Consider the following 69,194-nt stretch of genomic DNA (forward strand, 5'->3'; position numbering starts at 1 on the left):
GAGCCGACTGGAATATCCCTCCTGTAATTATGGGCCAGTCGACAACGGCCCGAAAGCCGTTTTTAGGATCATTTAGCACATCTCCAACGTGCGCGACTTTGATGTCAACAAAAGTGCTCTGGGGAGCCATCGGCCCCCATGCTCCAAAAAATGAGCCGCACGCGAGCATTCGTTCCTCCTTCACATCCTCCTTTGCACCTGCCCGTCAGGCGCATTTTGTCCTTTTTTTTTTTTTTTTGCTGCATAATAACGCAAGTTTGGCCTTTTTTTTGTGTGTTTTTTTTTGGTCACACGGCGACTTAGTCGAAGGGGTCCAAAGTGCAAAAGGCAGTCCTTTCGCCCTCGGTCAGCTTTTCTCGGACACGTAACGACTCGCAGTGACAGATTTGCGACTCGGAGAGTTCCGTGAGCTCAATAAGCCGTGAAATGTTCCAGTGGAACGCCGCCGAGCCTGCGCCTGCGCCTGATGTGTGTCAGCGAAGGCCACGGATCGGACCGCTCCCGGACCATCCAGATGGGATTTTTTTTTTCCCCCCTGATTGGGCCAGAGATGGATTCCGTTTTTTCGAGACGAGCGCGTCAACATCTGCGCTTCCTGCGCCGGGGCCCCGATCGCCGAGTCGGGGCCGGGGTGTGGATCCTGAGAACTCTCCTTTTTTGTTTTCATTCCTGCGTCGCTCCTTTGTAAGCCCTCTCCAAACAAAGCAACCCCTAGCCGCCGCCCCCCCCCCCAACCCTCCTCCGATCGCCGGGCTTCGGAAAGCGCTGGACGCGCCCCAAAAAAGCTGTCACGCTTCATCTGTTTACCGGCCCGAGTCGGAATCCTCCATCGAGCGAAAGCGCAGCTGACGGACATCCCGTCCAGGAAAGACTCTGCGGGCCAATTACCTTGCCTCTCGACCCGGGCTATGCGGCCCCTTGACTCCCCCCCATATCTCCCCCCCACCCTCCGCTTGCTGTCTCTGTTCTAAGGTTTTTGGCCACCGGCATTCTATGCGCTAGCGGTGGCTCTTCACTCCCACCGACTTACTCTCGGGGGTCGAATTTGAGCCATTTTGACATTTGACCGCAAGAAGATGGGACAATCATTCTTGGGCCCCCGACACCCCCGTTTCCTAACTCGACCTCCCGTTTTGAAAGAGCAGATGCTTTTCAAATGCCTATGAGAACAAGACTCCGCACCTCAACCCCGGCGTATTTCCGGAGCGCTTGAAAACAGCCGCGGCGCCGTTGACAAAAGTGCCGCACGTGGAGCAAAAAATAGAATTCACACAATCATGGCGAGGCCATTTCAAGATCGGAAAACTAATCTGAGGATCTTCAAAAGAAGGCTCAAACGAGCTGGCGAAGGGGGGGGCCCGAGTAGCAGTTGGCGTACGCGCTCCACAGGCCACTGAGATGCTTGACGCCCGCATTTGATGGTGTGAAAGGGCTCATTCCGCACCATCAAATGCGGGTGCGCACGCGCTGTCTTATCTTTTTTTTTTTCCTGACTTTTCTTCCGTCCCCCCCCCACGCAGAACCCCCCTCCACCACGGCCGCCCCCGTCGCCACCACCGGCGGCCCGCCCCGCGTCCCCGCGGCCGGCACGGCGCGCTCCCCGTCCGACTCGCCCACGCCGGCTCCCGCCCGGGACGGCACGCTGGGCGTGGCGGCGGGCGCGGCGGCGGGCGCGGCGCTGGTCCTGATCCTGGCGCCGCTGGCCGTCTGCTTCTCCTTCCTGCGCAAGCGCCGCACCTTCCGGGGCGACTACTACACCAAGCAGTACCTGGGCCCGTCGGACGCGCAGAAGGAGACGCACATGGACGTGCTGCAGCCGCATGAGCTCCAGGAGGTCTACGGGGACCGAGGCGGCGGCGGCGGCAGCCAGGAGCTCAAGGCCAAACTCTCCGCCGACCTCATCTACGGCGACGAGGAGCGGGGCGGCGACGACTGGGCCGAGCGAGGACTGCGACTACTTTGCCGACGGCTACAGCGGCCGCAAGCCGCGGCACCCGTGCGGGCCGCCCGCCCTCGCCAACGGCTCGCCGTACCTGCGGACGACTGCCGCGACAACTGCGCCGACGGCGACTACGTGGCGCACGTGGACGGATCGGTCATCTCACGGCGGGAGTGGTACGTCTGAGCTCGGGGGACGGGAGGGGGGCGGCGGGGAACCGGGATGCCGTTTGGCGCCCGTTGGAAGCCCTCGGCGTTGACGCGCTGCCAAAGGGAAACCGGCAGGAGAACAAAGGAAATGGAGCCTTTCCTCCACACTACTGAGATGTGCTCGCGCTGGCACGGACCAGAAGGACCCGTGTTCCCCCCCTCTCCTTTTTTGGTGATGGGGGGGGGGGGGGTCACAAAACACTCCCGTTTTGGTTGCTCCTCCAAAGACGGCAAAGCCAATGTGCCGCCGTCATCAATCCTCTGCCACAATCGAGACTTGGCAACGATATTGACACGTTGGCGGAGAGCTGGCGCCGTTGACCCATTGGACTCTGTGACTTGCTCGCCACCACCGGAAGGAAAGCGAAGCCGTAAGTTTGCCGCACACCTGTCCCGCGCCAATCCCCCCCCCCCCCAAAAAAAATGGTGGCACAGTCTTTTCCCTGTATGTGCCCCGTTTCTCTCCCCAAAAGTCAGCTGGGTGTTTGCTGATTTTAGACCTTTGCTTCACTGGCGACTCCAAATTTTGTGGCGCGTTGCGGACGCGTGCGGGTGTTTGCGGCCGTTTTGTGCTCAAAAACAAGCGGGGAAAAGAAAGCGTTTGCCTCGAGCAGGAGGACAACCGACGTCTTTTGCGGAAACATTGTTAGCCGCTGACATCAGCGCCCGCTCGTCGCAGGAAAAAAAAAGTGCAAGAAACCGGAGAGGGGAAGACGCGTGGAAAAGTTCCCAACGAGAGGAGGAGACTCCCCTCGCTAAACACCCTCTTAAAATCCTCAGCAAAGCGCTGACATCATCCCTCGTGCGCGCGCACGCCAGCTTGCACTTTTGTCCCCACCGCTTAACCCTCGCGAGACCGTTGGCGGCCAGTTTTTGAGCTAACCAAATACAGTGGTGCCTTGTCATACGAGTCACGCGTGACTTTTGGGACTTGTCATTGGAATGATTTGTTTCAAAAGGGAAAAAACAAACACTTAAAAGAGGCGCCGGGCTTTTGGAATGGTGCTGGCAGCTGACGTTTTATGTCAAGCTAAACATCAAACAAAGTGAAGTACACGTTGCTTCTTTGAAAGAAACGGCACAACTTTGCCTTCAGCTTGCTAACGCGCCATGCAAACAGACATAGGCTAGGGCTAACGGGTAGCATCTATGCGGCGGCGTTTTGCAAACTTTTAAGCCGCACAAATGTGCAGCAGCGCACGTCGACGCGCAGACTCTGCAAAAAAACGACAAACCCGACTGCAACTTAATGAGTTACTTGCAGTAGTTGCGAACGTCTTTTTTGTTTGTCTGTATAACTATATTATACTGCCCTCTGGTGGCCAAGGCGTGCACACCAGGAGAGCAGTCGGGATAAGTTTATTTTTTTTTTTTTGTGTGTGCGTGTTCTATGCACTCCCATTAGTCTCAACACTGTCTTTTGATGACTACTGCGTCGGCGGAATAGAAACGAAGCGGCAAAATGAAGCCGTTCGGATGGGTGTCGGCGAGCGGCCCATGTGCCGCTTGCAAAATGGCCGCCCCAAATAGCTGCATTTTGCCGCGCAAAATTGTTTGTTTCTGTCCTGCGAACCACGTCTGTCCATTTTTGTTGTTTGCTTTCATGGTCGCGCCCCCGTTTCGGCGTCCGATAGTTGGACATATTTTTAAAAATGACCGAATGGACATGCGTGTTTTTCACACGACAGCGAGCAAATGCAAAATTGAGCAGAACGCTGCGTTTCGACGAGTGGGTGTGCTGGGAACAGCTTGTCTTTCCCTTTCATCACGATGCACAAAAGCTTTGTTTTTTTTAAATTACGTTGTGATTTTTTTGCATCAGACAAAACCTTCTTTTAGGAAGGATGGAACACATGAGTGGCATCTTGAGTCATTTCAATGGGGAAGAAGATTTGACTTACAAAACGTTTTGAGTGCGACCAAGGAACAAACTCGACTCAAGGCACCACTGGACCCCAAAGTACCACAAAATAATTTTCGGAGGAAACCTGCAATATTGTTGAACATCTTGCCTCCTCGCTCGGTCATTTGTTGACCGATATTTGAAAAAAAAACAAAACATTTAATTGGGAGGAGGAGCAGCCCAGATTGGCACCATTTTTTTTGTAAGGCGCGAGTGTCCTTGGCGCGCAGACGTGGGCCCTTCGCGAGGTCCTCAAGCCCACTGGCGCTCGTCATCCAAACGAATGGCGTCTCCGTTTTCTCGGATGAGTCATCGCACGGGCAGGCTCGGAATCTTGCTTTGAAAAGTTCCACTTTTCGGTCTCTGCCGTTATTCCGAGGCCTGCAAAATGGAAGCGCGAGCGCGAGCGGGCGTTGGGAGCCCGCCAGCATGCGTTGCCGCCGCCCCACCTCTTTGGGGTTTTTGCTGCTGCCGCTTGCGGGCGCAGCCCATCCCCGCCCTTGCTGAGAATAAATGCCTTTCATCTCTCCCTCCCTCCCTCGCGCGCACAGAAGCGCCGATGGAGCCGGGGGGGGGGGGGGGGGGTGCGGGTGGGAGCGTCCCTCCACCCCAAATCTCCCAACTTGAAGCGAGTAACTCGCTGGCTCTCGGCACATCTGCGCACTGAAATCAGTGTCGCCTTGTCTGCTGCATTACTCGGGCCGGTGGAAAAAAAAATCTACGGGGGGGGGGACGGGGGGACACCGGAAAGAAAATCGTTCCACCACGCTAACGTTGAGTTCATTTTTGCGCCGTCCCTTTTTTAGCGTTTGTTTCATTACATTTTAGTTGTGATTTTTCCCAAGATACCAAAAAAAAAAAAGTGGGTGTGTTTATTTCAGAAAAGTTGTAGTCCTGTCACAATTAAGATGGATTTGTATATTGAAAAAAATGATTTTGGGGGGAGGGGATCACCTCTTGTAAGATTACAAGATTTTTCCTTGAAAAAGAGCCTTTTTTTGGTGTCCTTCCTCATGACGTAGGCACAACTTTCGGGGGGGGGGTTAGGAAGAAGCGTCGGTGTGCGCCGAGGGGACGCGCGACTTTTTCAAGGCTCGCGGAAGTTCTTTTCCCGCCATTTTGGTGCGCGAACGGCGAGAGGTTAGCATTAGCTGCGGCCGACGTTAGCATTAGCATGAGCCGTGACGGGCGGGCGAACGAACGAACGGTGCTTTACCGCGTGGATGAGATTGCAAGTTAGCCAGCGGCTAAACGGGGACAAAAGCTTGTTTATCTTGCGCGGTTGCGAATGGGACGAGCGTATCTCGTGACGTTAGCGAGCGCGCCAGCCGGCCGCAATCTTTGGGAAATATTGTCTTGTACATAAAGTGCCGTGTTTTTTTTTTTTTTCATGTGTCATGTTGTTGTCCCCACGCGTTTTGTACAGACGCCTTCCATTCTCCCGGGAAGCGGAGATCCATGAAGGTTTTGCTCTTTTCTTTGTTTTGGTTTGTTTTTGCAATAAAAGTCTCTTGAGCTGATGGCCTGCCGCTGCTGCCGCTTGTCCCGTTCGCATTTTTGTCGTCGCTCATTCGAAGCTTTGACGCGTGGCGACTGAAGGCTAGTCGTCGACTTCTGCGGGCGCACTTTTGCCATTTTCCCGACAGTTGGTGGCTTAGGCTGTGAGGATTTCTTGAGAAAAGAATGTTGCATGCGCCTCGGATGTGATGAAACAACTTGTCGTTCCTCGCGCAGTCCCGCCAGGCGGTTTCGAACAAGAGCCGACTGTCGACGTGGTGATTGTCGTTTCCCGGCAACGTGATGCTCCCAAACAACCTTTTTTGGTTGCAGAATGCCCCGTTTTGTTTTCTTCCCCTTTTTGCACCCGGCGCTCGTTAGTGACTGTCGTCACCTGCGTTGCCGGCTAAATGAAGCGTTTGACGGCCATTGCCGGCCGCGCGCCCGCCCCACGCTTTGTCTTTGTCCCGCCCGGAGGTTGATTGCTTTTTTTTTAGGGCACATTCTTGAAAGACGATCATTTAATCTTTCATCATATGTTGAGAAAATTTGGAAAATGTGCTTTGCAAATCCCATGATTGAATCTTATCATCATGAATTTTCAAGAACAAATTTGTCCCCCCCCCCAAAAAAATGCTCCATGAAAAACAATGGGGTGAAAAAAAAAAAGGTCAAAGTTTACCAAAACATTTGTCACCTTTACCTCGCACCTGGATACCGACTGACCACCCAGCGCAACGTTCCGCGCCCACTCTGCCCCCCCCCCCCCCCCCCGCAAACACGCCGAGCTCTCGAGTGAAAGGACGCGTCGCTCCGATGTCATCGCTAATCCGGGCCCTCCCGCTCTAAGTGGCCGCCGTTAATCCCCCTCAAAGCCGTCGGCCTCGCTATCAAACCCAGACGTGTTGTTTAGCTAAGTGACCACTCTGCCCCCCCCCCCCCCTTCCTACTCGCAGCCCACACCTCAGATTAGAAGCCGAAATCTGACACTTAATCCTCAATGGCATGCGAGAACCGATAACGGCCTTTCTGAGATGTCACTTTGCTAACCCGCGGCTAATCCATCAAGGCCGACGACGCTGTGCGTGTCGCTGCACGCCGCGCCGGGCGAGCGAGCGAGCCGGTTTGCGGACGTGCCGTCTGTCCGCGCCGTCATTTGTCCGTCGGCGCGAGCGCGGACTTGCTGTCACGGCAACTTGCAAGGCCATCCTTCTTTTGTGCGTTTCGCCGCCGGGCGGGATTGCCCCGCCGGCATCCCGTAACCTCGTTGAAACGCGCGTTGTCACACGTGGCAGAGGTCAGCTTTGCGCTTGTAGCCTTTTGGGGGGGGGGGGATAATTGGTGGCCGTGGCCCACCTGGATGATGGAATCGGTGCGGGCGGAATAATTCCCAGCGCGTCTCCTCCTCTGAGCTCAAGTATCATCTTGCCAAAGTGACCAAAAGCAAAAACCGGGAGCGACACGCGACACGGGCTCGTGTGACGTTGCTCGCTGTGGCTTGCTTACTTACTAAAGTTGGCTCAAAGAAAACTTGCTGACGCATTGTTTGGCTGCTCACTTGGGTTGGTCAACTGCTAGCTTGCTTGGTTGTTGGTTGGTCGGTTTGTTACTTTGTAAGTTGCCAGGTTGCTTGAAAAAAAAAAACCAAAGCCAAAGCACCACGGTGCCGCATTCCCGTTGTCGGCGTCTGCAACGCAAACGTTGTCGGCGTCTGCAATGCGTGTTGATTTTTCCAAGGCAAACCCGCAGCAGGTGAGGCCCTCACCTGCTCGTGTCCGTCTCAGCTAGTCGCGACCTGGCAGCTGCGACCATTTGGTGTGCCTGACCCCTCGACTGCGTGTGCTTGCCCCCCCCCCCCCCGCACAAGATCAAACAGTGTAAAGTCACTTCATTGGCCTGGTACGCGGCAAACAATCTGCCATCCCGTTGGACGCTATCCGAGACATGAAAAAGTCCTCACGACGGAGCATGTACTCCCAATGATGCCGACTTTTTGGGGGGGGGGGGTGGGAGGGGGTCCCAACGACAAGAATCCACACAATGTTGTTTTGTCCCCACAACTTGAAGCGCCCAATTTGCCTTTGACTGGTTGCGAGCGGCAGGCCTTTGCCGGCCGTCGACGTTGACTCGTCGGCTTCCCGACGTCTTGAAACAAAGCCGCTTCTGACTTTGTTAAATGCAACCGCCTTCGTCCGGGCCGAGGCGAAGCGCGGCCGCTGTCGAATCGAATCAACGAGCGGGTCGGCGGGCGGGGCACAGGGGGGGGGGGGTCGGCCGAGCGGCCTTTAAAGTCAAGCAGCGTGACGTCTTCATTAGCGAGACTTAACGCCGACGTGGCGCTGCGACGGGCGGGAGTTGGACCAGGAAGAGAAGGACGGCGAGCTGAAGGCAAAACAAAGCGCCGGTCGGGGGGACGCTTGATTAAGCGTTTTTCCCCTCCGCTGTCAGATAAAAGGCCTCATCCTGTTCCCCGCTCGGCAAATTGCGGCGCTCGGGCCCACCTTTATCCCTCCTGTCGGTTTACACTTTCACGCACGCCCGGGTTGATCGGTGCTAATGATCGCACGGTGCCGCCCCCCCGCCGGCCAATCACGTGCCGACGTATCCCCGCAAGGGGGCCTGGCAGAAACCCGGCTGACCCCCGGCGAGTCAAGTTCTTGACAAACATGCCTCCGATGACTCCAAATTTTGGCTCTGCGGACGTCCGCCTCGCTTCTTGATGCCCCCCCCCCCCCCTCTGCGGTCCAAAACCCCCGCAAAATCTCTCGGCTCCCGAAACTGATTTCTCCTTCTCCTAACCAAATACTCCAAACTGATGTTCTCATGCTTGGGGGGGGGCTTTTGACTCGGAACCAGCGCTAAGCTACGAATGTCATCAGCATTCTTGCTAGGCTAAGCGATTAGCCTCCAAAGGAGACGACTTCAACTTGCCATACGGCCGTTGTGTGTTGTCGTTGCCGGGCTCATCCGCAAATGAACGCCTCTCTCTCGCACTCTCTCGCTCTCTCGCACACGCGCAGCCACACGGGCAGCCGCGTAATCACTTAGCACAAAGCGGCCAAATGCCGAATCAGCGCAAGCAACGCAAAGGTCGCGCTGTCGTGTGCCGTTGGCAGCAAGGCAAGGAGCGCTGCGCTGCGCTACGCTACGCTACGTGCTGCGACAACACCTGCAAAAGTGCCTGCTACACCGCCAATGTCCCCTTTTTAGATCACGTTGTCATTGTGTGTGTTGGGGGAGGGGGGGTGTTGCCTGGAATGCAGCGGTTGAGCGATCATAGCGCACATGAGGGGCGCCGCGGGGATTTTTGAGGGCCTCCACTTGTGATTGTGTGGGTGTATAACGGATGAGCCGTCATGCTTGCTCCGGCTACGAGTGTCCGCAAGAGCTTACTTAACATTGGGGATGCATCGACGCGTCAAACGTTTGGGTCCCAGCACGAGTCGCGTGCCATTTGTCTGGGACCCACAAAAAAAAAGGCGCGTTTGATTTGTATTTCAGGCCCCGAAGCCAATTGAACATCTCTGATGAAAGATTTGCTCACGGCTGCCATTTGATTTGTTTTGAGCGGCACGTGTTTTCCAGGTTACGTGGCGGCGGCGGCGGCGGCGAGTTGGCCTCGTGACCGCGACGCGCATCTGCGAAAAGCGCGTGGAGTCACCTCGCGTGTCTGCAAAAGACATTCATTCCTTGGCCGAGAGCTTCTGACGTTTTCCGGACGCTTCTTCCAAGGGAGCGCTTGGCCCGCTTTCATGAGCGTCCGCCGCCTCACCTTGCTGCCGTCAGTGTACGTTAGCTGGGACGGGCCGTGGCAAGTGGGCTTGCGCTTGGCCCGCAAAATTTAATGTTCCGTTTCAATCCTGAACTGTCCTTCCGCAAACCATCTTCATCATCATCATACAATACAATACAATACATGCTGATTTGGGGGGGGTTGTGTCGCGGGCCGATGAAAAAATGCCTAGCGGGCCGCAAATGGCCCCGGGCCCTAGTTTGGACACCGCTGAGCTTCCACAGATTTTTCCGTCGCATCTTTTTTGATTTGTTCAACCGCCTCGATGACGACAAAGCATTTCAATCACATGGACGTCGTGGCGTTTGCTCAAATCGTGGCCTCCGCCGCACTGGCGGCTGCCTCGAACAAATAAACGGCGCGCCCCAAACGGGTAAAGCCGCAGGCTCGCAGGCAGGAGTTTGAAGACAAAGCTCTGACTCGGCACTACTTGCGAGTGGAGTTTTCGCATCGATCCGCGGACGGTCTTTGCGGACGTTGACGATCGCCCGCCTTGAAAAGCTTCTCCAAACCACCGACAAATGAGCGGCCATTCATTTGTTCCTCTTTCCTTCCGCCACTATCTTGCTGCGCTTGGCCGCAGAGTGAAAAAAAATGCAATCCAGAAGACCGCAACCTTGTCTGAACGTTGGAAAAGTGCTTTGCGAAACCCTTTTTGCCGGATGACAACAGGCCCTCCAAAACCATAAATGGCGGCGCCCCCTCGCTTTGGATTGGAGGTCAGCACAGTTTTTGAGTAGAAGATAAAAATGACACGGTGAGTCCCTGCTTGTCGCATTGGTCATTGGGGGGGGGGGGGGATGCTGTTGATGGAGCAAACGGTGGATACTGCGTAAAAAGCCACGCGGCGAATCAGCATTGCTCACAACGGCTTTCGACATTGCCTATCTGTGATTTTGAATTTTGCCATCAAAAGAGCTTTTTGGGTGTTTTGTTCTTTGAGGTTTTGCAAAAGCAACAAATATGAGCCTCTGCTTGACATGTCACAAAAAGCTTCATCTTTGGCACTTTTTGGGCAAAAACTGGCATTTTGGCTAAATCCACCCCATGGTTGACTTGCAGATCATTGAAGAGTGGTAAAAGCTCCAAGCAACCGGTTTTGGGGTTTTTTTCTTGTGTAAGAACACAGTCTCTGCTTTGTTTTGGAAAGTCAGGTGTTTGAATGAGAACAGAACGCAATATTCTGAAAGATCAAAGTGCTGCTTTCAAAACAATGGAGCTATGTTCATTCTGCGGGTTGTTTGCGATCTTTTTTTATTTTTGGGTGACACGTAGACGTGATCAACCATACGTATTGGCCGCAAGTGCGTGCCATATCGCTCCCTTCTGAGTGACCGTCCCCTATCGCTTCATCGGAAACCTCGATTCGGATCTCACCAAAAAGATCGCGTCTGGAAAAGGCCCCGAAATCCCTCCGTGGTGTCTGCTTAAACGAATGTGCACCTGTGTCAATACAACCCACTTGAAATCCATTTCTTTCCTCTTCTATCCAGTGGCTGACAAAGCGCCGTATTTCACCGGATGACATATTGACTTTGGAGGGAGCCGCGCTTGGGGAAGAAAAAAAAAAGAAGCAATCACCGTGGCCGCATCGTCTTGCTCTTGTTTTTGGGGTCCTCAAAGACTCTCGCGGTCTCGTTGGACGCCAGCGGGTCCGTTTTCTCGCCGAGGTGACTTGAAAGCGCGTCAGTTGCTTTACGAGCCAACTTTTGCGAGCCAAAAGTTGGGACTTCAGCCTCAGCTTCACCCACTTGACCACTAGAGGGCGGACGTGAAATTCACAACATGCGGCTACTGTCAATTCAAGGGGGGATTAATGGCTCCAATGTGCTCAATTTTTCCCACAATCCCCGCCCCCCCCCCCCCCACTCACATCTGTGAGCGTGTGCTCGGGTGCCTCCTGCAAAGCATCATGGATGCAGTCAGCGCTTTGGAACTCCTGCCAGTCGTCGCGGAGCACACGTTTCACGAAGCCAATGATTTTTTTTTGGGTGGGGGGTAGGGGGGTGGGAGGGGAGGGGGGTGGCGTTCGTGTGTTTGATGATGTTCCATGAGCCAGCTCGGGATATATGTCGTGCACGGAACAATATCTCATCGATATTCGGAGTTATTGCGTCGTCATGGCTACACCAAACAACAAAGTGCAAACATTTTCTTCGCGAGGCGCGAGTGTTCCAACCCTGACTAATTTGCGTTGGCAAGCGTCTCCTAAAACGAGACACCGTCAGACCCCCCAAATCAACAGGCTTCTTCATGTCCAACCAAATGACAGCGCACGATGACCTATTGTGACCTCTGTGACCTATTGAGGCTTCTTTGCTAGACAGACTTTCGACAGCACCTTTGGCAGCCGTGGTGGAGCAAGAAACTTGGAACAAAAAAAGAACAAAAATACAAAAGAGCGGAAAAAAAGAAAAAAAAACATGGCAAGGAAAAGAGGAAAACGGCTTTGTTGGCAATTTTGCATCAAAACGAAGAGCCTTCTCGCTTTGAAACTCGCCATCCCTTTTCTATTGAGCGTATTCTCACTTGGGTCACACGCGGGCAGCTTGTCAATGGGGGGGGAGGGGCATGCTATTGAGGCTTTTCTTTGAATTCTTCAGCAAACATTCAAAGCCCGACCCTCAGAATTATGAGGCCAATGTTTTATCGTGCGTGAACGTTCTGTGTGCTAAACAGGCACCGGCCTGCACTGGACAGGCTGTTTTTTTTTGTTTTTTTTTTTTTTGCCTGCACTCGCTTAATTTGCCCGAAAAGACATCATTAAGCTGTGATGCAGGAGCCGCAGCGCGCTGCAGGGTGGTCTCGGGTGCTCTCTGACATATTTTGGGTTTTGTCCACGGCTATGTTTGGGAGGGCGCAAGGTCACCGGCCCCAGTTGACCTTTTCATTCTAGCGTCGCCCAGTTGGGCCTGGAAAAGAAAAACTCATTTGGATGTATTTATTTTGGAAAACGAAAGATATCTTATTTTGAAAAATTACCCGATTCTCCGTTACATCCGTCTGTGTCACTTGACGCACGTCAAACCGCGCCTCTCAATCAGGTGAGGAGACAACAACTGCCGGTGTTCTGGATTCAAATTATGGCTGCCACATTAGCACTGTTGCTATTTCCGTCATGCTACCTGTGTGAGGCGGGGGTGTTGTGCAGCTAAAACCAAATAACGAAGTCGACTCGACATGAAGCACACACTTGAGGTGTCATTGTCTCCTATTACCCCGAGATGGAACCGCCCGCTTGCAGAAAATCAAGCTCGGCGCTCGCACTGATTCAGCATTGCGGTGAGTTGACATTTTCATGCACTTTGAATTTGCGTTGCATCGTATTTTGAAGGCATTAAACATTACCATAGCGATCAGAAATGTTGTCTGACAAAAAACGGTTCATGGGGCAAAAAAAACTTGGGGAGCCCTCATCTAAATCATAAACATGGTTTACATGCCAATAATATGCCAGTACTGTACTTTGTACTCAAATTATTTGGAAGATTTCTACTTTGACCTGTGTCATGTTATTGTAAAGTGGAGCTAAGTTCTTGCCAGTCTAGCACAGGGCGACGGGTTCGTGCGGGGGTCTGTGTTGAAGTTCAGGCTGCGCGCGACTGTTGGGGTTCGGCCCAGGGGTTGGGTTCAGTTCAGCCAGAGTTAGTTTGGCAAAAAAAAAAAAGATGACATATTTGGATGCCATTCATGTGCAAGAAATTCCATCTGCCTTTGGCCTCGCAGTATAAAGAGATCCATCTTTTGTTCATTTCGCCGTTGGAAAGAAAACCAGTCAGTCATTTGATGTGGGACGTGCGCGAGCCGCTCGATGGTTCGCGCTTCGCACAACTTTCCACACGGCCGCGCCGCATCGCTCCGCAGTGTGGGTGCGGAGCAGCACATGGTGGGCCTCGCGTCACGCCGCCCGCCATTCAAATCCAGGGTACGCGAGAGAGGGGGGGAAAGGGTGGCAAAAATGTGCGGGGGGGGGGGCGAAAATGGAGCCTTCATCACAAAATAAAAAAAAAAAAACAACCCTTCATTGCGTTGTAGTTTGTTTTAATACAGTACAACACTGTCGGGTGCCATTTGTCTTATTAAATCGGTCTTAGCGCGCCCCCTTGTGGCAAATGCTGACAAGTGTAGCAATAACAAGAAGGAACTGCTCCCCACCGGTTAGGAAATTCACTCACTTGTCCTTATCATCGAAAATATCATTTTATACACGTACCCCCGAAAAATATCCGCTTCCATGATTGTTATTCTCAGAGAATAAGACTTGATTCTCGTCAAAATGTTTAATGTTGTCGTCCCTCCTCCCGTCCCGTATTTTACATATGATACAATTTTCCATATCGAAAGGAATTGGAAACAAAAGCAGCCAGTCGTCAAGATAACAAATCACAAAAGGCATTTTTCAACAATGGTGCAGCGGTCCGAGCGAACACTTTGCAGTTCATTTTTCACGTCATCTCTTCTTGTACAAGCAGGCCTTCAGCTGCAAGCCGAAATTCTTCACCTTTTCTGGCGCATCGCTCGTCTTGGTGAGGTCGAAAGTGTAGAAATGTGTGTTCTCTGTGTCCTAAAGGAGAGCGCAAACACAACAACATGAAAATATCAGCAAATTCAAACCAAAATTCATTTGATTAAAAAGTTGTGTTCGTTTACTGTCACTTCAATTGAAAATGCGATCAAGTGTGGATCTCAACCAAAACGTTTTCTGCCTCATTTCACACGTTGCCTAATCAAGTGACTTGTGCTCTCACCTTGGACTCCAACTTGAATCCCAACTTGGCCAGCCCCGTGAGAAAGTTACGCACGTTGTCGAACCTGCTCGCCACCTCTGCGATTTTCAGCACGCCCCTAAAAAAAATAAAAAATACTGAGAGCCACGCACGGTGCTGCCCTGAGATACGAGTGACCGCGATTACAATTGTTTTTCGACTTGCGAGCGCAAGCCTGTGTCTACTGGCAGCGTCAATAGAATGAGTAAATATTCCCATATTCTTTATCATCTGCAAAGAGCATTCACAGACATTTCTCACAGTAAAATGTGAAGTTTGTGACGAAATCAATTGTGACTCCGCCACCCGTCTTAACCTCTTACGACACCGTGCAGTTTTTTTGGGGGGGGGGGCGGGGGGGGCTTCTTGATTAAAGCGTCAAGTGATTTGACTGAATGAATTTACCCCCTTTTCAAGACCCGGTTGGCCTCGACGAGAAACGCCGTCAGATTGGTTCCCATCAGCGACAGGCAGAAGACGCCAATGTCCACCGACCTGTCGGGCAGCGGCACCTGCAGGGGAGGAGGCGGAGATTGTCGGCGCGAACGCTTTGGCGGGGGGACGCGCGCACCAACACAAACGCACGTGGGCCATGTCGCAGACCGTCACCAGGTCGCAAGTCGCCACCAAGTCGAAACTGTGCACTTTGTTCTTGACGCTGAGGGCGATCTTGCAGTCGCCGCAGCCAAAGTCGGCCACCACCAGCGAGGACGGTCTGAAACGACACACGGGGGGAGAAAAAATGGCTGAGGCGAAGGCTGAAGTGACAACATCACGTATGTCATGTGACCAACCGATAAGTAGCCAACACGCTGCGTGTGTGCAACGGAAAGGAGGACGCCTCACTTCTTGCGAATGTAGGCGATGATGGCGTCCACGGGGTTGGTGGGCCAGTGGCGCACCTGCGCCGTGAAGCCCCTGTGGTAGATCTGGAAGGCCTGCGGGTCCTGCTGGAACATGCGCTTGGCCTCGCCGCTGCTGCTGCTGTACAGCAACTGGTTGATGTAGCGGAAGCGGGCCGCGTCCAAGCGCTGCTCCACCCGCGAGCGCAAACGACTCGAGCGATCCCCCGTCGCATCCTCGGAAACGGATTCCCGGGGGGCCTCCTCCGAAACGGCTTCCAGGGGGGCCTCCTCCGAAAGGGGCTTCTCGGGATCGGCCGGCCGGAGAAGCTTCCGCAGGCGTTGGCGTTTCAGAAGCTCGGCTTTTTGCCCGAGCATCTCGGAACCCCGCGATGATCCGTTGCCGCTTTCGTCCCTTTCCTTCTTGGCGCATTTAATAGCCGACGCCCCCGTGTCGTCGTCCTCGTTTGTTTTTCTCCTTTTCTGCGGCAGCGTTTGCTTGTCCGGCGCTTGCACCGGCTTGCCACCGTTGATGTGCGAAGGCGTCGGCAGCAGAGTTTTATCGTCCTTCGCGACTTCTTCTTGAGCTTTATTCTGCCGGTATTTATTTTTGCATTTGCGCTTGTTCTTCATTTTGTTTTTCCACTGCCGCCTGCTGACCTTCGAGACATCGCCGGCCGGCTGCTGCGGGCTCGCTTTGCGCTCCCTCTCGCCGGCAGATGCGCTTTTGCTCTTCGGGACACCTTCCAAAGGAAATCTTTCCATTATGTATGCGCACCTCCAAAAATATTGAAATTATTAGCACAGAATTTCGTGGCATTTATGATAACATGCTGATACGAAGCAGTGACTCAACGATGACGACATAAAAAGTATTTTCACAATAAACAAGCCAAGATTTTAAGCCCCAGTCATATTTAAAATATGACTCACTATACAGAAAAATAAATGAGATGTACTGGAAAATCCAATTTTCTGAAAGTCTCGAGCCACAATAGAGGTTTCTCTTTTCCAATATGTATATGCAGGAAATTCCCAAACTCACCACTTATTTTTTCCACTTTCTTCTTTTTGGCTACAGTTTTCTCTTCCTTGACCTCAATGTTGTTCTCCTGCTCTGCCGTTGTCATACTGGCTTGTTTTGTCGTCCTCCTCTTTTTTTTCTTTTTCTTCTTGGTGGTTTGCGGCGCGGCGGCTTCGACGTCGCTGTCGCTGTCAGGCTGAAGCTGGTCGTCGCCCTTCCAGTCTGGTAGCGATTCTAAAGTCTGTAGCGTCCGCAGGAGACTCTTCTTTCCCACATGTTTGGACTAAGCAGAAAGGAAAATGCTATACGGGTGGCGACTCTAACCCCAAATAGACACCCCCCCTATCCCCATTTCCCCTCAGGTAAGCAACAAGGGGTGGGGCTTCAAACACCATTGAACACGACTGACACTGTAATTGTGATGCTGCATATTTTGGGGGTGTGCGAATCTCTAAACACGTGATGTGTGCTGACTCCCCACATGTACTGTACCGTGACATACCTTCACATCGGCGGTGTCGCTGTTTGGCTTCCGTTTCACAACAATTTCACTTAGGACGTCGGCGGCGTCATTCCAATCTTCGTCCTCGTGAAACATACTCCCTCGCAAACTGTTAACATTGATTGATTTTACGATAAATACCGGTACAGTACTACTACTACTAGTACTGTACCAGTACTAGTAGTACTGTACTGGGGCGTACAGTATGGACTGAATTGGGATGTAGTACTGTACTACATCCCGATTCAGCTCTAATTTTACTCACCTGCCTAAGGCGTGTTTAATAGTGACGACGGTAGACGAAAACGGCAAGTTTATCTCCAAACGTAGTTAAGTATAATCTTTTGCAGAAATGCCACCTATTTCGCTCAGCTTGCATGCGCGTGGCCGAAGCGGAAAAGTTAACCGGCGCGCGTTGATGACGTCAAAGGGTCTCCACTCGACTTTTTTTTCCATTTCAAATGTACAAAACATTAGCATGATGCGATCTCTGGTAGCAATTACCTTGCATAACTAAATGCTGTAAACCATTCTCTATTTTTCAATTAGGCCTTCGTTGAAACGGGGCGCACGAAGACTCGCGAGCTGAACTCTGTTGTGCGGAAGTTAAATGGAAAACTTTTTTTTGTAGGGGTGCCTGAACGTCCACGGAGGAAAAGCGAAGGGCACCCACGGTGCACTTGGAAAATTAATCAGTATCGATGTTCACCCAACATGTTACTATGGACCACAATGCATTGCGAGTAGGAACGAAATGGCGCAAGTGTACAGACAGTCCACGCCACAGAAATAATGCATTCGTTTTATAGAATTGAAAATACACATGACAAAGTAAAAAAAAGTAGACATTTAAAAAAATTAAACCCACAATATGGAATCGGAGATCTTAATGTGCCGATGCGTCATGACAGGTATGGCGGTGACGTGCTCTGCGACGAGGACAATGCAGTGAGCTGGCTGTCCGAATCGCCATCGCCAAAAAGGCAGAGGTAACCGCTGTGAAAGCGCTACATGTCGTGCGAAACTATATTGCGAATGAGGTTTTAAGTGTAGGACATAAGGGTGGACTTTCGGACACATCGACCTATCTGAAAAGAATCCATCCCCTGAGGGTATATTGTTTGATGCGATGCTCCCTCTAGTCTGTAAGGGGCGCAGTGTCAACCAGCTGCCGAGGCCGAGTAGGAGAGTAGTACGCCCTCCCTTGCGCGAGGGTGTGGACGTAGGCAGTCGGCTCGGCACCACCGTTTCGTCTCTCCCAAGCGCCGAACAGCACCGCCAGAAACTTCTCCGGAGGCCTCCTTTCACGCCTTTTCATTCGGTAAGGTTTTTTTTGTGACACAGGGTCGTAAGTCGTGGTTCTTAAATGGCGAACCGACGCCGACTTTTGTCGCTGCGCTACAATTGACGATGAGAGAAACGGACCGTCCAGAATGGAGGCTAGCTTGCTTGGTTACCAAATGTCTAATTTTTTTGTTCCTCTTTACTTGAGTGTTGTGTTGGCTGCTTCCTTTTTGAGGAGAGCTCTCTGTGTTATGGTCGTGTTGCGTTGAAATCAACAAGTTTGACCCCCCCCCATCGTGTTTTAGCGCGTTAGCAGCCGTTGCTACCAGAAAAAATGATTTATCAAACTTATCCTTCGTATCAAAAAATCTTTGACGATTTGAACTCATTCAAATATTCTTTACTCGTCTTACAGTGTCGCGGAAGTGTTTCCATGTTCAATACAAATCAAGGTTCAAGGCACTTGGGGCACGTTAGCGCAAATGGCACCGCACTCAACAATCTGTCCCTCATACTACAAGATGTGTCGGTTATTATCCTTGAAGGATGAAGTTGAGCACATTTAAGTTGGTGTCGCAAGCAAACAACGGCAATTCCTCACTTTGAGGGAGCAACGACTTGCAAACATTTGCTTGAATTTGTTTGCAAATGGCCCGAAGTGACCAGCAGACGGTGTAGGATGAAACTGTACTCCCTTATTGAAGTGATCGGAAATTCCAATTTGCTTAAAGATGCGCACGAAACGCCTCAAAAGAATCAGTTTTGCTCTCGGGCAGGTCATTAAAAATGATTGAACCAGTTTAAAGCTATGCACATGGTCCTGTTTCGCTCTTTGAAATGAGCACTATATCTGGAAGAAACTGTGGTAAACTACTTAGAAGCTAAATCCAAAAGTAAAATTACTGACTCGGGCTGTCGTCATCATCTGCCAACTCGGGATAAGAAACATTTCACATGACTAACGTCATTTGCCTCCTGAAGGTGGAACGCGAGAACTCTCAATGTAATTAGAAAGCCACCTGGGCCGGCCCAATGATCAGCACGTTTTCCAACGCTGTTCTTTCAACATTTTCCATTTTCAGGCCGGTGCGAGTGCCCCCCCCCCTCGACCCCCTCCGAGGATCAGCGATCGTGTCCCTCACTGGCCCCGGTGAGGGACAGATGAAACCGCAGTCTTGCTGCTTCAGCTCCACGTCGCGTCACTCTAGGTTAAGGTGCCAAAATGGACGACATCTTCACGCAGTGTCGAGAAGGCAACGCGGTGGCCGTGCGCCTCTGGCTGGACAACACGGAAAATGACCTCAACCAAGGGTGAGATGCCTTTTGGGCTGTAGGCGGGTGAAAGGCGGACTGCTTCCTCCTTGGGTGTAAAATGGATGGTTTGGATGCCGTTGACATGAAATTGAACTGCTGCGGAAAATAGAAACGGGAAAAGCTGCATTTTATATGCGCTGTTCAGATGGGCTAAGACCCCCCCACCCCCACCCAAGTGGTAAACTGCTGAGTCGTCATTGAAGTTTGGAAAATTGTCGGATTCACTTTGTCCCCAGATTCAATCCGCACAGTTGATACAAACAGACAATGACGATCTGGACCACTGAAGTTGGGGGGGGGGGGGGTGATGGGTGATGGTCTGGCTCCGCGCCGCACATCCACTTTATCCGCTTTTTCTATCGGCGCCTCCAATACAGAACAGTGATAAAAGATGCTACCGGCAAGTTGGCTTTGCTCTCTCACTGTGTCATGTTGGGGCGGGGGCGACTTTTACAAACACTGCACAAGGTCGAAAATATTCCGCCAACATCGAGACTCCCTCCGCCGACTTGGCGTTTGCACAGCAGCGACTGACTCTTAGTTTGTCCCCAGTGGGCCCCTGGCCCGAGATTGAACCCACTTCCTCGGAAGCTCGTGTTTATAGGTCGGGAATTCCCTTCCACAAAGCGTGACGCCAGCACGGGAAGCTCGCCGTGGACGGCGCTGCGGGAACTGACGCGGTGGGGACTTGGCAACGGCTTCAAGCGGCCAAATGGCGTCCGCAGCAGCCGACCGGGTGCGCGTTTGCACGATTCCATTAGCGAAATGAGCACGTCGAGCTCCTTTCTCCCCAGACTGGCTGATTTATCGCCTTGAGTGGGAAGAAGAGGAACGCAGATCGCTTTTCTGTCACGTGTTGGACGTAACTTTGCAATACAGTGGAGGTCTCCTGAGATTTGAATTCTGTTGTCTTCCCTTCCTGACCGTTCTGTCAAACCATCCCCACTTTCGTACATACCCGTTTGGGCGACGGCAAATGATGACGGATGAAGGTGAATTTGCCCAGTGGTTGATTTTCGAGGCAAAAAATGAGGACTTTGATGGATTTGAGGATCAGGCTTGATCAAAAAAATAACGCGAGTACATTGTTACATGCTACCTTTTTTTTTTTTTACGTTTAATAACGCAGTGCGTCTTAAGTGTTAAAAACAGAAATGGCACCCGTAAGTGTCACTATGCCTTTTTGATCCGGTGCGCCGCATGGTTGTGAAAATATGGTACTTGAACCTTGTCATCCAATCGGAGAAGCGGTTCCCTGACCAGCAGATGAAAAGAAACGGGTGCACGTTGAGAGAGTTTTTAAAAAAGTTTCACTGCTTCACTCTAAATTGAAGACATTTTGTGGAAAGTCAATTTGGCACTGAAGCCGCTAAGTTGCAATTCATCAAAAGCCGCATTTTTTTTTTTTCACCACATGGTTGCGCCGCGTGTCTGGTTCGGTCAGCTGACTGGTAAAGAGGCTGCTAAATTGCCAGGTCCAGTTTGTCCCCCAAGTGTAAACTCGGGATTGTATTTGACCTTCCACGTCACTCCTTTGCATGAAATACTTTGCGTCCGACTGGATTGTTTACGCCGCCGCCGCAACCTTCCCGGGAAAGCGCGGCCGCCCAATCTCCTTACAAGGACTTGCACGCGGGCAAATCCACTCGCGTTCGGCAGGACGACCGTAGCGGGCTCCGCTGTTCGGCCAGACAGACAAGTGTGCGTGGAATGCGCATCACCCCCACCCCCCCGCTCAACACCTCCCCCCCCTCCAATGGTTTCTTTTCCGACATTCCTCTTTATTCTGCTGGTTGGAAGATTGCGCTTGAAGGTTGAACTTGGCCTCGCCGCCTCATTTTTCTTCAAACAGGCGCTCGGGCCTTCTTGGGCTTAGCGCTTCAATCGTTGTCTTTATTTAGCTGTAAAGCTAGCAGCGGTAGCCGCGCAGGCTGAGCTGCGCTGCGCTGCGTGACGGCTCCTTGTTTGGGAAGGTGGGAGGTTTACAGGGTGATTGCTGATTTTTATTTAGAACTCCCTTTGGCAGTGCGGCGGCAAGTGGACATTTAGTGCTTGCGCTGACGCTTTATATGAATGAAAGGCCTTTGAAACGGGTGCATGGCCGTCTCGGGGGGGATCTGATGACTTAGTTGATTGTAAAATAGGATGAGTCGTCCTGTCGCGTCAAGTGGCGCTCGCCTCCTCGGATTCGAGATTCTTTTCTATTGCATCTGCCAGACTGAGGCCTGTTGGCAGGTGGAAATGCCTGAAATAAATGACAGCAGCGGGTCGGGAGGAGGGCGGGGGGGGGGGGGGGGGCAAGTCTAACTCAAAGGGAAAACCTATCCCGAAAAGCTTGCCACACTGGAAATAGACGTGGGAAACCGGAGCGCCTGAAAGTGCCGTTCTTGGATTCATTTGTGCGTTCATGCTAACGGGAGTAAGAAAGTGCGGGTGTTCATTTTTAAAAACGGGTCGGCCCTGACTTGATATACGGTCCGATTTGACACATAGCCTGAAATTGACGCACGGGCTGATTTGAGGATTGTGTTATTGACACACAGGTGGACCCTTGACACAAAGCCAACAGGAGGCGCCGAAGGGCCACATTGACGGAAATGACATGACGAGAGGAATGGAGAGATTGGACAGGTTGACGCTGAGGCTAAATCGACACGCGCGCTAACACCAAATTGATGGAACACCGGTTGGGACTTGACGCGCGGATGAGATACCTTGACACGCGGGCCAAGCGGACACACGGGCGAGCCTCGTTGACGCGTGGGCTAACTCGACGCTTGCGTTGTCTTCGCGCCTCCTCTGACGTGACACGCCAGCTGAAATGACACATGGGCATACTTGACACGGGCTGAAACTTGAAACGCGGACCAGAGTTGACACACGGGCCGACAAAGGGAGGGCTCTGAAGAATGCTTAGTCTGAAGAATGGCGGTCTCCACTCCAATCTCCCGTAGGGCGTCATTTTGTCAGCGGTCCAGATCTTACTTCCACAAGCATCAGACTTCCTTCTGCGGGATCATAAATGTGAACTAATGAGTTTTTTCGGGTTTGGCCTTTTGCTCAGACAGGAAATGACCCTCCTCCCACGCGATTCACAGATAGACGGTGTCGTGGGACTGAGGGGGTCTGTGCGGGACCTCGACTCAACCACGCAGGACGTGTTGCTACAAGCTAGTGGAACAGCCCGGGGGGGTGGAATTGAGATTCCGTCATAATGCTCCTTCAGTTCTCCCTGGGGTTGGTGTGTGTGTGTGTGTGTGAGAGAGCAAGAGACTTGATCGAGGAGACATGCAAAGCCACCGGACGAATGAAGACAAATGACACATTCACATCAAGCCGATAGATGACACCGCAAGCCGCGTTGAAACTGCGATTGGGACTTTGCAGGGACGACCACGGCTTCAGCCCTCTGCACTGGGCGTGTCGGGAGGGCCGCTGCAGCGTGGTGGACATGCTCATCATGCGCGGCGCTCGCATCAACGTCATGAACCGAGGGGATGACACGCCCCTGCACCTGGCCGCCAGCCACGGACATCGCGACATTCTGGGAAAGGTACTGGGGGAAGAAAGGGGGGGGGGGTCACGCGTGCACATTCACTCATCCGACCGTCTTGTCCCGTTGACGGCAAAGAACATCCAAGAACTTAACCATTTGTATTTTTATTTATTGACTTTTATTTGGGGAGGTGTGTCACATGATTGGATCTCTTTTTTTTTTTGTTGAAATGGCACGCACGGAGATTTATTGCAGAACACTGCGGACTCGAACCTGTCGTAATCTGTCGGGCGTCGGTATTGTTGGCAGCGCTTGTTAGCCTCGGATGCTTCTGGCGTATAAACGCCGTTTCGTATTGGCGTCTCGTGACGAGCCGCTACGTCGGGAATATTTTCTGCACACGTGCTGCCTTCAGCCCAAACATTACGGCGGCCGTCTGTAGCGTCTCATCCTTTTTTGTAGCTGATTCAGTGCAAAGCGGACACCAACGCAGCCAACGAACACGGGAACACGCCGCTGCATTACGCCTGCTTCTGGGGACAAGACCTGGTGGCGGAGGTTAGTGCGCCCCCCGGTGGCCTTGAAGTTCAACTCGTTCACCGCGCCCTCGCCACAATGTTTTTTTTTGCTTCTTGTCCACCCGGCAGGACCTTGTGAACAACGGGGCCCAGGTGAGCATCTGTAACAAATATGGGGAAACGCCCCTGGACAAAGCCAAACCTCACCTGCAAGCGCTTCTCAAAGGTAGCCCGTCTGCACCCCGTCTACTCGTTCCCAGTCCGTTCTCTGTTCATTTTTTTTTGTCTTTTGTGGTGTAGAAAAAGCTGAGAAAATGGGACAGAATTTGACCAAAATCCCCTTCAAAGACACCTTTTGGAAAGGCACCACCAGAACACGACCCCGTGAGTAGACACCCCCCCCCCCCCCCCCCCGCTTTTTAGGAATTTGCATCATGTTCAAGATTTATGTTTATCTTAGACAGTAGACGTGCTTGTTTTCAAATTTCAGAGCTCCCAGGCTTGGCACAGCATGTCTCGGCAAGTTAAATGAAAACTTTAACAAATAAAATGGCTCTTGAAAGCTTTCCAATTTTGCCGCGTGTTCACGCAACTCCAATGCTCGTTGTTCACATTTTTGTTTTACTTCCAACAAACTCACCTCTGTCAAAATGATGAATATTGGCCCCGATAATCGCCAGGAGTGAATTGCTGAGCCCGTTTCGACTCTTGCCAACCAAAAGGGAAGGGGGGGGGACACCCTGAACCGGTTGCCAGCCAATCACGGGGCACACGGAGGCGAAGATGTTCGACATTTTCTTTCTTTCTTGTGTTTCTAGGCAACGGTACTTTGAACAAACACGCAGGCATCGACTATAAGCAGCTCTCGCTCCTGGCCCGAATCAACGAGAACCAGTCTGGAGAGGTACGTTGAGAACCGGTCGCCGCGCCGTGCCGTCGATTGTACAGTGAAGCCTCGCAAATCGCAAAGTCGAATCGCCAAACATTTGAGTATCTTTTCAAAGCGGCTCAACTTTGACTTTGCCGTATCAAACGCTGAGATCGAATGAAAACGTTGACAAACTTGAGACGAAAAGCAAACGCAAACGACCGAGGACGTGGTTGCGTAAATGTGCACACCCTCTTTAACTTTTGACCACCCGCCTTCTCACCCTGCCCGCCTTCCGCCTTCCTTTTGCAGCCCGTGCCAAAGGTCATTTTTAGGACAATGATTTCTTCATTTTGGGGGTCATATCAGGGGCTGCTGAAAAAGGGAGGGCGGTCCGCAAATAGCCCCTAAGCCGCAGTTTGGAGCCCTCTTTGCCTGTTCTAGAAAGGGAGCGCAAATATAGAATGACTCAAGGTTGCCTTTCTCGGCAAATCGCGACCAGGCGGGGTTTCACTGTACTTGCGCTTTGCCCGTAACCTTTGTACCGTATCCTTGATGGTGCGCAGCTATGGCAAGGCCGCTGGCAAGGCAACGAGATTGTGGTCAAAGTGCTGAAGGTGCGCGACTGGACCACTCGGAAAAGCAGGGACTTCAACGAGGAGTATCCCAAACTCAGGTGCCGATCCGACGCGCCCGTGCGCGACTCTTGTGATGGCTAGCTTGTGTTAGCTAGCCACGTGTGATCGCGCTGCCACCCGGAAGTACTTGCCACGTCCCATTGCGTCTCGCACTCCTGGTTGATGTCCGATGTCCTTGTCCTCCCGGTCGCTCACCATCCCAGGATATTTTCCCACCCGAACGTCCTCCCCATGTTGGGAGCCTGCCAGTCCCCGCCGGCCCCTCACCCCATCATCATCACACACTGGATGCCGTACGGCTCCCTCTACAACGTGCTGCACGAGGGCACCAGTGAGTACTTTGTCGTCACGCCGCCATCCCAATGACCTTTCCTTGACGTCGCCGTGCCGCCGCCGCCGCCAGACTTTGTGGTGGACCAGACGCAAGCGGTCAAGTTCGCTTTGGACATCGCCTGCGGAATGGCCTTCTTGCACACGTTGGAGCCCATGATCCCTCGACACTATCTGAACAGCAAGAGCATCATGGTGAGAAGACTTCTTTCGCAGACGCAGCTTGATGTCCAAAAAGCCCATCCTCATGTTCCCTTTCACTCAGCAGTGACATCTTGTCCCCCCACCCCCCCTCCCCCCTACAGATCGATGAAGACATGACAGCCAGGATCAGCATGGCAGACGTCAAGTTCTCCTTTCAGTGTCCTGGCAGGATGTACTCGCCCGCTTGGGTGGCCCCCGAGGGTACGTGATGCAGCACACACATCGTGGAATGAGTGATAACATCGGGTCCGCCTGCATGCCGGCTCTAATTTTTTGGCCCGGTCGATCGCTTGCAGCCCTGCAGAAGAAGCCAGAGGAGATCAACCGGCGGTCGGCGGACATGTGGAGCTTCGCCGTGCTGCTGTGGGAGCTGGTGACCAGGGAGGTGCCCTTCGCGGACCTCTCCAACATGGAAATCGGCATGAAGGTCAGCAAAAAGATCGCCGGGAGAAAGAGTTTTTCCCCTCCCACTTAAGTCCGCTGCGAGAAGATCCTCTGCTTCCTTCTACCTGATGAGCGACCGATTGCTGCCACGCTCCAAACGTCATTGTGGAGAGGCCTCGTCGATTTGAATGATGTTGGTAACGTTCTGGTTTTCCCTTCAGGTTGCCTTGGAGGGCTTGAGGCCCACCATCCCTCCCGGCATCTCGCCGCACATCTGCAAGTTGATGAAGATCTGCATGAACGAGGACCCGGCCAAGAGGCCCAAGTTTGACATGATTGTGCCTATTTTGGAGAAGATGCAAGATAAGTAAAGGAAAAAAAAAGCCGACTTTTTACCCCCGGGATGTTGCCTTAAACTCTTTTTCCTTACCTAAGCATCGAGCTCCGTCACCACTACAATCCAACAGCAGTTATTTTTCTAGTTGTCATTTTTTTTCTATTAATATATATTGTACATGTCGACTGTAATCATAGACTGAACACGTGACTGAATAACCTGTGGAGGGTATCGACGGGTTTTATTTGGACCTGAATGGTTCTTGTATATCGCTGGCCTTGGGCGGATTCCTTGTACCTCAAAAATCATCACTTTTAAGGAGACCCCTCCCCCAAAACGGCATGTTTGCTCAACCCAAGGGTTTAAATCACATCCTCAAAGAGAGAAAGCCGTTTTCCACACTTTGGTCAATATTTTATAAAAACGGCACCCGCTGAAATGACTGAAAAGTATGAAATTGGCCAAATTGTGACATGGGCGCTGTTGACCCGATGCCAGCGATATGCTCAAAGCAGGTCTCATCCCAGCAGCATGAGTTGCCGCGTCAGCATTTTGTAAAGCAAGAAAAAGCATTTCTCGGGAATGATTAAGCGATTTTTTTTTTAACCGCTTCCCATACACCTAAAATAGTGTACGCACCATTACATATGGTCTATGTTTTACCTCTCGTTTGAAAATGTAGCCCAATTATGCCTTTCGTTATTTCTACGTGCATAAAAGTGCCTGAGAGGAAACTTAAGTGTTTAATTGTTGAATTGTGGCCGTCAAACGAAGAACAAATTGTGTACTTACTGGAAATCATCCTGGTCGCATCCTGCAGCTGTTCTATTTTCCTTTGCTTGCTCTTCATTCACTCTTGTCATTTCTGTGCCTGCATCAGCTTTTTTGCGTCCAAGCCAAAATCAAAAGCAAGCTATACAAATGTATGTATTTATATCTATATATATTAAATTGAAAACTGAGAATAGATTTGGTGTGTTCATTTTGTATGGGAGTCACAAAAAAAGCTTGTTTGTGACCTGCCGTTGGCAATATACAGTGCATGAGGGAATTATTCGTGGCACTTCACGTTTCGTACCTTATGTTAGAGCAATTTACATCTTCAAGTAATCCCAGTGAATCGAACCTAATTGAATGGTTCGATTTTTAAAATTGTGACACACTTGAACCGTATCGAATCGTCTTTCGCGGAGAGATGTCCAACCCTCAGAGGCTTTGGTTGCGAACGGGGTAAGAGCATCCCAAGTCGGCCGTGACGTGAGCGACTGACGCAGGCTCGTCACCAGCCGAGCCCCGCCGCCGCCACCCCCGCCCCAGCTTGGAGACGGGACGTCGCCATCGCGGTAACATAGAAACATGTAGCGAGCTCGCTTAACTGGACGTCTTTGGAAGCCAAGGAGAGTCCGACTGTAAGTAAGATTTCTTCCAGTCGGGTGGCTTGCGCTTGAATTCGATGTTTCGGAGTTCGCCCGAGGAGCTAACGTTAGCTTAGCCAAGATGATGGCGACCGACTGGCCGTCATTACCTTCGAGCGGCGGGCCGAGGCATCCGAAAAACGGGGCCGGCGCGGAAGGGAGAGGTTTCATCAAGCCTATTTTACTTTAGTTTGTTTTATGTTATTTGATTCCAGAAAGGCGAATAAATGTCACCGTGATGCCAGGATGGCGAAATCCGCGGCAACGTTATCGGTAGATTAACGGTGGCCAATGTACGTTTCAGATTCCGATGATTAGAACGTAATAGCGAAATGTCAGGCTTCGATTGATGGTTTAAATGAACGATATCATTTATAAGTGTGTATTTCACGGTGCTGTTCTACTCGGTTCGACTTGATTGGCCCAATGCAGCGAGCCAGCCTAGCTAGAATGCTAACAACGTCCAAGGTCCAGATCTTATTTTTTTCCGCCCCCAAGATTTTGTATTCGAAAACGACCAATAACTGCGATGCCATCGCGGTATTGTATAAACGTTATTTATTCATTTATTTATTTGCGAGCTGGCTTGCTAACAACATCCAATCTCATTACAGTAACCCCCTAATAGCTTTTAAATGCCATAGCCATGATTAAACACAGCATGCACCACCTTAAAAGACAGTTAGCTCTCCATGAAACCACATAATGGTCAACATTGAAAAACAATCCTTGGCCCAAGTGTTTATCAAAAACAAGGCAGAGGGTGCTATTCCTAAAATGTTTATTTAATCGCATTATAACCCACAGCAACGTTGTGCACATTACCACAGCACATATATATACACATATGCACAGTTAGAGCTCGAGGTTTCTCTCTATACAGGCTAGATAACTTGATTTCCTATGACCAAACCACGGGTATCAGCACTCAGAGACGTATATTCTCTCCCCCGTCTTGGCCTCCAGCTACGTGGAACTCGAAGTAGCGATGGGTGGCCACGACGACGACGTCAGGCCGTACTTGGTCAACAAACATCGCGGCGAGGAGCTGAAGAACAACAAGCTGAACGACTGGTGTGAGCACGAGTCGACGGGCAACAACGCCAAGTGGCACAAGGAGGGCCAGAACCAGCTGCGCAAAGTGAGCGAGAACCAGCAGGAGCAGGACCACAACTGCAACATCAGCCACAACGGCAACCCGGACGGGGAACGGGAAGAGTCCCCCAAAGCGGCCACCCGGGAAGAAGCCAACAACATTCTCAATGAGCCGCTCCTCATCCATGCCTTGGACGAGGACGAGGAGAAGGAGAGGGAAGAAGACAAGGGGGAGAAGTCAGAGGAAGGTCCCGCGGATGGAGAGGAGGCCCCCGATGGAGGAGGAGGGAGAGATGGAGGTGTCTCCGGCAGGAACGCGTGCCTCCTGTTCGCCAACGTCAACGGGACGCCGAGCGACGACGAGTCCAACTGGCCCGCCGCCACTCAGGACAACGCCGCCGATGCTTCTTCTCCCAACGGCAACAGAGGTAAGGCCCGAGTGCCCGAGTGGCCCTACTCCGTTTTTGTCATCTCGCAGGAGAGTGATTTCAAATTTGAAGGCCGCAATAAAATCTGCCCCCTTTTTACTAGGGCATGACCGATCTGGATTGATTTGTTTGTTTGAGGCTGATGGCGATTTTTGGCCGAGAAATATGCAGATGTCTGATTAATTGGGGGCTTCGTTTAAAAAAAAAAAACGATTGCAAACATTTGTTCCCTCTCGCTGTGCATTTCCAATGGGTCTCGATATGCGCATTTTCACCGTTCATGGGCCAGCCTCGTCAGCTGTCGATAGATTGTGGAAAAATGATCAGCAGCCGTAAGAAAGCAACTTTTATCCCCTGCCAAAAATCTCTCTCTCTCTTTTTTTTGTCATGTAGTGGATAGTAAGCTTCATTTTGAATGCTAAACTGCTTCTTCTTCCTTGGCTAATTGTGAGCATGTGACAATGTCGTGATATATTCCAATCCACATTTGTCCCTCTCCAGACTCCTTCTGGGACTCGAGCGCTTTCGAGACCGACACGGACCTGCCGGCCGGCTGGATGAGGGTTCGCGATACGTCGGGCACCTACTACTGGCACATCCCCACCGGCACCACCCAGTGGGAGCCCCCCTCGCCGCTGGGGAAGGTCGGCGACTCGATGTTGTCCTCCACCATGTCCCTGGAGACCACGCCGTGCGAGGAGCCCGAGGTTAGATGCCCTATAAAATCCCAAGCTATGATTTGTTTTCCTTTTTTTCTCTCATTTAAATGGCAAATGTCCATTCGCAGGACACCTGGGCTCAGTTTTCCAGCACAGATGAAGGCGGCGCCGACGGAGAGCTGTGGAAGGTAACCCAAACAATCTTGTAAATGCAGTCGGGGCAGAGAATGGCGGATCATAGCATTGTTTGGGTGTCCTCAGGAGGAAGCGGAGGCTGCGTCTGATCAAAGTCTGCGAGAGTTTGAGGGGGCAACTCTGCGCTACGCTTCCATCAACCTCAAGTATTTGCTCTTGCTGTCGTGTCAACAGGTTCTTGGATCATTTGGGAAAAAAAAGTGCAACATTCTCATTTGTCCCTCACTCTGTAGCTACAACTGCCCCCCGTCTGAGGATGACGAGAAGGTGGTCCCACTCTGCACTGATTTAGAGAGCAAGGTACCCAAGTGGAATTTTTGAAATGTCAGGATGGAGCTTAAAACGCAGCAGTACATTTTTTGGCCGCTAGTGGCCAGCAAATTTCGAGCGACACAACTGGTTGCAACGGAGTTAGCCGCAAGAGTCGCAGAAAAGCCTGGAAAGTTTCAGCTGAGCAAGAGCGACTGAAAAGTTGCATAAGGCGAACACGGACGAAGCTTTGAAAGAAGTTTGCCCACTTCGGCTCCATCCTGACATTTCACCCGATGGGCCGATGGATTCCTCGTTGTTTTGAGGGAACCGAACCGTACACTTGGCTGACTGTCTGCCTCGTGTCGACGGCGCTCGGCAGTGCTTCGCGGTGCGTTCGCTGGGCTGGGTGGAGATGTCGGAGGAAGACATGGCGCCGGGCAAGAGCAGCGTGGCCGTCAACAACTGCATTCGCCAGCTCTCCTACCACAAGCACAACCTGCATGACACCGCCGGCATCTGGGGAGAGGTGACCGTCTTTTTCTCACGACGCTGGGCACGCAATGCCTTTGATCAATTATATTATTTATTGATTTCTTTTCTCTCCTTGCGCCGCCCCCTTAGGTCTAAATGTGTCCTTGCTGACTGATTACACTAACAACATACTGTAGCTGCGAATAGAGAGTGAAGTGCATGCCTGCGTGCACACATTAATTGGTTTGAAATTTTTCATCGGTGTCCTTGTTAAAAAATCAGTTATCAATATGAAATGCGTACGTCTACGGGATCGGCCCAGCCCTGTTCAGCACGTTATGTTTTAAGATGAGTTCATTTGACTTTTTGATAGTTGTGTTGACCTCTGGGTGAAGGTGAACATTGAATCTGCACTGATTTGAATGACTGCGCCGTAGGTTAAATTGCCTCCCAATTTAAAAACGCGTATTTATTAAGTGCCGCGTCGTGATCCGCCCGTGTGTGTTTTTGCGCAGGGCAAGGACATGCTGATGGTGCTGGAGAGCGACACCATGAACCTGATCGATCCGCTGGGACAGACGCTGCTTCACACGCAGCCCATCGGCAGCATTCGCGTGTGGGGCGTCGGCAGAGACAACGGCAGGTCCGTTTTCACCCCGACTCGTGATAAGACGGCCCGAAGTACATTTCAGCTGCAGGGAATCTTTCCCGACGGTTTGCTTTTTCCTACGTGTGAGCTCTGAGTCGTGTTGTTTGTACGTTGAGGGCCTCTGCTGGACACTTTGGGCAATTACATCTGCATCGACTAAGTAGTAGTGGCTTTGCAATGTTCTAACGCTTGTATTTTTCTTCCATGCTGCTTTTTGCCCACACGAAAAGGGAAAGGTATACCTGAAGTTTTTTGTTTTTTTTGTCTTGAATATGTTGACACAATTTTGACCAATAATAGTATGGTGATATGACCAATTCATGTTTCTATGTTTTGTTCCACAGGGATTTTGCCTACGTGGCCCGGGACAATCTGACGCAGGTCCTGAAGTGTCACGTATTTCGCTGCGACTCGCCCGCCAAAAACATTGCCACCACATTGCACGAGATGTGCTCCAAGGTGGGACTCCTGTCATGATGCTCGATGCAACACACCGTAACTCATTCAGCGCTGTCCGTTTTAACCCCAATGGGGAGCCATCTTTGACTGTTTGGACTCATTTACACTTGGATTGATTACTCTCACTCGCAAGATCTGATAAAGCCAGAAATGGCTTTATCATCTTGAAATCATGCCCACAGCCTCGAGACTGACTGAGGAGGTGCGCAAAGCCCTTGATGAATATTTTGTAATTAAAAAAAAAACACCCAAAACGCATTGGGTGGTGTTTTAGCACAAAATCATTGGGTTTTTGAACCCGTATTTTTACGTTTTGGTATTCATTTGAACAAGCTGTAGTTAGGGTGGGGGAAAAAAAAAAGTTTTTTTAAATTTTTCTTTTGTGTCATAGATAATGATGGAAAGAAAGTCATCCAAGCCAGGCGTGAGTCGTCTCAGCTCGGACACGGGCAAACCCCTGTCTGTCGAAGGTAAACGCCAGCATGTTTTTCCACAAGTTGAATCGGTGGACTGGATCTCGCCTCATATCCCTTTCCTATTGCTCACCAGAGTTTCCAGCTCCCAAAAATGAACTTTTCCAGCGCTTCCAAGTCTATTACCTCGGCAGTGAGCCTGTCCTCAAGCCAGTGGGTAAGACAACACTGGCTGCCTTCCCCTCTTCGGGGCAGCGTACGCCATCTAGGCTCTGACGTGACAAAACCTTTGGCAGGGATGGACGTGATCAATGAGGCTCTGGAGGCGGCCGTGGCGGGCAAAGACAAAAGCGTCTGGACCCCGGTGTCTGTCAACGTGGCGCCCGCGACCCTCACCATACTCGCAAAACAGGTGCCAGGATCTTGGCCTACATCTCCTCAGAGTCAAATGTCCGAGCTCTTGGCTCTTGATTTTCTTGTCGTCCGAAAAATCCAGTTCCCGATTACAATGCATAAATAATGCACCCTTTTGGAAAAAAAAAAAAAAAGAAGACGCAATTTAGCAATGAATTATTGATGCAGCTCAGCCCTCCGATCCGCATATTCTTGAATAATGACTCGCAGATATCATTTCCTATATCACATGATTTCAGACAGAAGAGGTTCTGTCGGAGTGCCGGGTGCGCTTCCTTTCGTTCATGGGCGTGGGCAAGGACGTCCGCACCTTCGCCTTCATCATGGCCGACGGCCCGCGAGACTTCACCTGCCACAAGTTCTGGTGCGAGCCCAACGCCGCCAGCCTCAGCGAGGCCGTCCAGGCCGCCTGCATGGTCAGTTTTCATGCCTGAGGGTCAAAGTGGTCCTTTTCAGACAACTGTGTCAGCCTGAAATCTTAATAGAATAGAATAGAGTTGAAATAGAGTTATCTATTTCAAACTGTAAAAAGGTAACGTTTACGTTTGTTGTCAACTCCCACTTCGAGGTCCTGCAAGTCCCCGATTTTTTTTTTCCACTTGGACATTTTTCTTTCTGCCAAAGAAGACGTGTTTATTTTTGTCTCGCTTTGCTATGTTATGCTAATTCATGGCATACATGCATGGATTTCTTGATTAATTTATGCATACGCATTTTTTTTTGAACAGCTCCGCTACCAGAAGTGTCTGGACGCACGTCCGCCCGGCCTGGCGTCCTGCTTGCCCACCCCGCCCGCCGACTCTGTGGCCCGCCGCGTCCGGAAGGGCGTGCAGAGTCTCCTGGGCAGCTTCAAGAGCTACAGGTCGGGCTCCCAGTCGCCTTGACGGGCCGCGACACCAGGAAGGTCCATGCAAAACATCTCCATGTCACACTACCAGCCCCACCCTCTCCACCACACACACACACTTGACACCTCATACACTTGTTCTGTCGTCTTGTGGAGTAGCTCGGGGCGGTGATTTGATCTGTCCCCCCCCCCCTCTCTCTTTTTTTTGTTGTTGAAACTTTCCTCCCCTAATCGGTGGAATTCCGGCCTGACTGGGGTTCTTTCATGTCACTCTGAACTATTTTTGTGTTTTAACAGAAACAACACTTGGAATGTTGGGACGTAATGTACGTCACATGCGAAAAGACGCTCGAATGAGCGCTATACTGTAGATTGTCTCACACACGCACACATACACGCACATACGCGCACATCATGCACATGAGTCTTCCAAAGAGATTGTCATCATTCATTCATTCATTTGCATGCAAGTTGAGTGGCTCACGTGCAATAACGACCTTACCGAAAATGTCACCCCGAGAGCAAGGGAACAACGCGGCACACACTTGCTCAGTCGTTCTGTCCGACGCTTGTGTAAGTGTGGGAACCCTTCAGTGTTTCCTCCGTGTTCTCTCTGCGCGTCACTCTAGTCGCTCTGTGTGTGTGTGCGCGCGTGTGTGTGTGTGATCATAAACCCACCACAGAGCAGGTTGGTTTGTTTGTATGGAAGGCAATTCCACACATTCAAATAGGATGTTTTTTTTTTTTGGAACGAATAATTGAATGATCTTATCGTTGATGTGTAGATCCCTAGTAATAGTCAAGGCTAATGGTTAAAAGAAAAAAGTATGTATCCTGTATATATTTCTATATTAGCGACACTAACTCACCCACGTTCATCACGTAACCGCCGCCTTTGCCGTTCACCTTTTGCCCATCACGCCCATGTCCGGCTAGCGGGATTCTAATTTATTATTTCTACACATGTACATTTTAGGTGTTCCCAAAAAATGGATGTGTATATGTAAGAAAGCGCACAATAAATGTCAACATATTGCTGTCTTGGCGGTTATTATTTGCAGTGCACACTGGAACCACGAGGGGGAGCCCTACGCTTTGTTGCGCTTTCATGTCAATCAGTTCTCCATGGCGCCATCTTATCGATGCCATATATTCGACAAGCTAAACTAACTAGCACCTAATTCTCTGTCCGTCTTCGACCGTATATACACACACATCTGTGCATGAGACGAGCTAAGCTTCCGAGCGTCTATCTTGCTCGCTCTCCATCTTTCTATGTGAGGTCTCTAATCTATGTGAGGAGGAATTCAGAAGCCCGCTTCCTGGTTTGAATGAGGCTTACGCTTTCAAGTACGGGTTGAAAGCCCGAGTGAGACCTTCAGTGAAGAGTTTAATCAACGGTTCCGCTTTGGAGCCTCGGTCTCCAGTCAGTGACTCCAAAGTTAGGCGGGTTCGTATGTTCTGGGGTCAAATTGGCTTTGGAGCAAAGTTGAAATTAGAGCAGCTCGCGAAAGTGGACGCCGACATTTTTTGCGCCCAGTCGTCCTCTTTTGTGCAATGGTTGAAAGTGTTTCTGTTAGGAAGAGAACGTCTCTCTGGAGGATTTACACATGTGCCTGCAAATGTCATTTGTGCTTTCTGTGTCACTGACCCCGAATCCCCCACCCCCCCCTTACAGCATGTTTGCATTCTCATGTAAAAGAGGTCCCCTGTCCTGGACCCAAACGTAGGGCGACAAAAAGCAAAACACATGCACGCTTGCCCACCTTTCATTTGACTTTTGCTTTCCTGCTTCCTTTTTCCTTTTCATGTTCCCTTTTTTTCCTTTTCAGCTTTTCTTTTCCATCTCCTTTTTTCCCCATTCACCTTCCCCCTTTCTTTCTTTTTCTTCCTTTTCACCTCTTGTTTCCTTTTCAAAATCCTTTTTCTTTTTCACTTTCCTCATTCCTCTCTCCTTTTCCCTTTCCCTTCCTTTTCTATTGGCCGTCCTTTCTCTTTTCCATTTATTTTTCCTTTTCTCTTTCCTCGCCTGTGCCCTTTCCTCTGCATCCCCCCCAATCCCCCCATCCCCGTGACGATCGCCTCTTCCCAGGGAAAGAGCATTCCTTTGTTTCCCCCGGAAAAAAAAGATAAAAGCCGGTGGGAAGCTAATAACGTGGCTTCGCAGGCAGAATTAGCCCAGGTTTGAAGCCTGCCGATCCACTCGGGACGGGACTTTTTTTTTTTGTAGGAACAAACCTGATCGGTATTCCAACTGCGCGCCCGCGCCGTCTGCTGCGCACAACCTCCCCTGAAGCAGCGTGTGGCTCGTCGGCCGAGGCGCTGGGGTTTCGTCCCACTTTGCACAAACATGCGTGGGAGGTTGATTGAAGACTCTGAATTGTCCTTTTGGTGCGAATGGCCGCCTTGGTCTTTGTGCCCTATGACTGTGGCTTGCAACCAGCCGTGTGGGGGGGGGGGGGGCAACCCGCCTCCAACAAAAACGGTCGATGGCTAAATATGAAGCAAAAATATGAACGAACAAGGTTCTTTTGAGTCCTTATTGTTCTGCTGGAGAGTCTGTGCGGATGTCACTCCCAATTTTGTGCGTGGCTGCGTGCGTTGGGGGCGGCGGACTAATCGCAAGTGTGTAATTGTCGCCTGATTATGCGGCTGGCATTTGTCTTAATGGAGATTTATTTGCGGTAATGAATGGGTAGTCGTGTGGAACATTGCTTTTCCTCCCAGCTCCCTCTTCGTCCTCCATCTCATCAACCAATCACGGAGCAAGATAAAGGAGGCTCCCGACGGGCATCCCACTGGGCTCCGTCCTCTTCTCACTCGCGTTCATACATGCTCCAAATGATAGGAAATGATGGAAGTACGTTAATATTGCTGTACAAGTTTTCACCCCCTCTTTCTTGTGTTCAGAATGACATGGAGGCCATCTCCACCTGCCTGTTTACAGTGCTGCTCCCCCATTGTTTTTTTTTTTCAAAGAACAATATGGAAGCCATCTGCCTCCTCCTCACAGCGGCATCCCTCCATTTGTTCCGCAGCCTTTTTTTGCAATAAGCTCGATGGAAAAGCAGCAGACTGTCAGTCATCGCACCAATCGAAAAAAGCATTGCGTCTGATTCACTTTTTTATGACACCGCCCCCCCTCACCTCCCCATCTCTGCCCAATGCCTCCTCCATCAACGTCCGCGGCCATCTTCCATGTTACGTGTTGATGAGTGACGGGGGTCAAGATGAGAAAATGGAGGTCAGATGACAAGCAAAACTCGCCTTACTCCGAGCCCTCCAGTTTTTGCCGAGGAAAATTGACCGAGTGTCCCGAATGTAAGGGGCGGTCGGACCACGTGGTTCCTCCCTGTCAATCAACCGTAGCTGTTTTTCTTTGAGGTACGTGGTTAACCGTGGGCGGCAAATCGTCTCAAAGTTCCTGACCGCTGCTTTAGATCTCCAACTATAAATTAAATCCACTTTCAAACTATGATAATTTAAAGCACAGAAAAGATTAACTTCTTTGGAAGGTGCGCCGAAGGTAAAAAGCAAATATAATGAATGTGCACCAACTTGTACGTCCTATGGAAGCCCCCGATGAGTGCTTTCCAGATCTTTAAATATATCTTCAACCTACCCTAATTGGTGCACCATTTTTGTTTTCCGACGAACAAAAATGGTGCACCGAAAGTCAAAAAATAAAGGTGCACCAAAGCACATCAACTCAGACCTCATCTTAAATGCCTTGATTGGGGCTTTCTATATCTGGAGCTACAGTTTCAATCAACCCTTAAATTAAAAAGATTAATTAATTAAAAATACCACTTTTTGGGGGGTGCGCCAAAGTTTAAAAACAGAACAAAACACTATACTTGCATAGAGTCACATTGACTCACACCTTAAATGAAGTCTCCTGATGTGTGCTTTCCACAGCTAAATCAATTTCTAATATTTCCTCACATGATAACATGAAATTAAAAAAACATTTTTAGCTGCGCATCTACGGTCATACATCCTTGCGCAACAAACTGCATCTCGTCGCATCTCATATTAAAGCTCGTGGTCAGTGCTCGTCCAATATGTCAACAAGACATCATCGCTCAGTCGCATTTTCTATGAATAACGTCAAAAATGTCGAGCGGGGGCCTGCGCTCGACCGAGAGCGGTTGTCGTGGAAAAGCAGCATCCGTCGAGCGGGCGCCCTGATGATTATTCTCTCTCTTCTCTCCACTGATCGCATCCCATCACAGGCACCTCATTCATATTCATCGGGAGAGACGCCCACTTTGTTCTCGCCACCTGTGGGAACATCTGAGCACAGAACAATAGAAATAGCCGGCCATTGGGGGGTGGGGGGTTGTTTGTTTTTCGAGGCCGGCAACATGCAGAGAGTCCTTGGGGGAGGGAGGTAAGAGAAGAGTGAAAAATAATCGACATAGAGTAAGTATTGATTTCCAAACATCAGCTGGAGTGCCAATTGAGGCGTGCCCTCATCTCATTTGAATGATCCGCCTTTGATTCCTCATGAATATGCAACAGCGGATCAGAGGCGTCGTCACATTTGTTGCTTGTAGCACGGCCAAAGCGTTTGTGGAAATGGTGACAGTCAAAATCATCCCAACAGAAATTGCTCGACGGTCAGGAAGCAGAGGAGCCAATTTGGACCATCATTAAAGCCAATATTTTACATGGGGGTCGGCCGCCGAAAATAAAATGACGACTCCAACAAAATGAGAGCAAGGTGTCAACCTGAGGACAAAGGATTTGATTTTTGAATATTTCTCGAAAGATTTGTGGAGGCCAAAGAGAGCGCGCGGTCGATTCCCGTGGCCACGCGGGCGCATCATCGTCCAATTAGATGCAGACGAAATACGGGCGCACCCGCCGGGTCCCCTCACCCAAACCCATCTCGGCAGGAAAGGTCACACGAACAAGACAATGTCACCCCGCCCCCCCCCCCCATTTTTTTTGCCCCTCCATTTTAATGAGCGGTGCTCCGATGAATAATTTCAACAGGAAATAAGCAGCAAGGGTCCCGTGGGACTTGCGTCTTCTCGCACCGTCCGCGCAATTCCTTTGCCGTTCAACAATCTCCCCGAACTGGACAAGGTGATGCGGACGTATCGCTTTCCGATGTTTGTTGACTGAGTCGTTTGGTTGGTCGAACCCGTTCATTTCAAAACAAGAGAAATACAGGAACTCCAGCAAAAAAAAAAATACACCATCGTCATTCTCTAAAATGATTGTTCATTGTTTTGAGGGGCGAATTGTATGTAACAAAAGTACTAGCGGTATCAACACCTGCTATCGGTATTGGTGAATACTCCAGAAAGGAGGACTCGTACTGGTATCGGTCTGAAAAGAACTGGTACAGAACATCCCTACTGACAGCATAGCATCTAGCTAGCTAGCATCTGTAGCCGGCGGTAAAGCAGGCTGCCAAGCCGCGGCGCCGTGACGGCCGTTTGGCGCGATGACGCACAACAAAGGCGACGCGTGCACTTCCTCGGCACTCTCTCGTCTGCCTCATTTGTCACACACACACACACACACACACGCATATTGATAAATTTGTGGTGTAGTGGCGGGTATCGAGCGGCATGATCCATAAACACCGGTCAGTTATGATTGTCCTCATTTGCCGTTGATCTGCTGTAGTCATTGGTCCAATGACATTGGTTCTCGCAGGGACAATAACCCAATTTCTTCTGCTGCACGAGACCGCCTCCCGGAAATGTTATTGATCTCCCAGTACTTACGAGTAGTCCTCCATCCATCGCACGCGCATATTGTTCTCTAAATGTGTCACTTTGAAAAAAGAATCAACTGCAGTACGTGAGCGCTGCGGATTGAGAACCAGACGAGATGAATGAAAAATCGACGAGACTTTTCAGAATTCCGAGTGAAAAGAAGCCACACGCATGCAGGCGCATGCACGCCCGCACTGCAAATGGCACGCAAATGTGTGACTTGAAATACAACAGTGCTGCTTTTGGTGCAGTGGCGTCAATGAAAAAGAAAGAAGAAAAGAGGAAGCAAAACGCACGAGATTCGGAGCAACAAAATGCGCCCCAACCTGCAGGAGATCAAAGCCGCGGGGCGCCTTTGTCACCTGTCGGCTGCTCACATTTGCATACGCGCATCACTTTGAAATCCACGCATCGGAAATCACTTTTCCATCCTTCCATGATCTGATCCGCTTCTCCTCGCGAGGGACGAGCCCAACCGGGCACTGGAGTTGAGAATTAGCATTCGCCGTAACCGCTGTATGCGTTGTCACCGTCAAATCAAGAAAATCATCATCAATTATTATGATTAATTTGTTTCTTTGTTTTGCTTTGCTGAATGTAGAAGCCAAACGGGTAATTTATCGCGTTACAGTGTGAAGTTGAACTTATTTTATTTTATTTTTATTTTATAAAGTTGTCCTGTTCTACTGTTGGAAGTCCTCGGGTGTCTTGAAAGGCGCTTATAAATAAAATGTATTATTATTATTATTATTTTTATTATTGACCCAAGTACGATTGCATTTGTTTAGTCTGCCCCCCACTGGCCAGATATGGCCACCGCACTGAGAGCTGTCAACTGACTTCAAAGGTCAAGGGTTAAAAGTAAGATGGCCGCCTCAAGTCAGGTATGTGTGGACTCAGCAGAGACAGCATGGAAGCAGGCCTCTTGGCTCGATGAGGTTGTTCTTTGGACCTTTTGGATTACAGTATTTTCAGACAGGCTGTGTTCATCATTTTCTGGAAAGCGACCGAGGATCGGGCAATCAGAAAACTTCCCGGATAGGAAAGTCTGCCTCAGCCGCATCTCTGGTGAGTACAAAGTGTTTTGGGGAACATTTTGTTCAAGTTCAAACGCCGCCAAATGTTTCAGCGAGACCAGACGGTTCAAACTACAAGTTGTGTTTGGAACTGAAAGAGGAGAAATTGGAGCGTTTCATTTCCGGCAGCATGTGTTTGTTCTTGGCTGGAGTCGATAAACATTCCAAAAGGGACGTGATATTTATGAAGACATTTTTTTTTCTCAATAGGCCTCAATGCACGTGACCTTTTCTGCGGCGTCGTACACAAATGCCTCGGCGGCCTCTCGCGGTGTGCGAAAGGTTAAGTGGGACGCGTGCGTGCAAAACAAGACCGTTTGTCCAAATTGGTCATGACACAGCTCAGGAAGTTGTTCATGGCTGAACAAAAAAAAACGATGAAAGTCAGCCATTTGGCTTCACGGCAGCGTCGCGTTGGCTCTGGAGATTTTGGCCGATTGCTACCAACTTTGAAGCATGCGTACACGACGGAGAATGCTGAAATGTAGTCATGCTAGTTTATGTGTGGCCCAAGTAGTTATGGTGTGTAGAGGGCACCTTTTTGGAAAATCAGCTAGTTGGGTTGAAAACGGCCATTTTATTGCGATTTTGAAGAAAAAAAAAAAAGAAAGTTCTTCTGAGCGGTCTTCGGGGAAGGAGCTTTTCTCCAACTGTAAAGCCAATTTCACTGAGCAACATGAAATTTGCTGGGCATGTGTTGACCCGCCCAAAAAGTGTCAAGATGTCTGCCGTTTGGGTTTGACGCGACGGGCAAATTGGCCCTGGAGAGTCCCGACTTGGCTCGCAACCGGGCAGACTACCGGTAAACATGACGTTGCCATAGTTGTTGATGTTGTTGTGGCGGCGATGGCGGCGTCGGATGCGAACGGGCCGCCGTCCCACCACTCGGCAGCCGTCCTCATTCAAACACACCAGCCAATTTCAATTTCGCTACTTTCTGCCAAATGTGTTGATGATGAAATACTCGGCGCAGACGATACACATCTGTTTGGGACCGCCTCCTCCACTTTACCTGCTCTAATTGCCCCCCCCCCACCCACTTTATCATCTGCATGCAATTACGAGTCAAAGCAGCGGGTGAAAACAAGCGCTGTCGATGGAAACATCCTGGCGTGGCGTTAAGTCTGTAATCAGCGGAGAGGAGAGTCATCGGAAAGGCAGCTGTGCATTAGCGTGCGCGCGCACTCCAAACAGGCTTCAGTCAACAGGGCGCACAAAGCGCAAAAATGAATGTGAGCGTTTCACGTGTCCTGTATTTTACAATTGAACCTTCCATAAAGGGCAAACTACGATCACAAACCATTTTGACACCATTTCTTACAACATTGCTCTTAAATGTAGCCGCCTACTGTCATGATCGCCCATTGCTCGCCCATTATCTACAAGCTAGCTAGTTAGCTTCTACCCCCGTTAACTTGGCTCATAGCTAAGTATGGCTAGCTACATACACGTACCTTCCCTAATACTTAGCAAGCCAGCTAGCTAGTTAGCTTCTTACCCCGTTAGCTCCCTCATACTTAGCTCATAGCTCCGGGGCTAGCTACATACACCTTCCCTAATACTTAGCAAGCCAGCTAACTAGTTGCGTCCCGTACCCGCTTAGCTAGCCAACAAGCCACATTTACCGTAGGAATGTCTCGCCAACTTGCTTTGTGAAATGGTACAGTTTGTCTTTGCGCAATTCGGCGAGGCTTTTGTGTGTGTGTGTTGCACAACTTGGCTCATCTTTTCTTTCACGCTAGTCTAACTTGTCAAGCCTCGTAGTTCTTCATATGGTTTTGGTTCAATGGAGGCGTCAGCGAATTGCTCTTGTTGGCGACTGCTCTTTGGCATATCTTGCACTGTTGATTTTTATTTGTATTTTTTCTTTCCTGACCGTCAGTATGGCCCACTTCGCTAGCTCTAGCTCAATCTACTTTCCGTTCCATACCGACCTGCCCACCCGCCTGCATAACAAACGGTGCAGTTCTGAATCTAGCCAGTGACCAAGCTCTCCTTGGCGTCGGTGGGACTCTCCGGAGATGAGCCCTCACGCCGAACTCTCTGAATTTTCTCATCTGTTGGACTTTTTATTGAGATTTCTGACATGCGCCGCGGCCCTCAGTCGGCGTCAAATCCCGCGCTTGCCGCGTGACACGCGAGCCAGGGATGATTTGTTTGACGCCGTCCCTCGTCGGAAAAATGATCGAGCGGCTCTGTCAGTCAGTCCCTCGCTGAAAGGGGGCTGATTTTTGCATTCGGAGCAAGTGGCACTGAGCCCCAGCGGATGCAGCGGGGAACAAGGCCAAACGATTGCACGACTACAACAATTAAGTCTGTTGATTTATTGATTGATTTGTTTCGTCCAAGAAAAATGGAGAGAAGTTCCAGTAGAATGACAAATTGTGGCATATTTCCATTAAAAAAAAAAAAAAAGGATTCCGCTATGCTATGAGCAAAATGTTATGATGAATTGTTCTTCTTCTTCATCCAAAATAAAATATGAATGAGAATATTAATAGCGGAAAATTCCGAGAGAAAAAAAAAATCAAACCCTTCTCCTTCTTATCAAACGGCTGACATTGACTTCATCGCTTGCCAGCTGTGCCTTATTTTTTGCTCATTTATGCACCAAATAATGACAACGAGAGAGAGAGCGCGTGTGTGTGTGAGTGTGTGTGTGTGTGTTTTGCTCTATGATTGAAGGAGCACGTCCATGGGCGCCGTCCAAGGTCCACGCTTGCGTATTACGCCCATCAGGTGCGGACGAGTCGGCGGCCATCCCATTAGTCGTAATGAAGACGCGGCGATGCTTTCAAAGGTCCGCGGACAAAACGAAGGCGGCCGTGTCGCTACGAGCCAAGCGGACGCGTGGATATGAATATGGACGCGGGTGAAGCGGAGCGGCGCTCTGTAATTGCGATGGGACGGAAAGACGCCTCGAGTGCTTTGTCTTTGCATATTCCTCCACCTAGCTGAAGAGCACCCGCTTTTTTCTTTTGTCTTTTTCTACCGCGTGGAATCATTCGGCAAACGATGAATGGAAGTGGAAGTCTTTGATGTGGATTCCAGCGGCCATCTTGCGTTGCCACTCGCTAAGCGCCACCAACCTGATTGGCCATTTTGATATTTATTCCAAATCCTCCATCAAGAAAACGAGCAAAAAGAAAAGTCCTTGAAAGGAGCGTCGGCTCTTGACGCGCCAGACTGTCAGCTCGCTTGGCCAGTGTGAAAGGGGCCCAATGCTGGCACGCAAGGATCCGCTTGAATTCAAATCGTCCGCTTTGCGCTAATGATGGCGCTCTTGGCCTCGTCCCCGCAAGGAATGTTTGTCGTCCACCTCGCCGCATCGTCATCGTCGTGTATTTAGTCAGACGGCTGAATGGATTGGACGCTTGTTGGCTTTTACTGCCACCTGGTGGCCCGGATGTCAATCACTATTCTATTTTTTTCTCATGCAGAACAATCGTGCCGCATGTTCTATTCTCTTGTGGTGAGGATACACATTGGAAGTTGGCGTGGAGGGGACGAACCCTCGAAATGTTGTTTGTTGCCACCGGCGGGCATTCGGAAAAGAGGCGGACAGGCGCAATGAGGCCGAATGAGTCCACGTGTGGAACAAAGGCTGTTTGAACTGACGGCTGGAGAGATGAACGTGCCGCTCGCCGCCACCGAGACGGGAATGCTAAATGCGCACAAGCTCACGCAAACGACACCCGAACGTCGTCGCGCCTTTTCAAAGAAAAGAAATTCATTTTTGTCCAGGATCACGCATCGCTCCAGTCAAATTTTGATCCGAGGACCAGCAAATCGGTATGCCGCCACCGATCGCTCCTTCTCTTTGAGGTGCCCCGAGGGATTTTTAAATGTTTTTTGGTGGTCTTTTTAAGCATGATTGACAAAGGCTGATTGCAAAACTTGACTTGTGCCATCCAAATGATTTTCATTGATCGTCTTTGACTAGTTAGCGGGCAGAGTTTTTTTTTTCGGGTTCAAATGAAACGGGGGAAAATGGGCCCCACCCCTTCCTAGGAATTTTCCCGTTGGCAGTTAAATGTTAGCACCCTCTGTTGGCGAAGTTCTGAGACAACCGCCGGTCAAGCACAGACCAGTCGCCGGAGGAAGCTGGATGGCAAGAGCCGCCGTCCACAATGTCGCTGATGTTTTTGCCGGCAAGAAACATCGCAGCTAGCAGCATGTTTAAAATATGGAAACTGGATTTGTAGTTGACGTATTTGAGACAAACGTAGCGATCGCTTCACATCAAACGCTGCAGTGACAGCATTTTAGCCGTTGAGTGCCCAAATATTTGCACTCGGTTGCTGGCTGTCGGACGATCGCGGCCCCGGCGATGGGATGCCGCCTCGTGACGATATCGCCGGCCCGCTAAACTGATTTGTCCGCGTGTCGGCGACTCCGACATTAGCATAGGAAGCGCGGGGGTCACTTGAATGCGTATTCCTGAGCTGGTCGGCAGGAGAGTATTAATAATAAAACAAGACAATAAGGAGGCTGCTCGGCGCACATCCACCGCGGGCTCGCTCGCGCTCTCGTTCTCTCGCAGGTTGTGTTTGGACGTACGCCGGCGGAATATTTATTGCGCTGAGTGGCTGCGCTTCAATTAAAGGACGGTCTCCGTCTCCCTCGCTGGCGGACGCCCTCACGGCCACGCCGAGACTATTCCGCATTTGATCTCTGTTCCTTCTCACCTTATTCCCCCTCGCCCTTTAGGCCCCTCCCCCCTACCCTGCCCCACTCACTGCAGTGTTGTCGCAGTGTGCAAAGGAGAGGCATGCGTGTGCATACTAACGCCGCCTGCGCCGATTGCCCCCCCGCACCCCCCCCCCCCACCTGCCTGGCGCTCCGGAGTCTTATGAATAAGGGAGGGAATACGTGTTGAGGCGTTATTCAAGGAGATGGAGACAGATGGCCGCCGCTGTTTACACGTTGAAGTCAATCGGGAGAGTTGCCGCGAATCAAGTGAAAAGTGAGCACGACATCCGCGGCCAAATAATGGCCAGGATTCACGTCACCCCAAATCTACCGCGCACTTAAAAAAAAAAACTTAGCATTTTATTCAAATTGAACAGCTCGAGCTAGTTGTGAAGCTTCCCCGTTCATTGCCGGTGTTCTGTCCACGTCGAGAGCAGCTAAGTGGAACGAGGTCGCTGAGGTCAGGGTTCAAATTATTCATCACTTGATACATTAAAGCTGCGCCGTGCTAAATAGTGGACTTGAGGAGCCTTAATCTTCCACGCGGACAAACGCGTGAGCTAGCGAGGGCATGATAGTCGCACGGGGAAAAAATACGTAACGCTTTCTTTCGGGGTTTGGGGGGGGGGCGAGCTACGAAAGGCCTTGTACCAAATGACATTGAGCGTACACATGTTCTTGTCTGTCCACCAATTTCAGGACCCAAGTCGGTCCATCCATTTTCAAATCCGCTTCTCCTCAGGAGGGTCGCGGGCCCGCTGGAGCCTCTCCCAGCTATTAGGAGCTCCTACTTGGAGCGCCTTCTGGCTGCCTCGGACGACGGTTAGGCGGCGAGTAGTTTTGCGTTTTGGGGCAGCCGAATGGATCAAACCATTTCTGAAATGGCTTGCACAAAAAAGACGGTGGAAACAATCGACGACGGCACACATCGTACTCGGAGCGCCGAGTTGTTCTTTTGGGGTGGCAAAAATTGGAGAAGCGCCATTCAGTGGAGTGTGATGCAGGCCTTCCTGAAAAAGCGCAGCGTGGCGCCATCATGCATGACAAGCTCGCAATTGCCGGATGAAATTTTCACACGAGGTTGCCAAAAAAGAGCAATTGCAGGGGGGGGCGGGTTTGTTCCAATCCACAACTCATCATGAATTTAGATTTGCCGTCGGACGCTGTCTGGCGAAGGGGGGGGGGCGGCGACCATTTATATTCATACGCGGCAGCGTGGGCCGCACGTCTCATTCAAATGTGTTGTGAGTGAGTGTGGCCAAATCCTCTCGGCGGCGCTCGCTGTGAAGAAGATGGCTTGCTTGCTTGCCGCGCTGGAGGGGAAAATGACTCGTGGCGGGGGAAAGCCAACGCTCGCTACCGGCGGGCATGTCCTCCAAGGGGGGAAAGTTGCCCCCGCCCCCAGACAACGGAAGCTCCGAATGTGATTTGAGGCGGTAATCTGGACGCATACCCGCAGATGGCCACTTGTCACGCGCCATCAGGAAGCCGTCGCATGGCGAGGTTTGACCCCAGGCCGCCTTTTCACCCTTAACGCCACGGCTCCACTTCACCTTTGACCTTTTGAGACGCTCTCTTCAAGTCTCCCCCCCCCCCCCATCCCCCCACGCGGATTGATTCAAGACGCATTCAATCATTGCAGACGCCGACACTTTGGGTCTGGAGAGGAAGGGGGCCGCATTCGAACCCACAACGTCCGCACTGCGAGGCACACGCGCTCACCGGTTGTCCGCCGTGCCGCCGGCTCTTGTTCTCTCTCAAAATATTGTTGATCAGCCTTTGCAATATTTAAGAGTGTGTTTAAAGGCCTTACAAAAAAAGCGCTGCCTTACAACGATAAAAACTCTGCCTGGGGAGTATTTAAATAGGATATTAAAATGTCGTGGATTTCACTTATTTCGGGGGCGGGAGGGGATGGGCGGAGGGGGGGGGGGTTTACTGTAATGAGGATCGGCAGTGTAGGAAAGGGACGGCTGGATGGAATTCAAGACGCTTTCCGCAATGATGAGCACGGATGGGCTCCCCCGAGCCGGCCCAGACGTAAGCCCGGAATTAGCGAGGCGCGGCGCAGGCTTGTTTTGCATGGGAAATCATTGCCGCCGGGAGGGTCCCCGGAGACCCGGCGCCGCTGATTGCTCGCCACACTTTGCTGCCTTTTAATCCCGCCGTCGCTTTAGCATTCGTGTGATGCCGTCGTCGGGCGTGATGCGCTTACTAAGGACGCTTTGCGGCGACGCCGACTAACAACGTCCAAATACTCGGCCGCTTGTGCTTCATTCCATTTTGGCTGTTTATTGACTTGCACTCCCAATGTTTGAAAACAAATATCTTAAAGTTTTCTACTCTGCACATTTGTGAGATTTTTAAATGATAAAAAAAAAAAAAATATTGATTTGCAAGGACAAATTGGGGCTTGATAGTCTGCAGCAATTTGCCAACTATAGACCGTCCCATCGAAAAAGGGGAACTTTAAACTTGGGTTGTCGAGTTTCCTGGCGACCGCTTGCAACCTTGAAAAACTTTTGAGGGGGGGGAGGGTTGAAAGGTGTGGAATGCCAGACCCAGTTGAGGATTTCCCCAACACACAAAGCACAGAAAGTGACACTGTGTGTGTATTTAGAACAACATCGTTTTCGCTTAAGAGGCACAAGCGGCGCTTGCTCAAATGCAAAACGCTCAAAACATGCTAACGTGAGCATCGTCGTGGTTTGAAAACGGACCCACATTTCAGCACCGACAGATAACCAACACCAATGTCCATAGGTAATAGAACAATACACACAAGTGTGTGTGTGTGTGTGTATGTATGTATGTATATATATATATATAATATTCATTCATTTTCTGAACCGCTTAATCCTCACTAGGGTCGCGGGGGGTGTTGGAGCCTATCCCAGCCGTCTACGGGCAGTAGGCGGGGGACACCCTGGATCAGTTGCCAGCCAACCGCAGGGCACACAGAGACGAACAACCATTCGCACCCACACTCACACCTTGGGACAATTTAGAGCGTCCAATCAGCCTGCCATGCATATTTTTGGAATGTGGGAGGAAACCGGAGCACCCGGAGAAAAGCCACGCAGGCCCGGGGAGAACATGCAACATGAGGCCGGAGCTGGAATCGAACACGGTACCTCTGCACTGTGAAGCCCACGTGCTAACCACTGGACTACCGGGCCGCCGTGTGTGTGTGTATATATATACTTTTTTTTTTTTTAATGATCTAGGAAAACTAATGAATATTTCAGCACCATAGCGCATCACTTGCAGGTGTACTCGAAGCAGTTGGCCATGTGTGTTTGTGACCCAGTTGAATTGGATTCCCGAATTTGTCACCGTTTTCTTTTTCTTTTTCTTTTTGGTGGGGGCCGCATGTAATCTTGCGGCGCTTGTGGCGCGGACATCTCTCTCTGCAATTTAGCGTGAGGCTTGTCGGGCTCCTCTGGCATGTTTGCGTGTAAATGATGCGAAAGGAATGCAGCGGAGGGTGGGGGGGGGGGCTGAATGACTGCCACCATCATCTTATTAATAATTGCCCCCCCCCCCCCCTCCGGTTCCCCAGTCCGGCAACTGAAACTGAAACGATAGCATGCCCAGGGGCTCGCTCTCTCGCCGGCGCTTTCTGTCCTTCATTGTGTCGGAATGAAATGCAATTGATTAGAATTTGAACGGCGGCGCCTATTGCGCGCGGATGTTATCATGCGGCAAAAGATGAGACCGGACGGCGGAAAAGATGTACAAATGAGGCTTTTTTTCCCCCTTTCTTTCTTTATCACCCCCCAAACCCCCACCCCACCCGCACTTGTGCCGTTTATGATTCCGCCGGCAAATGAGGGAATCAGCCCCGCTGCTGCTGGCTGCGAGTTTTTACAATTTCGACTCGCCCCCCCCCCCCCCTCGCCTTCCCTTCACCCAGAGGTGTTAAGCTCAGGCTATAGTGCGGCGAGTTATTCACGGCACGGAGAAGGGAAGCGCACATAATGAGTTCACTGGAGGGAAAAGAAATCTCACCTTGGTATCTTCCTTTTGCCAATCCAACATCAATTTGGCCTTTGATTGTCTGCTCGTTTGCTGCCGCCGCACTTTTGAAGCCTTTCAAGCGTGGCGGGCGGGCGGCCAGCTGCCCCGTCCGTCTTCTTCCTTGTTGCGCACGAGTCACGATGGTAGAAAGCATTTCTTTTTCGCCACGTGTGAGGTCAGCCGGGGGGGGGGGGGGCACGACCCGAGACTGCGCTTCAAAAGCTCCTCTCATTTTTTTTCACCTAGTGGGCTTTGGTCACTCGGGTGGAAAGGGAGCCACAAGCTCCACTATTCAAAATGGACGACGCTCCACATGGCGCCCTTCAAAAAACGGGGTCACGTTTGCTTTAAGAATGTAAAAAAAAAATTGCAAGTAAAAGATCGAAAGAATGTGAAAAGGAATAAGATGTAAATCATGTCCATCATTTGTCCAAAATTTTAAATCAATAAAATTGATTTTTTTTTACTGTAACATAAAAGTACAAATCAACAAGTCTGTATTTAATGTTGATTTGATCACTAAAACTTTTTGGAACCAAGAAAAATTTGTGTGAGTACTTCGATAAATGTAAAATGATGTGTCATGTTTTAAAAATCATGCATGGAAATGATTATTTCAATAATCATTTTTATTTTATTGAACATTTTCCCTTTTTTTTCTTCAAATTTTGGATGGCTTTGAATAAAAGGTGCAATAAAGGCTTGACTCTTTCTGGCCATTTTTATTGAGGTCTTACTTGACTTCAATGTTGTTCTGAACTAAAAATCGAGGCGGCGTGGCCTCTCCGGGGTGCCCCCGCCGTGTCGTTCATTTCATCCGGCGAGCTCCAAAGTGTGACCTTTCCATCTGAACGTCTGAGCAGCTCCAAATGTCACCGCTGAATCCGGCTGCCGCGATTGGTGGGGGGGGGGGGGGGGGGACTTTTGATGCGGCGCCGACTCGCCCCGTCCATTCCTGGGGATTTGGGACCCAAAGCCTCGCCGGTATCTCCCGCTGCGGGAGGGGGAGCGGGTCTTTTTTTTTTTTTTTCGGCAGCCAGATGAGACCCCATCTGGACAGAGCGCCGCTTCCTGCCAGCTCCCCCCCCCCCCCCCCCCCTTGGTGATTTGAGGAGGGCCACTCCCCTCTCATCAGCGAGCGTCAAAGTGTGCCTACGGAGAGCCTGCCCCCACATGGCCGACAGAACCTTTTGTGTTAGCCTTGGCTGCTCCGAGTCACGTACCGCCCCACTGTCGCGTGGTGTTCCGCAGGGTTGAATTCTGAGGCCTGTGCTGTTCTCGCCGCATCTTCTCCATCTAAAGGAAACGTGCCATTTCCTTCCACTGCTATGTGGATGGCTGTCACGTCTCCATGTATGTCCCACCTAGCAAAAAAGACGCTCTACACGATAAATGCCTTCAATTTCAATGTAGAGAAGACACAAGTGATGAGGTTTGGTCCCAGTGGCCCTCGTAAGTCCCATCCTGTAGACTTGGGCCCCATGGCTCCGTATCTTCAGCCAACTGTCTCAAAGTTGGGCATTAAACTGGACAGTGATTTTCAATTAGAGCGGCACTCCAATGATCTATTCTTTATCCTCCGAGAGGAGCTGAGACATCCGTCTTGTCCTTGTACAGCGCAACGGCCATTCAACTGCGTTCGGCTCGTTTATGGCTCGACTATTTGTTGAATTTCCTGCGTCCGATGCGTACTCGAGTGTTGCCCACACTCACGCTGAGGGAGGTGAGGGAGGGTGGGGGGTGGGGGGGGGGCTGTACTGGGGGCTGATTGTTCAAAAACATTTGCTTTGTCTGGCGTGTGGTCACGGAGGCCAATTATCTCACTTGAAACCGTGTTTATCGAGGCCGACGGGTGTTTTTTTTTCTTTCATTTCTTGTCTCCCCCCCCCCCCCCCCCACTTATTTGGGTGTAAAATCCAACGGAAATGAAGTGAGCGCCGAGGTGGTGTTTAGTGAGGCCTGCAATTTAAACGGCAGCGTGTCGCCGCTAATGGCTGTGGAGAGGCCTCTTTCCGCTCGGACACGTGGGCACGAGTGCAATCTGCGCGCCGTGTCCACTTTTAGAAGGGGGGGGGGCGAATACAAAAGCTTTGTCGGACCGAAAAAAAACAAAACAAAATTATATATACAGTGGATATATAACAGATTTTCAATGTCTCTCCGTGGCGACGACTGATGCACAAGTTTATGCACAGAAGAAACCATCTTTGGCATGTTGAACGGAGCGGTTGCAAATCACCAAAACCTCCAACCCCCCCCCCCCCCCCCCCCCCCCCCCCAACAAAAGTTCCAGGCAACTTGCGGAGCAACTTGAGGGTCTTGTCTGACCACCGTGATTGATTCACTCCTTGATTAAGAGCTAGGAGTCCCCAAAAGTGTTGTTGTAGATGCTTTTTGGGGGCGGGGGGGGGGGGGGTGAAGGGGGGGTCATTACTCATGCCAAGATAGAAATCAATGTGGTGGAGGGATACAGGGAGCGAGAGGGGCGAAAAAGACAGTTGGAATCAATAGAGGAGAGAGTGAGGCGAGATATTAAGTCGGCTTGTTACAGAAGAAGAGACCCGCTAATCCCCCCCCCCCATCTCATCGCCTTTTGTTTGAGCCGTGATGAGCTAATTGGAAATGCTGAAATAGCGCGGGAGCGGCGAGCGAAGCCGCCCGGGAGCTTTAGCTTCGACACAAACGCACGTTACGTTCTCAGGTAAATCAGCAAAAGTTCACGTCCGCCCCACGTTGGCGGCGCCAAACCACCTTTTTTTGCTGTACATGCTCCAAATCCTCCAAACTTCTTCCATTCAAAATTGCGGCGACATGAATCGTGTTTGTTTGATCGAACGTGACCCGAAGCGGACAATCAAGAGCCGGTAGGGTTTCAAGCCTGTGTTGGGGGTTGACGTTCGGGTGTGAAGACCGGATCGGAGTCTTGAATAAAGACTTGGTGTTGGTCTCCAGTTAGTTTCACGGCCGGCTCGGGCTCTTCATACGGGGTCGTGCCGACGCATCGGGGCTTTGATTTCAAAGTGGGCTTTCCACACCGGGGGCGCGCTGGGGAAGCTTTTCAAGTCCAATCCCGATGCTTCCCATATTGGCTTTGCGCATGGCCTCTTTCTTCGGCTGGTTTTTTCAAATGTCTTTTGAATTCCAACCCCGACTGAAAGAGCCCGTGGGGGGGCTGGGGGAAGGGGGGGGTAACTGTGTTGAGGTGAGCCGATCGATGGGCCCGCGTGCCGCTTTCGACGGGCAGACGGAAATAGACGCGAAGGATGGCGTTGGCGCCTTGGCTTTGTTTCCTTTGGCAAAAGTTTCCGTTGTGCCGTATGAGGCGGCAGACGAGAGCCAAAACGCCGTTCGCTGAGCACGAAAGATTCAGCGTGGGGGGGGGGGGGGGGGAGTGAAATTCGGGTCGTGATTTCAACTGAGGGTTTTGTGCCGCCTTAGACCGTCGTTTGTTTTCAAGGTCTACATTTTGGACCCGTGGCGGGTGCGCTTAGAAGACTGGCGATGGGCTTCCGAAAAGATTCACGTTGCGCTTCGACCGGCCCGCTCGCCCGCGCCACCGTTTGGCCAGCCGTCATTCTGAGCAAAAATGCCCCCCCCCCCCTTTGACCGACATCAAATGAGTTGGATGCTCGTCACAAGCCCAAAACCGGCCAAGTGCCCTTGACAAATGCCCCCCCCCCCACCTTTTGTCAATCACTGATCTCCATAACCCGCAGCGGTGGAGCTTCCCTTATCACGCACCAGCATCCTTTGTCACTGGCCTCACCCCCCTCCCCCCACTCCGCAGGTACCCCCCCCCCCCCCCCACTCCATTTCTCCAGACAATTACGGCGGGCGCCTTTCCCCTCGGCTTGTTTGGAAATAAATCACATTCATACAACACCTGAGCTGGCGACGGCCGACCGAATCACGGGGTGGGGGTGGGGGGGTTGTAACGGAGGGGGGGAGGGGGTGAGTTGTCCCGCGTGGGCTGTGATTCAAATGAGGTCTTGTGGCGAGAACACACACACAAAGACGAGTTGCTTTGAAGTGGACCTTCTCTCCCCAGTCGGTGCTGCAAACGTTTCCTTTTGCAGTTGGGATGCTCATTTGCAATCTGGGGTCAGAGGTCACGATGCTCTTGTCACGAGACGGATGACCCCGAGAGAGAGTTTTTTTTCATGATTCCCGCCATTTCCCAAGTAAGATGTCCAATAAAAGCAGGCGCTCCTATTTCATCGGCTCGGTGAAAGAGGCGCGCTTGGTTCCGGCGCCGTGGAAGCGTACGCGTACGTCACGCCCGCTTTGGCGTTTGCGCGCCGGCCGCCGGGATCGATGGTGAACTTTGTCCAGCGGCGGACGTCGTCTCCTCTGGAGAAAGCGGCCGGCTATTTTAGAGCCGCCAATGATTCATGGCCGCTCGGCGTGCTGAGATAAAGCGCTCATAACAAACCGCCAGAAAACTCGGATGCGTTAAGACGGGAAGTGGGGGGGGGGGGTGGCTGGCGACGCAAGGCGATTAATTTTCCACCTCGAAAAGGAAAACTATCGAAAGCAAGGAACTCAACAACCTTGTGCCACGCAAAAGCCTGAAAATGACGCGCAGCGTGAGGAAGTGACGTGAGTGCGACGCAAATCGGAAAACAAACAATCCTCGACTTTAAAAAAAAATTTGAACGGCCATTTGTATCGATGTCGTGGGCTCTCAATGGCCGCACGGCGCTGAGCGCTTCTTCCCGCTCCTCGCCATGGATGGCCCCCGACCATCTCGCCAAATTCCCATCAGTCCTCACTCTCCAAATCGGCCGCTGACATTTTGGCGTGTTTGGCGGCTCTCGGCCGTCGCAAATGAAGCATCTTCCCGCGCCCGCGCTGGGCTAATTATCGGGCCGAGACCGAAGATTATCGCCGGGCCAAAATGATGAATGTCCGCGAGCCGGAGCAGGTGGGCTCGCTCTTTTCCAGATAACCCCCACCAACCCCCCCTTTTTTTTTCTCTTCCGTCACGGCGTGCGGGAAGAGAAGGAGAATGGCTCCTCCATCCTAACGCTCTTATCGAGATCCGCAGGAGGTGTTTGCCGAGCTGCGAGCTCTTGTAATGAGCAGACGGAGAAAGATGAAACAGTCAAATGAGCCGCCCGCCCGCCCGCCCGCCCGCCCGCCCGCATTAGCATATAGATAAGCAACGTCGTCGATACGTGGCGGGGAAATGCGCAAAAAGGCTCTTTAGGCCTCTGGTGGGCAAGTGTGTCAAAACAATAACAACACATTTTGAAGTTTGACGTTCAAAAGTGAAATCAGCAATGGCAATCATGCAACTTGGGTGCTCTCATCCGGATTCATTGGAATCGCTGGATTCATTCAGTGCCCCCCCCCCCTAAAAAAAAAAGAATAGTAAAAGGGTTCTTCAAAGTCGGAAAAAGACTCACTCAGTGACAAAAGGAAAAGAACAACGAGATCTTTTTAGTCACTGCTGAATGCAGCATCTCGACGACAACCCCCCCCCCCCCCCCCCCCCGCTGGGAGTCGTCTCCTTCTCCGGCCCTTCACCCCTTTTGTTGATCCGGCGATGGCGGCGTGCAGCTCAATTTACGTCCAATTAGGCGTCTGATGCCTGCTATTAAATACATGGCCGTGTTCCAATTAGGGAAGGGGGGGGGGGCATGCATCATTTTTAATGGATCCGCTCACGCTCGTCCATCACCACCTTACCGAACCGATCCGTCTTATTTTATTTTTTTATTGGGGTGCATCCACTGACTTGTTCATGTACGCGTGCGTGCGGGGGGGGGGGGGGGGGCGCAATGTGGAGCCTCATTGTAACACACGCGCGCACACACACACACACACAAACGTCTCCCCCGGTGGCCGTTTATTTTGTTTATTGAATGATCATAAAGTGTCACATTATGATGCCAGAGTGATTCATAGGCCGAACGCGCGCAGAGAAAACCATTTTTAGCAACACAATGAATTTACAAGGCAATAACGGTTGCATGCAGTAAAAAACAAAGACACAATATTAGTGGCGAAACACAAGGTGGTGTGTTTGGGAGGGGGGGGCGACGGGGGAGGGAGACGGATGCTAGTTGGCTTAGCTTGTCAGAGCGAGGGACTAATTAGCTTAGCTTGAGAGACGCGAGAGACCAACGTTGGGTGCTGAATGCAAAAGTCTGCGTGCGGCAGAATGGAAATGCAACACAGCTTGTTTTTGGTGCTTCATGGGGACCCCCCCCCCCCCCTCCCACCCATGGGCAAAGGTCAAGAACCGCAATGTAGGATTTGTCCCCTCGACGGAATTTTCCCACATGTGGGTAGCAGCATGTTTAAAATCCGCAACCAGGATTTAGGATTTATACTTGGGGGGGGGGCGGGGGGGGGGGGGTTGCTTGGTTGATTGCTCCATCCACCGGCGTCCAATGATGACAATTGAAAAATGCTCCCAGTTCAGTGGCGTCTGTCCATGGAGGATGTAGCCTGCTGTAGCGGGAAGGCGGGGCGAGCAGTGGCTAAGCAAAACAAAGTTGTCATTGGTGATTTTTGAAGGACCACCGTTGGAATTGGAAGCAAAATGACTGAGTGCCCGCCCCCCGCCCCCCGCCGCCCCCCCATCATTGGAAATAAAAGGAGAAGAATTTCCATCCGCATGCATTTATGTATTCCATCATGCCCTTCAATCAATTCAAGTAGTCCAATTTGGCCGTTCGGAAGCGACCCTTTTTGCCCCAGACTGGGATTTCTCATGTATTTCAATGAGGATGAGTGAGTGCCGCTTGTAAGCCCCCCCCCCCCCCGACCCCCCCCAACAATCAGTGCCGAGGCCGGAGCGTTTTTCCAATGGATTGAACGCTCAGCGGCGGCTTCTTCTTTTCCTTCTTGCTTTCTCCTCGTCCCAGAGTGCATTTGAACAGGCTTGTCTGCAGTGGCCGGGGTGGGGGCAGGGGGGGTCACATCTGCAGGGAACACCAATCTGTCCTCCTTTCCCAGCTCAAACTCAACATTTGCAACACACACACACATTGAGGGCCTCATCATAACATTTGCTGTTAAATGGAGTTGCTTTTCTCGGAATGGTTTCTCTCCTGGCCGCTGTTGAATTTCAAATGTGCGAGGTGGTGATTGTGATGAATGAAATGGCGGCGAGGGGGGCCGTCACATGAATGATATGATGAATGAATGATGCCTGGAATATGGATAAATATCTGGCGAGTATACATGGAGGCCGCCGATGCCAGCCAATGATACTTAATGTAAAATATACAATAAAAATCTGACATCAATAAAGCCCCCCCCCACCCCCCACACACACTTTATTGCAGCAGTTTGACACATTGACAAATCAATCATCTGTGTCATGAAAGAAAAGTGTTGCTTCCGAATGATCAGTCGTTGTGTTGATTCTAATCTCAAAAGATTGCACAAACTACAGAAGTGGTTTTGGTGCAATGGACAAAAAGCGCAAGTCGTGAAAATTTTGATCAATCCTTTTTCACAGTACAATTGAGAAAGTCCAATGGTACTTGTGTATTTGGACCTTTTTCCGATGATGATGTGTTGAAATGCGCACATGGAATTTGCGCGCGTGCGCAAAGAAACAAGCGCGTCGTAGAACGCATTGTCCGCTCGCCGCTTTAGGACCCAGCAGGGAGGGAGGCTGACGCTTCTTCTGCCTGCAGGGTGACTCGAGCGCGCACGCTCAGCGGCTGCCGCCGCCGCCGCCGCCGCCGCCTCCTCCGGCAATGCTGCCGCCGCCCAGCGTCAGACACACACGCAGCCCGGGATCCTCTCCCCACCTCCCCTCCCCCCCTTTCCGCTCCTCCTTTTTCCTTTCCGTTGATCTGAGTTCACCTCGCTGTCGGGATACGTCCCGTGCGTGCGTCAAAGCCGGGAACGAGCGCGCGCGCGCGGGGGGGATACGCCAAGCACCGCGCCGGCAAGATTGCGCACTCCGCCCCGGTCCTCAGCCTACAAATGATCGCCTTCCTCCGCGAAGACGATCGGAAAAGTTTGCCGGCTGCGGATGAGCTCGCTTGGTGAACGAGGCGGCCGCGCTGCGTTTCGGACAGGTGAGTGCGGGCGCCTTTTGGACGAGCCATCCGCAGGAGTCCCGCGAGCGGCCGCATGCCGCTTGAGTGTTGCCGCTCGCTCGCTCGCTCGCTCGACGGGTCGCTCGGCGTGCCTGCGGAGTTGATGTGGACTTGGTAGGGGGCGCGTTTGATGCTCGGAGCGCTCGCCGGGGTGCTGAAAGTTTGCCACGCCGCCGGTGTTTCTCGTCACCTGTTCCGTGCAGTCTTGGTTGACTCGCAGATGGAGCTAATAGTTTAACCCCCCCAGTTTCTCTCACGGGCCGAGTAGGGTTGCTCCGACTCGAAAATTCGATGAAGGCATGACACAAATTGAATTCATGGAAAATTGTGTCCAGCAAATATGTACGTGTTGTATTCATATATAATATGTACTACAGTTCAGTTAATGTTAAGAAGAGATTTGGTGGTGGTGGTGGTGGTGGTGGTGGGGGTGCTGGGGGCTTGTCATCCGGAACGTGAAGGCAAATACGGTCGAATGTGGCGACAGTTCTGATGTGACTTGACCAACGGCAAGACGAGCCCCCCTCAAAGGAGCAAAAGCTTTTACTTTTAGTGGCGCTAAGAGATTTTCAAGTTCCGAGAAGTTAAATGCCACACTGAAGTTTACTGGAAAAGGGAATAGATCTGAAACTATTTGTACATTTATATTTTATAACAAGCGACTTCATGTCGCCGTAAGAGAAGCCTGCTAGCTTCACGCGCAACACGTCTATATGGCAATATTCGATCGCAGATATTCTTTATCCTCGACAAAATGTGACAAATACAACAGCGTTTGACTGAGTCGCAGTAAAGGCAGGCGGAACTCCTCTCCTTCATTTGTGTCTGCATGAGCACGTTATACTGCCGCCCGGTGGCCAAGGCGGGCACATCAGCGGGAGCAGCACAATCAAATAGATCACGGCATTATTTAAGTTCTTACTTTTTTCGGAATAAAATGTCATCGACTTATTTTTTTCTATTAGTCATTCCTTTGTCTTTTATTTTCCAATCAATCTACCCCCCCCACCCCCTTCTAGTTCTTGTTTTACTTGACCACCACCAAATCCTTGAATTGGATTCAGCCAATTGGATGGAGTCAGCGCAAGTGTAAGCCCGATTCCACGGATGAATTTGTGGAAATTGAAGAAGAAAAAAAAATCCACTTTTGTGACTGGAGGTCCGGTTGCACTTCGCTGCTTGGTCGCTCGTCTGGCTGAAGCTCCCTGATGCGGGAAGCCGCTCTGTTGATGTGCCTTCATGGCGCATTTGGGGCCCGAGCGAAGTGGGGTGGTGAAGTTGGCTTGATGTGGATGTGTGTGTGTGTGGGGGGGTGGCGGGTGGTTGGGGTTATGGGCTGCTTATCGGCACAAAAGCTCCCAAGTTTGTGTGTGGTTGCCTAAAGGCGGAACATTAATAGATTTCCATCTAACGGGATTAGTGAATAATCGGCTAAAAAAAAAAAAATCAAGTAGGGTAGGAAGGCAGACGCTGAGTAAGACATGAACACCAGTGTCTCCCTCAAGGGCTCTGCTGGAATTGCAAGTCTTTAAGCCTGCGGTTACAGGAAATGGCTCAAATGTTCCTGGGTCAATTTGACCCAGGCAGTGTTTAGTCGTTAGAAACCAACACATTTTGCATAAACCTGCTGGCTAACAAAGTTTCCTCCCCCCCCTCCCCTGATAGTGTTCTGTTCATTTCTCGCAAAATGCAATGACCTCCTGGGTCAGTTTGACCCGCTGCATGTTTAATCACCCAAAAGTGTTTGAAAGCAAAACCTTTTTTACGTGATTTGCAAATTGCAATGGACGAAGCTTTGATTCATTTGCCGTAGCCGTCACGCACTTCATAAGCCGGCGCGCCTGATAACTCGGAAGTCGGATGCAATTGTACTAGAAAGTCGCATGTTGTCACAGAAAAGCGCTTTGATGATCTCGCAACTTTGCGATATTTTCAGGGTCATTCCATGACACGCGTCACTTTACTGTCCCCTTTTTTAAAAGTATTTATTCGTGACATTGTTTTATTTACCTTCAAATGAGTCGATTTGACCCACAAGAGCAAGTCTACGGGCAAAGATGACCGACAAATCACCGCTGCCTTTTCTTCCCCATCGCACAAAAGCCAATTGCGCCTCGTCAAGGCTGAGAATGACAGAGGAAGTCACTCAAGACGTCCAAACGCCCGCAGGCCGCCGCCGATTGATTCCTCTTTTATTGTTTCGATCACTGTCCTGCCAGCGTCTCTGATTGAAAAGCCGGCCGCCGTCTCGCCCCGGCGGAGCCGCCGGGGCCCCCCCCCCCGACTGCGAGGTCGGGGAACTTCGCAGCCGCCGGCTCATCGCCATCATTCCCGCGTGACATGCTATTATTACGCTCTGGAAACGGCGTGTCACTCACCCGCGCCGGCGAGTCAATTAGTCACGTCCGCGGGGACTGCGGAGAGCGTTTCCAGGCAGGTAGACACGGCGCGCGAGCGGATTAGCATGTGTTACTGCGAGATTCAATTCCCGCTGAGGGAACCAGGCGACATTTTCACGTATGCGGAGATGGAGCTCTCGCCAGGAGCCAAACAAAGCCTTCATATGTCCTGTTTACGGGTCTTGCTTCCGAGAGCACTTTTGGAGGAACTCTGTCTCCTCTCAAACGTCTTTGATTCTCGGTCTTGGACGGACGGGGTAGACTCTGGATTTCTGATCAAGACCAGTCGAGATCAGGGGGGTACGACTTGGATTAGTGAGAAACACGCAATGCCTTCTCGATGTCGCCTGGTTGACCACGCCCCCTCCACCCGGACCATGGATGAAGCCCCTCCCCATCCCAGGCCTCCAAACGTGAAAAAATATCGGCAAAATCATCAGTACTGCTGGATTTCCAAAACTCTAAGGAGTTGATTTGCAATTTTGTGGTGCACAGCTGACAGAAGCTGCTGACACCATGTCCAAGTTGGATCTTTTTGGGGCGGGTGCGGGCGACTTCTCTTTGATATCTAAACGGACTCGCTATTGTCTCCGTCTAACTTCCAAATGTCTTGGTCTTGTCTCGGTTTCGGTTGGTGTGGTCTTGACGCCTGAATGCGAACGTCGAGACATGCGTTGACCGAGCTTTGAGCTTCAGGGAAACCTGTAAACGTCTTTGTTTTCCTTACCTTTGCGGCACTGTTCCGCATTGGCCCAATTGAGTGCGCTCTTCAATTTGTCACGCAGCCCAACGCATAGCGAGGACCGCTGCTGAGAGATGAGCGTTTGTGAGAAATGGCACACGGAGACTCAGGTGCTGGGAAACTAAAGTCGGCCATCAAAAGCCAGCGGCTTAAAAGATTTCTTCAAGGAGACGCGCCGTTACGTAAATCAAAGAGACAGAGTGCCGCGCTTTACGTGAAGATGCAGTACCAAAAGTATCCATCGTGGGGCACACGTCGTCGGACGTCCGTCCGCGCTCACGGGGTGATCCGTGAACCTTCCGTGCATGTTTTTGGAATGTGGGAGAAAACCGGAATACCCAGAGAAAACCTGTGCAAACCCCAACGGGGCAGGCCCAAGCCGGAATCGAACTCTGCACCTCTGCGCCATGAGGTCGATCACTGGAGCGCCCTATTACCAAAAAGGAGAATGCTGTGAAATGCACGGGGGGGAGGGGGGGGCGTTTTATCCTCCCATGATTGCAACCCCCCGCTTACCTGCCTCAGATCAGTGTAACTTGCCTTGCTCTTATTTACTGCAACTCGGCCAACCCTCGCCCCCCCCTTCCCCCCGCCCCTTTCCCTCTTTTTCTGGTGGTTTGTTGGGCGCACCTGCTGTCAGCCGCCTCAGGCTCCTTGCATCAGTTGATAAACTCCTCCCGAGACCCATCGGCAGCCACAGCATGGAGCTGCCTTACTTACTGCATTGAAATCGCCCATTGTTCAGAATAAATCTGCGCCGCTTGCATTGTGCCATCCCCGCTCAAAAGGACCGCTAGTGAGCTTAGCGTTCCATGTGTGGAGCACAACGGGAGAAAAACACAATCCGAGCTTGTTAAGAGACATCAAGTAGCATCCGGCCATCATGCGGGCGATTATTGAATAAGTCTCCGATTATTGTCTTACTTGTCTTACTATTAGTTTCGCCGAGCTCATTAGGTATCCCGAGTGTTCCTGTAATAGTTCAGCTTGAGAGCGAGTGAACCCGCAGAACTACTTCGCCATGCTTTGAAGTCGTGAGTTTTACAAATGCACTCAAATAACAATTATGTCCATTGAGAGAGAGCTAGTTAGCTTAGCTGTGAAGCTTTTCATCGGGAACGGTTGTGGTGGTCGAACGTTATAGTCTGCTTGGGCGGCTAGGTAGCCGAGGGTGCTAGTTGATTAGCTTTGTCCATGTAGCTCTTTATGAAAGTAGCTTCGCAATGACGCGGCATTCGCATTTCCTAGGAATCTTGTCAAAGTGGTCATTTGAAAATGTAAACACTTGTTTCATCTTGATATATTTTTTCTATCTGCTTAAAGTCATTGTTGACTGTCACTCCGCGAAGCTGGTTCGAAAAGGGAGCTATTTAGCTTGCGTCAGCTTCATGGTTAGCAACAAGCTTCATAGCCGAGCATGCTAATTTGCCCGTGTCACCTACACAGTGAGGAGGCAGCTCGATAGAGAACTAGTTCATGGGGTAAACTAGCTACCCGAGAGAGACGGTTAGCCTTAGCTGCTATTTGGCCCGTGTCGCATTCTTATTTAGCGGGTAACTTCGTAGCCAAGGGAGAGCCAGAAGTTTGGCTCTGCTGTTAATTTGCCAGCTAACTCATTCGAGGTTGGCTTGGAATGTTCCAATGGAAACGTGGCACAACAAGGACTTGTAAAGGCACAAAATGATCCTTTAGAAGACCATTAAGTCTATTGTTCCCTTCATGCCGCTCGCATTTGAGCATTTATGCACATGCTAAAACTAATTTGCAGCACCTTGTGCATCTGTTGAACGGGGAAAAGATCATTTGAAGAATAATTTGATCGGCATGTATTTCCTCAAGTATGAAGAAGCAGTTTAGCCCGGATTTGACGCGTTCTTTGTCCGTCTCTGGGTGAGTAGAGCCTCTCACTTTGAGTTACAGCATATTTGTTCTTGATTATTTTGTGTTTCTTCTGGCCGCTTGCATTATTGAGCAGCTTTTAAATTGGGAACACAGCTTGCATCCCGGCGAGGGGCACATGGGGGCTTGAGGCATTGAGCTGTTTAGCCGCCGGTGTTTTTCGTTATTTTTTTTGTACTTTTGCAAGGCTCTTTCCTTGCTGGAATTATTCTCCTGTGTGTGTGTATTTTTATTACATTTTTTTCACGTGCCAGCCCCTTATTCTGTATGCGTCTTCCTTTTGATGTCACCGGCTGCGCCGGAGACGTTTCTCGACGTGGCAAATGGATGCGCCTTTCGTGCTACGTTTAGGCGGCGTCAACAAAACGTACGCCAAGGTCATCCCCGCCGCTTTCAGACGTGCTATTAGCATTCTTTCTGGTGGCGCGTCAAGTTTGCGCCTGCTCGGCTCTCCGCTTTGATGTCCTATTTTTGCCGCCGGGGATCGACAAAAACAAAAAAAAAAATCGAGTGCCGTGTTCATCGGGGCTAAAGTGGAACAGAGTGGATCCAATGCGGAAGGAGCAGCGCCATGAATTGGATTGGAGCATTGGAGCACCTTCGATTGATGGCAATGCTCCTTCATATGATTATTAATTTTTTTTACTTTTTTTTTTTAAGTTGAGGTGTCAAATTTGGATTTTGGTTTGTCCTGCCACCCTGTACCTCGCCGCCATATTTGCAAAATTTCCATCTGATGCTCCATTAAGCTTCTTCACGGTACTGTCACGTCGGGCCAGCAGTGTGTGTGTGTGTGTGTGTGTGTGTGTGTGCTGCGTAGAACTTGGGACTGCAGTGTAAGTAAGACTGATGAGGGTGTCAAGGTTGCAACCGCCACCTTTCAGCCCCCCCTCCCCCACACCCGCTATGTTTGCACATTGGAATGACCTCAAACAGTTTTGCGGTGGAAGGTGGGGGGGTCGGGGGTGAATCAGCAGCCGGCGCTGCTGGTGGCCCCACTGTGACTTCTCCTTCCATGTTGACCAACAGAAGTTGCAGCATTCAAATGACCTGATCGGTTTCAAGCCTGGGTTAAGATTTTGAGTTCGGATGACATATTTAGATTCAAACTCGGCTTTTACTTTCCAAAAAAAGGTTCCCGGTTCACTTCAGGGCTCCTGATTTTAAATTGGGGTTTGAAGACATCGTTTGGGTTTTCTGCTAATGTTTCAAGAATGTAATTTGGTTTTTATCTGTCCAACACTTGTTTTGGTATGAAATTCGTGTTTGCAGCCAAAACGGCGCAATTTGTCTCCGTCTCTTCATAGTCCAGTTGAAAGCAACTTTTTTTTTTTTTTTTTGGGTCCCAGCTCATGCAAATTAGCCTCTACTCACCCCAGCCCCTCCACCGTCGGGTGTGGCAAAGTAAGTCAAGCTCGTTGTGACATGTCATCGGATGACAATCGCTTTGTGTTGAGACGAGAGTCATCGAGCAAATGACTGAGTCGCGCCTTCCGAAATGGATTCGTCAGCGGATTTTCACGCCTGAGACGAGTGTACGCGAGCAACGAGAGGGTGACTTTTTCAATTGCTGCCAAAGCAAGGCGCTACTTTCTGTCTGTCACAATGCCAATTAACTGCTGCCTTTGTTTTCTCTATCCGCTTTTAATGAAGCGTAAGCGCATCGTGAGCTCATTAGATGAAGGCGCTCATTTGAAATGCAAGCTCGGGAGCCACCAAATGGCAAAAGTCGTCCTCCTCCGCCTTAGCTGCGAGTTTGACTTTAGATGGCGGCGGCTGTTTGGAAATGCTGCAGAATTCCACTTGAGTCGAAAAATCCACAGAAAGGCAGACTGTATACAGGATGCCGCCACACTTGCGTCCTATGCAATTGGAGAGCGCGTCACGCATGGCCAAGTTGCTGCCATGAGAAAGTCGGAGTGAGGGGGGGGGGGGGGGTGCGCCATGCAGACCGGGAAGCGGCCGCCTGCAATCAAACGCAGGTGAACAGGTTGTTCCACACATGGCTGATCCGCACAATTGGACCCGATTTATTTCAGCTGCTTGCCGTCGTCTCCTGCACAGCGGCAGACTGCGCACGGCTTCTTCATATCCATCCAATGTGGAGGGAAGCCATGGACTCAATGGCGTCGGTGGCTTCGTTGGCCCCCCCGCCAGCGCGTGCGCACGTTGCGACGGCACGAAACGTGTTCACGCCAAACAAAGCTGCGCACGGCAGTCGCTATCGTGCCTTTTGCTCTTCTTGATGGCCTTTTTTTTTTTCTGTCTCGTCAGACCCATGTCCAGAGATGGCGTCCAAGTGAGCGGCGTCATGCGTGCGAGGGGCTCAGGCTCGGGCGCGGGGGCGGGGGCCGCCCCCCTCCTGCTGATGGTCCTGCTGGAGCTGGCGTGCTGTCAGGAGGCTCCCTTAGAAGCAGGTAAGACTGCCGCCATCTTGCTTCGGAACGCACTTTGGCCTCCGCTCACGTTCCAAACGTAGCCGCGACCGTCGCGCGCTTGTGACACCGGCGACGTTGGAGAAGTCGGCTCTTCAAATGGCGCCGGTTCGTCCTTTTTGGTCGTAAAAGGCCTCCGCAAAAAGCCACCGGAGCAAAAACGTCCCCGCCTTCTACTTATTGTGACATTGCTCAGCGCTCGCTATTCAGCTGGCTGGCCCGCCTGAGGGCGATTAAATATGGCGTCGGCCCAGAGCCTTGAATTACGCGGGAGCCACGCTGACCTTTTTCAATTACAAGAGCGACCGCGCGAGACGGCCGCGGCGAAGCTCATCGCCTCCGGCTGCCAAAACGCAGCCGGCGGCTGAAAAGATGCGCCGCCGCCGCCATTTGACACCAGCAGAGGATGGTCGCGGACGAGCCGGAAGCGCGCGGCGGCCAAACTCTGCCGTGAACGGCGATGGGACGTCGTACGTCTTGCTCAGGCGGGCCTCCTTCCCGAGTCGGCGCGATCGTCCGCGGCTGCGAGCTGAAGGTCGTCCGCCGCTGATCCAATTTGAAGCCGCAAAGATGAAGCGTGAAAGTTGCCCTTTTGGCACGGCGCTGCGCCTCTGCGGCCATTTTTCAAAAGGGATGACTGCACTTATTTGCCGCCCCAAGCGATCTGGCGCCGCGCTTGGCAAAAAGCGCACGAAAGCTCTTAACGGATGAATAAAGGATATCTTATCTTATCTTATCTTAATGGATGAAAACCTCCACTTGAAATACAGCTCAGAACCTGCCCGCCCGTAATCACAGGATCCCAAACGAATCCGAGCGGGCTTCCGGTCACAAAGCCGCCCTGGCGAGGTGGTCCTGGGGGAGACCTCGGCTGCCATCGTGGCCAAGGTTCCTCCCCCCCCCACCCCTCCTGTTAGAAAACAAGCAATCTGTCCGCCTCCCTTGTTTTGGCAGAAAATGTGGCTTTGCCCACCAATAATGGGATTGTTCATAGCTTTCAACAATTCCCTGTGAGTGGGGTGTTGGGGGGGGGGGGGGGGGGGCACGGGGGCTCTTATCGTCTTCCAGCCTGCTGCCATTTAATTACACAGAGAGGCCGCACTTGCTCATCACACTCCATCCGCCCCCGGGCCATCATTTAATGATGCGGAATACGCTCCGGGAGCCCCCCCACCCCACCCCCACCCTGTCATTTTTTTTTTTTTATTAGCATCATTCTGCTGCTTTTTATTCACCTCCTTCTCAGTGGTGTCCAAGGACGTCTCTTGCCGGTTTTCCTTTTTCATATTGTTCTTCCGGTCTTGAAAGTGGAGGAACTGAACGGGAGCGCCTCGGGCTAAAGAAAAAAAAAAAGAAAAAAGAAAAAAAGCTTCACATGTGATTTCACCTTCATGCTCCTCCTGCTGCTTTTTTTTTTTCACGGACCAAACACTGGCGGGTTCTTGACAAAAATGTAAAACAAAAGCCGCGTTGCCTTGAGAAACAAACAAACGTCTCGCAAAACACGTCAGCTCAAATAACCAACCCCCCCCCCCCCCCCCCCCAGCCCCGGCCCCCCTTGCGCACCATCTCCCTCGGCTTCTCAGATCTCGCATGAATAAAAGGACGACTAATGGCATTCAATTTGACATTATTGCTCTTAAATGCAAAAGGATGACATTTCAATTGAAATGCCGCGCCGTGCGCCGCCAGCGCGCTTTATTGATTTCCAGAGAGACGCGACACGGGCACCTCGGTATCTCTTAACCCTGATTCTCATTCAGTCAGGCACACGCGTACACCCCCCCCCCCCCCTAGCGTCCCTCTCCGGGGCTTTGCCCTGTGGGACTGCAGCAGCAGTCGTCGTCCCGCAAATGAATTCCTCTCCATTAAAGACGGCGTTTGCGTTGCAGACGCCGCATCCGCTTGGCGTCAAGCGACCATGTTGGACGTGATCTACCTGCTAGCTTAGCCTGGGTTGGAAGCCTCGGTTACGGAGCGAAACGACCGGTGCCATGGACATCTCTCAGTTATTTGTTTCGGCCGTGTTAAGAGATTTCAATCGATTTTCAAGTGTTGTGCTATCGATGGTCGTAATATTGGGCGATGATTCTCCAAAGTGTTTGTGCTATGTGAAGAGTGATTGAACTCAAAGGTTCAACTGTGTGGAACCGCTGATCCGGGCCGGGAACCTCCTGCCAGATCTCTTTCAGTTGTTATTTCCAGTGGCATCTATCGTTGGCTAGCATCAGCTTGACAGTGGAATTGATCGCCGTATGTCTGTGTACGTTAGCGATGCAAAAGGCGTGCGTCCGGGGCAGGACAAAGCCGCTTTAATCTCATGCAAATTTCCTCTCCGACACGCTGGAAGGGAGTGTTTACCTTCGCCTTGATTGTCTCGTTAAACTGAAGCGTTGGGAGTCCGAGGGGAGCGCCCGCCTCGCGTTTCTCCTCAAAATTGGCTTTCCGGGCCACCGAGGGCAATTCTCCCGCTCACTTTTGTTGATTTGTCCATTTATTTAGTCATTTTTTTTTGTCATCAAACGCAAGTATGACCATCAAATGTGGTGGACGTTGTCCACAGCAGCATTTGCTATTGAAGGGAATTCATCTTGGGCTGAATTGTGTGGGCGGGGGGGGGGGCGACTGATTGGCACGGGACGCTCGCACTCTTGAAATGACTAACCCCAATTCGGGTCCCTTCATGTTGGAATCGTCTTTGTGTGCCGGCCGTGATTTTCTTTGTTCTGAGTTTCCGTTGCCGTCATTTTGCTGACGATCGATCCGAAGTGTGCGGGAGAACTTTGCCAACGGCCAAAGAAAAATCATTTCCAACATTTTTCGGGATTGATTGCTCGCGCAATCCTGAGTAGACCAAAAAATGTACTGGTGCGCTCTCAAATTTTAGAGACAAGAGGCCACCATTTATTGTCCATGCAGTCTGGAGTCTTTTTTCGAACCACATTTTTATATTTTATATATATTTTATATTTTATATGCAATGATTTTTACTCCGTGTGCAGAACTTTGTATGCCGCACTATTTGTCAGAGCTTTACCACCTAGAGGAGTTTTGTCGCTGTGTTTGTGATGAGAACTAAAACCAAGTCATGCACCATACATGGCTTGGGCAAAAAGACAAACAAACAAAGAAAACCCCCAAAGTATCGATATTTGTTTAAAAAATAATTCTTCTTATTTTTGTGTTGGTATTGCATCATCTGTTTGAGTGCTGGCCCGCGTTTGTGGGTGTGATGAAACGAGGCCGTGCACAAAATATGGCCGCCCGCATGAAGCAAACATCATCTGGGCCTTCTGCTGGTACGATTGCGTCAATCTTTGGACTTCTTCCTAAGTCCAACTGTGTGAAAGCTTGCCGGCGTGTTTGGCGAGAACTTTTCTGCGGGTGTCTGCCCCGCGTGTTTGCGCTGTGAAATATTCATGCCGGCCGCGCCTCCAAAAGCAGGAGGTCGGGAGTATGGCGCGACGGCGGAGCTGTTGAATAATGGAGCGGCTGGCGCCAACTTTTAAACATGGGCCTCTCTCCCAAGGCGGCGCCGGGCCATACCCGCCTTCTCGCTTACTGATGGCTTTCCATTCAATTCGCAGACGACGACAACCGCGCCGTAACTCTGAGAGGCGCTGGAAAAAAAAAATAGATCTATTTATATCTCGACATATATTTTGGCAACCCTCCCCCGCCCCCCTCAACAGTCTTCTTGGGTCACTTAGTCAAAGATCAATTCAGCAATGAACGAATGAAACAAAACAGATGCTAATGTACTTAGCATGTAGCCAAAAGCATCACAACTTCCGAGCGTGCACATGAATCGCTAAAGACGGCCACGCTAAAACTGGATTACGAAGTGCAAGTGAGTACACAAAAAACCAGGCGGCAGGCAAATTGATGTCGGGGGACAAAGAGGAGTCAGCCGACATTGGCTTTTATGGCCGCCCCCCTCGCCGCCGGCCGTATAATGACGGCAAAACGCTGACGAGGGAGCCGGGTGATCAGTCACCGCCGGCCGGGTGCCCGTCACGCTCGCCCGTCACGGCGGCTCGAGGGTGCCGGCAGGCCGGCGGGCGGCGCAGATGGATGATACGCCCGTCCCAATACTTTTGTCTAGCCATTTACAGACATACACACACGTGTGTGCACAAGCCTCCCCAAACGTAGCAGTTTAGCATGTGGTGTCCTTATTAGCGGCTCCTTCACGGCCACTTTATCGGCGCGGCAATAACACGAAGTCACGGCTCGCCACACTCGAGTACGCTTGATGGCCGGCTGATGGACGTTCTTTGAGGAATTGCCGTCGCCATCACTTTGATACCAATGGCCTGCCCCCACCCCCGGATGGAAATCCTTGCTTGGATATGTCTGTAGTTTGGAATTTTGGGGAATTACGGCGCCGCACGAGGTACTGTGGGGCCCAATCTGTGTACTTTCCCCCTCAGGTCAAAGGTCAGTTGAGCGTCTTTCGTGTGCTTCCATTGGACTCCATCGGCATTCTCGTCCCTCGTTTTTTGCGTGAGGTTTTTTTTTTCCCTTTCACGCAACGTGATTCAATCAAGCAGTTTGCCGACGTGCAAGATCGAGCCATTTGACACTCTATCCTTTGTCAATGGTGATTGCTTATTGATCATGCGATCGATAGGTTTGTCACGTGTTGCCCGCATCCCCGCTGCCTCATTTTGGCTGCGGGCACAGAAAGATAAGAAGGAAGGAAGGAAGGAAGGACGGCGAGCTGTCCGAGTGGGATCCGCTGCCAGAGCCCAGTTTCATTTTTAATTGCGTGTGTATCCAGTCAAGCCCACTCCATCGCCTGTGTTCGCGCTCCCGCTATTTTTGTTCATCCGTTAATTCAGGATGTATTTCCTCTTAAATTTGTTTTCTTCTCAAAATATATCACTTTTGCTTTCTTTTCTCCAGCTAAATTGTCATTCTTTTTTTTATAAAAAAAAATACAAGATCGTGTTGGTTTTCAATGATTAAAAACGGCGCACGCA

At 51.0% G+C, this 69,194-nt stretch overlaps 5 protein-coding genes across 7 annotated transcripts in view; 4 read left to right on the top strand and 1 right to left on the bottom strand.

Annotated features, from left to right (window-relative positions):
* nectin3a (nectin cell adhesion molecule 3a) overlaps nt 1-2,150 on the top strand; it is a 16,751-nt gene extending 14,601 nt beyond the window's left edge. Inside the window, exon 6 of the mRNA XM_052077700.1 lies at nt 1,521-2,150. Coding sequence (XP_051933660.1) covers nt 1,521-2,125 — 605 coding nt within the window. The 3' untranslated portion in view covers nt 2,126-2,150. The remainder of the gene's footprint in view (nt 1-1,520) is intronic.
* An 11,456-nt stretch (nt 2,151-13,606) lies between these two features.
* On the bottom strand, nt 13,607-16,918 carry rrp8 (ribosomal RNA processing 8). The gene is made up of 8 exons (XM_052077701.1): nt 16,741-16,918; nt 16,476-16,584; nt 15,995-16,256; nt 14,954-15,692; nt 14,693-14,822; nt 14,513-14,619; nt 14,090-14,186; nt 13,607-13,905 (listed from the first exon to the last, which is right to left on the bottom strand). The coding sequence occupies exons 2-8, from the start codon at nt 16,569-16,571 to the stop codon at nt 13,792-13,794; spliced, it is 1,545 nt and encodes a 514-aa protein (XP_051933661.1). The 5' UTR covers nt 16,572-16,584; nt 16,741-16,918; the 3' UTR covers nt 13,607-13,791.
* Nucleotides 16,919-17,324: 406 nt separating this feature from the next.
* On the top strand, nt 17,325-26,815 carry LOC127608565 (integrin-linked protein kinase). Of its 2 annotated transcripts, none has more exons than XM_052077709.1 (13): nt 17,325-17,796; nt 18,842-19,070; nt 22,461-22,626; nt 23,032-23,127; nt 23,217-23,313; nt 23,388-23,471; nt 23,906-23,991; nt 24,522-24,631; nt 24,797-24,924; nt 24,997-25,118; nt 25,229-25,328; nt 25,424-25,554; nt 25,733-26,815. In XM_052077709.1, exons 2-13 carry the CDS (start codon nt 18,982-18,984, stop codon nt 25,880-25,882), a joined length of 1,359 nt encoding a protein of 452 aa, XP_051933669.1. In that variant the 5' UTR covers nt 17,325-17,796; nt 18,842-18,981; the 3' UTR covers nt 25,883-26,815. The 2 variants fall into 2 exon arrangements, with proteins under 2 accessions (XP_051933669.1, XP_051933667.1); XM_052077707.1 differs by having other exon boundaries at nt 18,853-19,070.
* A 277-nt stretch (nt 26,816-27,092) lies between these two features.
* Nucleotides 27,093-34,179, top strand: apbb1 (amyloid beta (A4) precursor protein-binding, family B, member 1 (Fe65)). Its single transcript, XM_052077699.1, has 14 exons — nt 27,093-27,257; nt 28,230-28,786; nt 29,288-29,493; nt 29,574-29,633; nt 29,707-29,786; nt 29,874-29,940; nt 30,272-30,418; nt 30,879-31,006; nt 31,357-31,471; nt 31,863-31,941; nt 32,021-32,101; nt 32,181-32,296; nt 32,538-32,714; nt 33,027-34,179. Exons 2-14 carry the CDS (start codon nt 28,252-28,254, stop codon nt 33,180-33,182), a joined length of 1,947 nt encoding a protein of 648 aa, XP_051933659.1. The 5' UTR covers nt 27,093-27,257; nt 28,230-28,251; the 3' UTR covers nt 33,183-34,179.
* A 22,454-nt stretch (nt 34,180-56,633) lies between these two features.
* Nucleotides 56,634-69,194, top strand: part of LOC127608549 (roundabout homolog 1-like) — a 121,173-nt gene continuing 108,612 nt past the window's right edge. For both annotated transcript variants that reach the window (XM_052077673.1, XM_052077675.1), the window contains exons 1-2: nt 56,634-56,713; nt 64,049-64,191. In XM_052077673.1, the coding sequence (XP_051933633.1) occupies nt 64,053-64,191 (139 nt within the window). In that variant the 5' untranslated portion in view covers nt 56,634-56,713; nt 64,049-64,052. The remainder of the gene's footprint in view (nt 56,714-64,048; nt 64,192-69,194) is intronic.

The sequence above is a fragment of the Hippocampus zosterae genome, chromosome 10 (assembly GCF_025434085.1).
Source record: "Hippocampus zosterae strain Florida chromosome 10, ASM2543408v3, whole genome shotgun sequence".
Lineage (NCBI taxonomy): Eukaryota > Metazoa > Chordata > Actinopteri > Syngnathiformes > Syngnathidae > Hippocampus > Hippocampus zosterae.

Bases quoted from the DNA above. Each gene is read 5' to 3' on its own strand.
- rrp8 (XM_052077701.1), bottom strand. From the start codon at position 16,571: ATGTTTCACGAGGACGAAGATTGGAATGACGCCGCCGACGTCCTAAGT. The intron at 16,257-16,475 runs GTATGTCACGGT...CTTTCTGCTTAG, and splicing joins GCGACACCGCCGATGTGAAG to TCCAAACATGTGGGAAAGAA. The intron at 15,693-15,994 runs GTGAGTTTGGGA...TTCCTTTGGAAG, and splicing joins GAAAGTGGAAAAAATAAGTG to GTGTCCCGAAGAGCAAAAGC.
- LOC127608565 (XM_052077709.1), top strand. From the start codon at position 18,982: ATGGACGACATCTTCACGCAGTGTCGAGAAGGCAACGCGGTGGCCGTG. The intron at 23,992-24,521 runs GTACGTTGAGAA...GATGGTGCGCAG, and splicing joins ACGAGAACCAGTCTGGAGAG to CTATGGCAAGGCCGCTGGCA. The intron at 25,119-25,228 runs GTGAGAAGACTT...TCCCCCCTACAG, and splicing joins TGAACAGCAAGAGCATCATG to ATCGATGAAGACATGACAGC.
- apbb1 (XM_052077699.1), top strand. From the start codon at position 28,252: ATGGGTGGCCACGACGACGACGTCAGGCCGTACTTGGTCAACAAACAT. The intron at 28,787-29,287 runs GTAAGGCCCGAG...GTCCCTCTCCAG, and splicing joins TTCTCCCAACGGCAACAGAG to ACTCCTTCTGGGACTCGAGC. The intron at 30,419-30,878 runs GTGACCGTCTTT...GTTTTTGCGCAG, and splicing joins CCGCCGGCATCTGGGGAGAG to GGCAAGGACATGCTGATGGT.